At 38.1% G+C, this 72,089-nt stretch overlaps 1 long non-coding RNA gene across 1 annotated transcript; it reads left to right on the forward strand.

Moving 5' to 3' along the window:
• The first annotated feature begins 1,754 nt into the window (after positions 1–1,754).
• Positions 1,755–48,834, forward strand: LOC138989883 (uncharacterized). Its single transcript, XR_011466040.1, has 3 exons — positions 1,755–1,955; positions 47,980–48,081; positions 48,731–48,834. It is a non-coding gene; the product is annotated as an uncharacterized lncRNA (long non-coding RNA).
• Positions 48,835–72,089: the final 23,255 nt, after the last annotated feature.

Below are 72,089 nucleotides of genomic sequence, written 5' to 3' on the forward strand. Positions count from 1 at the left end.
AGAAGACCATTTGACTTTCAGAATTCAGTAACTAAAAAAATAAGCAGATTTAAACTGGTTGATAAAGGAACTATTTAGTCAGTCACCTGCTCTATGGGAATTATGATGTTAAATACTCTGTTCTGACCCATTCTGTTCCAGAGAGAAATTGTTTATAGGTTTTGCTAATTTCAGATATAATGAACTGTAATTTATTCATCCTATTTGTTTTTTTGCATATCACAAATGTACAGAGCTCTACTTAACTGTTGGACTCTTGCTGTGACTTAAAATAACCAGTCTAAGCTGGAGGGACTTTAGGTTTTAGAAGGAAGGAGCTTAAATTTATATGATTGAATCTTTGCTCTTCTGGAGTGTTGTGGTAGAGAAAGATATATAACTGGAGAAGGACATGCAGAAGGAAATGATACACATCTCAAACAAACAGTCCCGTTGACTAACCGTTTGAGAGCAGAGGAAGGGCTGTAGTTTGGGCTAGCTGGAGCTTAGTAGAATGGAAGAAGACAAGGCAAGTAAGGAAATGTGAAACCAGGCTGTGTAAACCTTTAAATAATTCACAATTTAAAGGCACACTTTTCATGAATATGTTTTCATAATTAGTCATATGAAGAAGTAACCGTCAGCATCATTAAGCACGTACGTGTGTGCTAAGTCACTTCAGTCGGGTCTGACTCTGAGACCCCATGGACTCTAGCCTGCCAGGCTCCTCTGCCCATGGGATTCTCTAGGCAAGAATATTGGAGTGGGTTGCCATGCCCTTCAGGGTCATTAAGCACAGGAAGAACCATATCCTCCTTCCCAGAGATAAGGCAACTCACTGACCCTCAAGATTCTGTGAAACTGAATATTTAAGTTACTCATTAACTCATGCAGACTTTAAACCCTTGAACCTACAAGTAGCCTGAAAGAATCTTCAGACTTTTATTGTTTAAATAGTCCAGTTCCGTGTCTGCAATGCCTGGAATCTCATTTCTAAACTTTGATGTTTAATTTTTTAAATAGTTCTTCATATTATTTAATGTTTAGGCCATCAACTGGTATGCAGGAAGGACTGCACAATACACATATGCAACACAAGTAGATAATGGCTGAAAATATGAAACTGTGTCTAAAATTCCTGTGAGTAAATAAATTTCTAGAAAAAAATGCCTATAAAAGATGCCTTTCCAAGAATTATACATATCAGACTTAAAATACTATAATATCCACTAATTCTTAGGCATATGCAGGCATTTGACAATCTTCTGATTAAATCTTTCTTTTTCTCCCCTTTTGGTTGGATCTAAATCAAAAATATTGACAGAAACAATTTCAGAAGGGAAAATGGAAAAGTACATAGGATAGTTGGAGTTATGTGCGTGTCTATGCATTCACATGATTTATATTGTTTGACTTCTGTAGTGCAAAATAAATAAAAATTCCAAACTCCTTTTTACTTTGAACTGTATTTTTGGCAAAGGAGAGAAAAAAAGATTTTATTATATAAAGTGATGATGTTTTATTTGGTAACATTTTATCCTGTAACCATTCACCAAATAATTGCACTCACCCCTAGAGTAACATCTTAAGGACAAAAAGTAATTACTGAATCAGAGAAAGAGCACCTGATACTTAAGCATCGAATAAACACATAAACAACTTGTTATATATTTATATTCATCCTTTTATTTGGTCTTTTATTCTTTCAGCAAATACATATCCAGGGTTTCTGGTGTGCTGGAATTGTTATATAGGCCAAGTCTATAATGAAAGGAGAAATGGAGTCATGAGGTCAAAAGGTGATGTGTTGAAAACATTAGAATCAAGAAAACCAAAGAATGCAGTGGGAAGACAACAGAGTTGAGCTGCGCCTACAAAGTTTCTAGGTTCCCGTTGCAGCCAGGCCACTCTGTATGAAAATAAAAGAAACAAAACCCAAGCAGACAGAAATCATAGAAAAAGACCTGGGATCTCGGGTAAGTGCTCACCATCTCCACTCCCTCCCTCAATTTCTTATCTGTTAACTGAGATAACAGTTCCAGTTCACAGTTGCAGGGGGCTAAGACAGGATCCCTGGAGGAGGAAATGGCAACCCACTTCGGTATCCTTGCCTGGAAAATCTCATGGACAGAGGAGCCTAGTGGGCTTGAATCTATGAGGTCGCAAAGAGTCGGGCACGACTGAGCGACTAACACTTAAGACAGGATAGTGAACATGAAAGCCATTTATAAGTGACCAAGCATTACTCAAATATAGGTTGTCATATCTGCTTCTGTTCTACTTTTAAAACCCGACCAGGCCTGGGATATGTAGAAAGAGTCATCCTTTGTAGGACAAACTGAAGTCAAAAGTCACAATTTGATGAGAGTAATAGGGACTGTGGCTTTATTGGGAAGGGCATAGAGACGACAATAATTCCTGTCACGGTGAAAAATAAGTGTTCCCAAAGCCATGCAGAAAGCTGAGAATCTGTTTATCAACCTTGTTTTTTATCAATAGCCATTTTGGAGACCTATCAGTTTGTCAGTGCATTCATTTCACCCACTGCATGAAATTCACTCTTCAGACATAACAAAAGCATGAATAGAATCAGTATTCTGGCTGTATTAGTGGCATTCGGCTTGATAAGCTGTGTGGGAAGCTACTTGTCAAGGCCCTGTGATAATGAAAATGGCTCTCTTCGCATTACAAAGATACTACTTATCTCCCATAGTTGGAAAGCTATAAAAATTCTTACACTTTTCATATTTACATTCTAGGCTTCCACATACCAGTTAAGTGCGTGACATTTTGTTTCAGCTGTTCTTGCCAGAATATATGAAAGGATGAGTGGGCTTCTGTTATGTTTTGTTTTAGGCCCGTGGTTGCCTGTAACTTTAAAAGACTTTTAAGAACTTAAAACTTAGTTGTTACTGTTGTCCATTTTTTCTTCTCAGTCTGGAGACAATGATAATATGGTCCAGGAGCTTACCGTGGCACTGATAAGGAAGCTTCCAGATAATAGCCTTTTGTGAAAGCACAGTCTTGCCATGAATAGGGGTTCAAAGGGCATCTGCTGGTTCACTTGAAAGGAAGCAACCATGAGAAACAAAGTGCCTTTTTTTTTTTTAAAGCAAGATCAAAGGAATGAACCCATAGAAGAGATTGTCTGCTTATTCTGCTCTTTTTAGGAGAGCTTTTTATTTCATATGGTTACCATTTCTTTATCAGTAGAGAAGTGCACTATTTGAAATCATATAACATAATATAATACATAATATAACATATCATATATTATATCATAATATATCATATCATATCATTTAATTCAATGCATCTGAGGTTACATCTGCACAAACTGCTAGGGTCCCAAGCTGTGAAAATCGTTGCCAGAAATAAATACATAAGCAAATGAGTAAAAACAACCAAGATCAATTCAAAAAGTCACATTTATTGACTTATTTATATGAAAAGTGAATTAATGAATACATTTCATATTAAATGTTCTTATTAATAATACTATTTAAGTTATTTATTTCACATTGAGTGAGTTATAGTAGTTATTAGCTTTTGAAGAGTTGGTACATTTTGTCTAAGTTGTCAAGTTTGTGTATGTGGAGTTGTTCATTGTTGTGTTGTTGTTTAGTGGCTAAATCATGTCCAACTCTTTGCAATCCCATGGATTGTAGCCCACCGGGCTTCTGTGTCCATGGAGTTTCCCAGGCAAGAATACTGGAGTAGGTTGCCACTTTCCCTCTCCAGGGGATCTTCCCAACCCAGGGATGGAACCGTTGTCTCCTGCACTGCAGGTGAATTCTTTACCACTGCTCCACCAAGAAAGCCCTGGAGTTGTTCATAGCCTTCCTTTTTTGTCCTTTCCATGTTTGCAGAATCTGTAACGATACCACCTGCTTCATTCCTGAAATTGTTAATTGTGTATTCTCTTTTCTTCTTTCTCAGTCTTGGTAGAAATTTGCCAATTTATCGATGTTTTCAAAGCACCATTTATTTGTTTCATTTACTTTCTCTAATATTTTTATGCCATACATTTTATTGATTTCTATTCTTATATTTCCTTTATTTTCCTTGTTTTGGGTTTATTTTGCACTTTTTCTCTAGGTTCTTGAAGTGGAAGGTTAAATTACAGGCTCTTCTTGTCTAATGTACGCATTTAGTGCTATAAATTTTCCTTTCAGCACTATTTTAGCCGTGTCCTGCCCGCTGTGGTAAGTACTGTTTTCACTTTCATTCAGTTCAAACTATTTTATTTCCCTTGAGACTTCCTCTTTGACCCATGGATTAAAGTGTGTTGTTTTGTTTCCAAGTGTTTGTTTCCTGTTATCTTACATTATTGATTTCTAGTTTGATTCTATGATAGCTGAACACACTCCTTTGAGATTTATTTTATGATCCAGCATATAATCTATCTTGGTATATGTGTAATTTGCTGTTGTAGATGTTACTCGATGGTGTTGTTGAATTACTTCATATTCTTGCTGATTGTATGTTCTATAAATTCTTTTGTGAAGGGTATTGAAGTTTCTAACTATAATTATAAGCTTTTAAATTTTCTCCTTCCAGTTATATCAGTATTTCATATATTTTGCAAATCTGTTTTTGGTGCATACAGATTTAAGACTGCTATGTATTTTCAGTGGATAAACACTTTTATTATGTCTAAAGTCTACTTTACCTGGCATTAATATAGCCATTCCTACGTTCCTTTGCTCAATATGTCAGCAAATTTGGAAAACTCAGCAGTAGCCACAGAACTGGAAAAGGTCAGTTTTCATTCCAATCCCAAAGAAAGGCAGTGCTCAAACTACCACACAATTGCACTCATCTCACACGCTAGTAAACTAATGCTCAAAATTCTCCAAGCCAGGCTTCAGCAATATGTGAACAGTGAACTTCCGGATGTTCAAGCTGATTTTAGAAAAGGCAGAGGAACCAGAGATCAAATCTCCACCATCTGTAAGATCATCAAAAAAGCAAGAGAGTTTCAGAAAAACATCTATTTCTGTTTTATTGACTATGCCAAAGCCTTTGACTGTGTGGATCACAATAAACTGTGGAAAATTCTGAAGGAAATGGGAATACCAGACCACCTGACCTGCCTCCTGAGACATCTGTATGCAGGTCAGGAAGCAACAGTTAGAACTGGACATGGAACAACAGACTGGTTCCAAATAGGAAAAGGAGTACGTCAAGGCTGAATATTGTCATCCTACTTATTTAACTTCTATGCAGAGTACATCATGACAAACGTTGGGCTGGATGAAGCACAAGCTGGAATCGAGATTGCCGAGAGAAATATCAGTAACCTCAGATACACAGATGACACCACCCTTATGGCAGAAAGTGAAGAAGAACTAAAGAGCGTCTTGATGAAAGTGGAAGAGGAGAGTGAAAAAGTTGGCTTAAAGCTCAACATTCAGAAAACGAAGATCATGGCATCTGGTCCCATCACTTCATAGCAAATAGATGAGGAAACAATGGCTGACTATTTTTTTCAGCTCCAAATCACTGCAGATGGTAATTGCAGCCATGAAATTAAAAGACGCTTACTCCTTGGAAGGAAAGTTATGACCAACCTAGACAGCATTTTAAAAAGCAGAGACATTACTTTGTCAACAAAGGTCCGTATAATCAAGGCTACGGTTTTTCCAGTAGTCATGTATGGATGTGACAGTTAGACTATAAAGAATGTGAGCACCGAAGAATTGATGCTTTTGAACTGTGGTGTTGGAGAAGACTCTTGAGAGTCCCTTGAACTGCAAGGAGATCCAACCACTCCATCCTAAAGGAGATCAGTCCTGGGTGTTCATTGAAAGGACTGATATTGAAGCTGAAACTCCAATCCTTTGGCCACCTGATGCGAAGGGCTGACTCATTAGAGAAGACCCTGATGCTGGCAAAGATTGAGGGCAGGAGGAGAAGGGGACGACAGAGGATGAGATGGCATCACGGACTCAATGGACATAGGTTTGGGTAGACTCCAAGAGTTGGTGATAGACAGAGAGGCCTGGCATGCTGCTGTTCATGGGGTCCCAAAGAGTCAGACAGGACTGAGCGACTGAACTGAACTAAACTTTCCTTTGATCAATGTTGTGTGACATATTTTTTTCTGTCTTTACTTTTAAACTTATCTATATTGCTATATTTAAGTGAGTTTCTTAGAGACAACATATAGATGAGCCATATTACTTTACTCTGTCAATCTCTGTCTTTTAATTGGTGTATTTAGATGATTTACATTGGCAATTATTGTTTCATCAAAGCTTATGCCTGCTTCCCCGCACCACCCCCCCCACACCTACTTTTTCATCACTGTTTTCTCTTTGCTGCCTTACTTTGGGTAATTTGAATATTTTTTACGACTACAACTACTACAAACTGTAGTCACTGCAAGAAAAAAAAATATATAAAAGCACAAATTAGAGGAAATAGAAATCTGCAGATCATATGATTGTCTACATAGAAGACTCCAAAAAGCCTACAACAAAATTTCTAGAACTACTGTATTAGTTCACTAAGATATATGAGCAATAAAAAATGAATTTTTATGTATTTTCTATTTACTGACAATAAGTAGAAACCAAATTTTTTTCAAATTCAGTACTGTTTACAATTGCTTCAAAGAAATGATTTATATGTAAATGTACCAAAACATGTCGGAGAAGGCAATGGCACCCACTCCAGTACTCTTGCCTGGAAAATCCCATGGACGGAGGAACCTGGTAGGCTACAGTCCATGGGGTTGCTAAGAGTCGGGCACAACTGATCGACTTCACTTTCACTTATCTGCATTACCTTTGAGTGTGTCTTTTCTTATAGCTTTTTCAGCAGGGGTGCTTTTGCATTAATGTCAGATGGCAAGGCTTTCCTGATAACTGAGTTGGTAAAGAATCTACCTGTGATGCGGGAGATTCAGTTCAATCCCTGGGTTGGGAAGATCCCCTGGAGAAGGGAAAGGTTACCCACTGCAGTAGTTTGACCTGGAGAATTGGCAAAGGCAAATAATTGACAGGTGGCAAAGGAAATGTAGATTTCCTACTCAACCTTCATTTACACTCACCACGTTCCGGGGATGAGAGTTTTATGCGTATTTGTGATCTCCACTGACAGTCTACTTGGGGCAGTCTCATTACCACTAAGCAATTGGGAAAGTCCTGACTCTTCACTAGGCTTCCGGTGACTCCAACGCAGGAGGGCATCATGAGTGATACTCTTGAGTGATGGTGGAATTCCAGGCTACCTACATGGTCCCACTAATACTGAAGAAAAGAAATGTTACCTTGCTATCAGCTGAAAGGGATGAAAGCCCTGGCTTCCCACGTCGCCTTCTCTCATACCAACTTGGCAAGGTATTGGGTGTCTCATTACAGCCTCTTGAAAGCAGAAGTCTAAACTTCCCACTGGCCTTTGCTGGTAATGGTGCAGGTAGGGACACAGCTGTTTCAGTGGTGTTTGCTTAAAGTAGAGTGGTTATTATTTTGAAGTTTTCTCTCTTGCTAGACTACCCATTCCCTGCCCTTTGGCTAGAAGGAACAGCCTCTCATGGAAGCTTTCAGTTCGTTGGTGCCTTTAGATATTTCCAGGCTGCTGGCTTCTAAGACTGGGATATATGCGTTGAAAAGAAAACTAAGGGAACTCCTCACCATATTGTTCCTCAGGTTCTGAGGTTGCCAGTCCGTCTGTCTTCTCTCCACTATTTAGAGTCTCTTCAGTTTCTTTAATAAATTATGTCTAACGTTTTTGGTTATACTTTGCAGAAGGAAAAGGAAAATGTCCATTGATTCCATTCCTAGAAGTAAAGGTTCCAAATTCTCATGTGCAAATTTGCTATTTGTACATCTTCTGCCATGCCTCAAAGTTTAACATCATACCAACTGGTAAAGAAAAATATTTTAAAGAGTCCATCTCTATTTTCAGATACCAGGTAACCAAGAGTGAATTTGAAGCTGAAAGTACATAAATATATATGTATCAAGATTTTAATTCCTCTTTAGTTATATGCCATTTTTCTTCAAGATTTTTCTTAAAATTCTCAGTTATACTATTGACACATACTGAGCCAACTCAGTTTGAGCATACGTATTTTGATTTATCTCAAAAGAAACAATATATATTATCCTTTTACTTCAATCCCGTTATTTCTATTCATATATTCAGGGACTGCCTTTAGCAGGATCTGAAACTTTTATTATTTTCAGTGTCCCAAATTTTGTTGTATTTTTTCTAGTATTATCTGTGATGCATTTTGAAAGATTTTTTCAGTCTTTCAATCCAAGTAAAAATTTTCTTTTTATATGTGCCATTCTCCTATGTATAGTCTACTGATGTCTTATTTTTATGACTATTTTTCTACTGGATTTCACATTGATACTTTTTAAAATCAATTATTTTTGTTTATACATCTAATTGTGTATTCTTGGATATAACAGATTTAAAATACATATAGCTCTGTTCCATTGCTGTTAAGTTCTTCAAATTACTACAGTTTTTTTTTCAGCATTTGTCTTTATTCTATGCTCTATAATTTTTGTTTTAGATCTGAGTTTGAAAACATTTTTTTCTCAACAGTGAAGTTTCCTTTAGAATAATTACTCATTGGTTTCAATCTTGACTCACAGAATGTCATGCTCTGAATAAGCTCTTATGCTTAGTTTAGGTTGGAGCTCCAATTGCATGTGCAAAGTAGTAGTTTTTGAAACTTCTTTTCCTCACTGGAAAAGTGTATATAGGAAACCCCAGTAATCATATATCTGAGCTTCCCTTTATAAATAGAGTAGAACAAGACTAATAGCATTTTTTTAATCTCTTTGCTTTTCTATTTTACCTCCAGTAGATTTTGAGGCACTTCATCCCAAGCATTAGTTATGAAGAAGAAAATCTGTAAACTACTGAATAAAGAGTTTTCAGTATTTTTGTACACACACTCTCTCTCTCTCTCTCTCACACACACACACACACACACACTTCCCCGGTGGCTCTGCTGCTGCTGCTAAGTCGCTTCAGTCGTGTCCAACTCTGTGCAACCCCATAGGCAGCAGCCCACCAGGCTCCCCCGTCCCTGGGATTCTCAAGGCAAGAACACTGGAGTGGATTGCCATTTCCTTCTCCATCCCAGGTGGCTTAGTGGTAAAGAATTGCCTGCAAAGAAAGATGTACAGGAGGTGTGAGTTCAGTCCCTGGGTTGGAAAGATCCCCTGGAGGAGGACATAGCAAACCATGTACCTGCATGCATGCTCAGTCATTCAGTCGTGTCTGACTCTTTGCAACCCCATGGACTGAGGCCCTCCAGTTCTTCTGTCCTTGGGATTTTCCAGACAAGGATACTGGAGTGGGATGTCATTTTCTACTCCTATATGTATGTGTGTGTGTGTGTGTGTGTGTGTGTGTGTATGTGCACATGCATATATAAATATACATGTTTAGTGTGTTGACATGACTGAACATTCTAAGACCTCTGGATGATAAGCATCACACTGAAATATGTGCAGAGAATTGTTAGGAAGTTAGAGCGACTTCACTTTCACTTTTCACTTTCATGCATTGGAGAAGAAAATGGCAACCCACTCCAGTGTTCATGCCTGGAGAATCCCAGGGATGGGGGAGCCTGGTGGGCTGCCATCTATGGGGTCGCACAGAGTCGGACACGACTGAAGTGACTTAGCAGCAGCAGCAGCATATCAAGATAGGCAATTTTTCAGGTGTGAAGTGTGCTATTTAAAATGAAATGTTGGTAGAATAGATGTATCCAGATATTGAGTTTGCAAATGATATTAATGAAGTCTCACTTCTCAGGGTTATATATTAGAAAAAGATCAACATGCGGAAAAGATTTTTAGCTGCCAAAATCGCGTGACTCAAATATTTTGCAGAAGTTAAGCTATCATCAAATCCAGTACATTGATATGTTTTCTCATTGCTGCTTTGTGTTGAACTTTATGTAAATAACTGTGTGGTTTGTTTAGTTATAAAAACTGATGACAGATGAGTGCTGTTACATAGCCTTGCAACAAGGTGAGGAGACAGGGCCTCCTTTTGTCTGATAACAAGGGAAGTTCAATCTCAGTTTGAGGATTTTCACATAATGAAAAGTGATACATTTGCTTATTAATTATGAGAGCTCTAACTAATGGATTAGGTTCAACTGGTTAATTTTTTTAAAAAACTCAGGGTTTAGATTTCAGCTCTCTAATTTTTGAGTTCAAGTGATTCTGTCTTACTGGATCAGTTTAACAGCCTTGACTGTTCTCCTTCCTATGCTGTGACTCCTCCATTGGTTGGATCAGCCCCCTTTAAAAAATCACTATACTGAATTTAGTGTTTATTATTAAAATTTTATGAATTTGTTGATAATTTTACTATAGATATATGGACACATACATACAATGTACAATTGATCCTGGAACAATGCATGGGGTAGGAGTGCTGACTACTGCACAGTTCAAAGTGCACGTATAACTTTTGACTGCCCCCAAACTTAATGATAAACAGCCTACTATTGACTGGAAACCATAATGTCAATATAGGGAGTCTATTAACACATATTTTGTATGTGTTTATGTATTAACACACACACATATATATATTTTATGTATATCTTATATCCTGTATTCTTACAATAAGCTAGAGGAAAGAAAATCAAAAAGAAAACAACAATACTGTATTATACTTATTGATACCTTAAGTTTACATCATCTGTTTTCAAGATGAATTATCTGTCAATACTTGCATCAATATTATCTTATATGGTACAAACATTGTAGATGTTATAAGTATTACAAACACTAGAATCAAAAGTATAAAGATGATGTGAAAAAGAAATTCATATTTATTTACAGGTATAATGATTCATGCACTGATAATCAAGAAACAACATGACTATTCTATGGTAGCCTAGTTTATATGTTAAAGAATGAGTTGTTATAAAATATTTATGGTATTCTAACAGTATTAGAAACATCATTATAGTAAAAAAAAAACCCCACTTACCTGTAATGATGGGCTGATAGGTAGTCTCACCAGTTACAAGAGAGAGAGGCATGCTGTACAGTAATGCAATTCTTTGAAAGCAAAGTTACAAAACTGTAAGAAAAATAACACACAATTAATTTGTATTAAATATCACTCTCCTTGTGCCTATGGAAGGAGAAGCTATCTATTTCAATGCAAATTTTGCTTACAGTGTTCTGAATGATAAGTATTTAGGTGACAATGATGATAACACAAAATTGTCTCATACCATTCTTGCCATACAGTTATCAGATTTTCACAAGACAACATACACATGCACAACATAATTTTATTAACTGTCATGATACTTATTTATTATTCATTAAGTGGAAGTGGATCCTTCATCCTCACCATCCTCATTTTCAATAACCTGGGGAGGAGGGGTTGGCCTTGCTGCCTCAGGGGTGGCAGAGTGGAAGAAGTGGAGGAGATGGAAGGGTGTGCAGAAGAGGCTGGCACAATATGTGTAAATTTCGGGAAATATATCGTAATTTCTGTCTGACTTTTTGCTTTTTAAGTTCTCTCAAAATGTTTCAATATGGTACCAATTCTCCTCCCATTATTTACTTTAGTTTCAGTGCCAATATTATAGAAGGGTCCATGTCATTAAAGAGAGTCAAAAGCAGTCTTGAATAACTGGAACCCTTCTGCCTGATTGTCTGGTGTCAGTTTGTGTCCTGGTGTTGTTTTTCTCTATGTCTTCTTCTCATCATTTGGCACTGGTTCAGGAGCCCTCATCTCCATCAGGTCCTCTTCTATTAATTCCTTTGGGGTGATTTCTATTTGGTCTTGAATTTCTCCAAGATGCATATCCTGAAACCCTTTCCCCACAGCACATATATTTTTTTTTCCCCCAACATCCACAGTCTCCTCCATGATTTCCTTGATTGGCTCTGCCATAAATCCTGTGAAGTCATGCACAGCATCTGGACACAGTTTTCTCCAGCAAGAATTTATTGTTTCAATCTTAATGGCTTTCACGGCTTTTTCTGTAACAATGATGGCATCTTCAATGGTGTAATCCTTACAGACATTCATATACTCTGTCAGTGTTTTCTTCCATAACGCTGACAGTCTTTCCCATAGAGTACCATGTGTAATGACCTTAAATGTCCTATGACCCCCTGATCTAGGGGCAAAATTAGAGATTGCAGTGGGGGCAGGTAGACCACTTTGATGACTTTATTGTTAATCTCATAGAATTCTGGATGGCCAAGGGCATTGTCCAATATTAAAAAAAAAAAAAAAAAACTTCAAGCAGTGCCTTACTGTCAAGATGCTTCCTGATTTCAGGGACAAAGCATCAGTGGAGCCATTCAAGAAAAAGCCTTTTTTTTTTCCCTTGAATAAAAACTTCAAGAAAAAGTTCTCATTGCCCAAGCCTTCCTGTTACACAACCAATAGACCACAGCTGTTGTATAATTTTTTCCTTCAAGGCTTAGAGACTATAAGGGTGGCCTGGATCATAAACCAGTTGTGTGTGCACAAAAGAGTCAAGTTAGCTTATCCCTTCCTGACATAAATGATGATGTACACTTCTCTTTGTTACTAACAAATATCCTTATGGCAATTTCTTTTTCCATAATAGGGGAATTTTCATCTGCATAAAAAGTCTGTTCACACAGATATCCTTTATTCTTGATGATTTTTTTTTAATGGCATCTAATAACTCCTCTGCTGCCTCTTGGTCAACAGAAGCTGCTTCTCCTGTTATCTTAACATTTTTAAAGCCAAACCTCTTCCTAAAATGATCAAACCACCCTTTTACCGGCATTGAATTCTCCAGGTGTATATCCTTCTCCTTCACTTTGCTGTTTGTCATATAATGACTTCAATTTTTCTCAAATTATACAAGAGTCCATCAGTATATCTTTCTTATGTCCATAGGTATGTCAATCCTGTCCCCACATAAAAGTTGCATTTTGAATACAAGAGCAAAATGTATTTCAAAATAATGCAGTTTTCACACCCACTGGAGTAACTGTAGTGATGGCTTCATGAATATTCTTTTTTTCCCAACGGTTCTCATGTTAAATTTATCTTTATCTTGAAATGATGTGCAAACACAGCTACAGACCTCTATCTATGGTACACATCAAGCAACTCAACTTTTTCTTTAATGTCATGACTTTTCTCTGCTTCTTGGGAATACCAGTATCACTAGTGGCACTTCATCTGCATTCCATGGTTCTATTCAAGATTTACGGTATTGCACCAAACATGATGAATAATACAGAAGAACTGTGAGAGATCACCTTCTACTGCCGTATGCAATTTACTGAAGAGACAAACTGCTCACATGGAGATTGTTAGCATCATACCATGTTATAAGCAGTTACTCCCAACACTTGAGCTCACTACAATAGAAGGTGGCTACATAATTATTACAGTGGTATAGTATAGACTACAGTTTATGCAATTATGATTTAATACTGCATCTTTATACTTGTTTACACTTCTCTCCACTGTTAATTGCATCATTCATAGTCTGTAAATGTTTCATGCATATTTTCATGAAGTTTAACTTTTTATAACACATTTGTGTATATGTTTGGTAACAAATGATCAGACTAGTATCTACATATATTTTATGCATTCATGACATACCTAACTTTTCTTAATTTTTTTTTATATTACTAGGCTATGCCAATTCATCTCTGGGTTTTTAAAAATTGTTGCAAATATTCAAAAATTTTGCTAATTTATTGAAAAAAATTCACATATAAGTGGACCTATGCAGTTCAAACCCATGTTGTTCAAGGGTTAATTGTATAGTTTCATAGTATATGTTTAAAATTTTTATATAAATGCAGTTTTTTTAACATTATGCTTGTGAGATATACTTATTTTGATCTATAAAAACAGCTGCTTTAAGTTTTGTTTCACTGCCATATAATATTCTTTTTGTGAAGATAACATAATAGATTCATCCCTTTTGATGATATTTTATATTATCAGCAATGTTGTAAAATATATTTACGCATAATACTATGCATTTGTAAAATAAATGTTCTATGTATATGTCTGTAAGTAAAATTGCTAGAGTAGTATATTTGCATCTTTAATTTATATGATCTTGTAAAATTTCTATGTAACACGGTTTTACCAATTTACCTCTCACAGCAATGTGAGTTCCATAAATCTTCATTCTTACTTAGAGATTATATTGTCAGGTATCTTAATTTTTGCTCATCTTTTGGAAATAAAATGTTATCTTACTGTCACCTAATTAGAATCTCCTTGATTATTAATAAATAACATATACTTGTTTTTTTATTGACCATTTTTGGTTTTATCTTCTATGAGTATCTGTTCATATCTTTTCCTCTCAACTATTTTTCTTTTACTTGTTAATTTTAAATAATAATTTCAATTTTCTTAAGATTTTTTTTTCTTATCTTTCATTTGCCACTAGTTTGAGTATAATGTGTTAATTCTTGGTAGATAAGGAGTAGTGTTTTGTTTTGTTTCTTTTTTTTTTTTTTTTTTTTGGTAGTAATTCTGCTTGAAATTTGCTTAGCTTTTAGAATCTTCCATTCACAAAATTTGTGAACTTTTCAGTCATTCTTTTAGACTTTTTTCTGTCCATTTTAGTCTCTTTTTCTTTTTGGACTACATCTTCACATATGGTGGATATTTTGATCAACTATAGGTCTTTGTGGCCATTTATTTTTATTTTTAATCTGTTTTCTCTCTTTTGTTCAGACTAAATAACTTCTATTGACCTATCTTTCAAGTGCACTGAATATTTTCCTTTGTAATCTCCATTCTATTAAGTCCAATTAAAGACATTTGATTTCTAGCACTGTATTTTTTGCTTCTAAAATTTCTGTTTGGTTGTTTTGTATGTATTCTCTTTATCTGCTAGTATTTCCTATCTTTTGTTTTTTCACAAGTGTATTTTATTTTACCTCACTGAATTGAATATTCATCTATATCATCTGCTTTAAAGTCATTGTCTTATAATTACAACTTTGAATCATCTCAAGATTGGGCTCTGTTGATTGTCTTTCCCTGTGAAAATCACTCATATTTTCTTGGTTATCTGTATGTAACATAATTTGGGTTGTATCTTAAACATTGTAAATGTAGGCTGTAGATTCTGCTGTATTCCTTCAAGTGTAATGAATACTTTTGTTTCTGCAGGTATTTGACTTGGTCAGATTCAATTGCAAATTCTGGCTCACCTATGGTGGGTGACATCTCGAATCTAAATTTAATTCTTTCATATTGGGCTGATCTGCTGGTAGCTTCCCCCAGGCACCCACAGTTCAGGCTCATCCAGAGACCAGCACAGAGTTTATTTACACAATTTGAAGATTCCCTTGTCCATCTCTGTCTTCCATGATTCCCTCACATTCTCTACCATTTCTGGTTTCTGGCTCCATTCTTTGATTCCTCAGGACACCAAAACAGAGGGATTTCTATCAGAATATAAGAATTTTATCCACTCTTCACTGAGCCAAATCCATAGGGACAGAAAACATACACTGTATTATTTATATTTTCTTCTAGTGAAAACTTCTTTTTAGAATCTGCCCTCAAGACATTGCTTTTAATATTTTGTCCAGAGTTTATAGTTGCTATTAGCAAAGGGATATTTACATTTTCCTTTCAAATAATGAAGTATTGGTAGGATAAGTGAAAGTAAAGTGAAAGTGAAGTCACTCAGTCGTGTCTGACTCTTTGCGACCCCATGGACTGTAGCCTACCAGGCTTCTCAATCCATGGGATTTTCCAGGCAAGAGTACTGAAGTGGGTTGCCATTTCCTTCTCTAGGGGATCTTCCCGACCTGGGGATTGAACCTAGGTCTCCTGCATTGTAGGCAGATGCTTTACCCTCTGGGCCACCAGGAAACAAATAAAAATAATTCATTCTTATAATTTATTCTCTCTAGATAAGAATATAAACATTTTAGGAAACTATTTAGTCTGGCTAATGCTACATTTTTTCAACACTTGTCTAGAACTTCTTTTGAAATTGCCTTAAGAGCCTATGATATGTTGTTCTAAGAACTGACACTTATCTAAGTAATAAGTGTCATCTATCTCAAGAGGAAATGTGATATTTGTTTATACAGGCAAAATAAATTTGGAGAGATCAAGCCAAATAAACAAGATGGCTACTATGGACTGTATTATGTTCTCCTTCAGCAATATGTGAACCGTGAACTTCCTGATGTTCAAGCTGGTTTTAGAAAAGGCAGAAGAACCAGAGATCAAATTGCCAACATCTGCTGGATCATGGAAAAAGCAAGAGAGTTCCAGAAAAACATCTATTTCTGCTTTATTGACTATGCCAAAGCCTTTGACTGTGTGGATCACAATAAACTGTGGAAAATTCTGAAAGAGATGGGAATACCAGACCACCTGATCTGCCTCTTGAGAAATTTGTATGCAGGTCAGGAAGCAACAGAACTGGACATGGAACAACAGACTGGTTCCAAATAGGAAAAGGAGTTCGTCAAGGCTGTATATTGTCACCCTGTTTATTTAACTTATATGCAGAGTACATCATGAGCAACGCTGGACTGGAAGAAGCACAAGCTGGAATCAAGATTGCCGGGAGAAATATCAATAACCTCAGATATGCAGATGACACCACCCTTAATGGCAGAAAGTGAAGAGGAACTCAAAAGCCTCTTGATGAAGGTGAAAGAGGAGAGTGAAAAAGTTGGCTTAAAGCTCAACATCAGAAAACGAAGATCATGGCATCCGGTCCCATCACTTCATGGGGAATAGATGGGGAAACAGTGGAAACAGTGTCAGACTTTATTTTTCTGGGCTCCAAAATCACTGCAGATGGTGACTGCAGCCATGAAATTAAGAGACGCTTACTCCTTGGAAGGAAAGTTATGACCAACCTAGATAGCATATTCAAAAGCAGAGACATTACTTTGCCAACAAAGGTCCGTCTAGTCAAGGCTATGGTTTTTCCTGTTGTCATGTATGGATGTGAGAGTTGGACTGTGAAGAAGGCTGAGCGCCGAAGAATTGATGCTTTTGAACTGTGGTGTTGGAGAAGACTCTTGAGAGTCCCTTGGACTGCAAGGAGATCCAACCAGTCCATTCTGAAGGAGATCAGCCCTAGGATTTCTTTGGAAGGAATGATGTTAAAGCTGAAACTCCAGTACTTTGGCCACCTCATGAGAAGAGTTGACTCATTGGAAAAGACCCTGATGCTGGGAGGGATAGGGGGCAGGAGGAGAAGGGGATGACAGAGGATGAGATGGCTGGATGACATCACTGACTCGATGGACGTGAGTCTGAGTGAACTCCGGGGGTTGGTGATGGACAGGGAGGCCTGGCGTGCTGCGATTCATGGGGTCGCAAAGAGTCGGACACAACTGAGCGACTGATCTGATCTGATCTGATGTTCTCCTAAAGTTCTTTTACAATTCTAATCCCACATTATAACTATACCTGGAGGTAGGAACCTTAAGGACGTGAGTAATATTAAATGAGGTCATAAGAATGGAGTCCTGATCTGATAGTATTGGTGTTCAAATAATGAGAAGAGACGCCAGAGTCCACTCTCTCTGTGCACACACAGAGCAAAAACCACGTGAGGATACAGTAAGGTGACCATCTGCAAACCAGTAAAAGAGGCCTCACTAGAAACCACCCCTGCTGGAACCTTGGTCTCAGACTGCCAGCCTCTAGAATCATGAGAAAATACACCTCTGTTTTGTAAGTTACCCGGTCTCTGCTATATTGTTACCCCAGCATGAGCACACTAATACAATAATATAACTTTCTTATACCATATTTTAAGGCTAAAAATGATGTAACTATACAAAACAATGAAGAAACAGGAATTTGGGGTAGGAGAGAAATAAGTTCAAAAGCCTTTTATACAATGGCAACATCCTAGAATGAGCAGACTGTCCTTATGCAGCATCATTTAAGACTTGTGATAGCTATCATGACCATTCGGGCCCCGGGGAAGAAACAGCTTCATGATTTTCAAATATTTACTGTTTATTCGGTTGTGTCTTATCTTGGTTGTGGCACATGGGCTTAGTCCTTAGCTGTGTTACATGGGCCTAGTGGCTCCATGGCATATGAGCCCATATTTTCCCAACTAGGGTTTGAACCTGCAAGGCCTATTCTTTCCCTCTGGACCACCAGGGAATTCCCTACCTTGTGCATTATTTACACTTTGTCAGAATACTCCAAAATGACATACTTCAAGTTGTTGTAGACTGTAGAATGGTCAGAAAAGCTTTCTGCAAGCTTTCAATATGTATGAGTTTCTATTTTAAGCAGATGTTTATTACCATGTTTAAACTCTTTGATCTTAAGGTGAGAAGATATTATTTATTTGACTTAATCTGCAGGACTATCATGAATCCACAAGAGAAGTTACTTACAGAGCTTAGGAGAGATAAAAAATAATCACTCATTACTCTGCCATCTAGCAGCTGTGACCTCAGTGATGCGTGTTCATATGTGTGCATGTGTGTTTAAATTTGCTAAAGGAATGGAACAGTAAATCACCAACAGTAACAGGCAGATCAATATTCTCTCTCACCTCTTTTGTGAGATCTGGAGCATGGCCTGAATCTGTCAGACAGAATTAAGGGGCTCAGGATGTCAGGGAGAATGCCAACAAATAGACCTGCCATGCTGTACATTAACAAAAGCCGCCAGTCACCACCATTGCCATTGTTACCACTTTAAAAGGGGGACGACTGGGACCTGCCACTATTAAGTGAATGGGAGTCTGGATATTCACAGCAGAGATTACTTGCATTTCTAACAAATGAAGTATACACTAATTCAGTGATAACATTGAATAAACTCCGTGGAAAAGAAGAATCATTGTGTTTTATCAAGATGGGGGAAAATGTCATTTAATCAAAAAACAGATAGAAGAGGGTACTATGAGACTCAATGAACACAGCACAGGGCTTTCTTGAAAGTTTCCATCACATGCACAATCTTTCCTTTGGCAAAGGCTAATGCCTCAGGCTTTCTGTTTTTTTTTTTGTCTTTGTACAACAACAACAACAACAGCACATCATGCATCTGGCCCGTAGTGCAGTGGGATACCACAGGGAGGGTTTCCATCCCAGCACCAGCTGGTGATGACTTTATGGCTACCAGCATGAGGATTGATAGCTTCCATAAATTCACATCCAGCTAGTGTACCCACAGATGCCATTCTTATTCTTATCTTGAAACTTTACTAAATTTTAGCCTGAGAAATATCCTGCAGCAGTGAATTCTGAAAGCTGATTATGCACCACATAAAAAGTCTTTTTATCCATTTTCAATCTGCTGCCTTTTGAATTCCATCCAGTTTCTGCTTTTTTCTCAAATTAAGGTGGATGGGAGTATGGTATACAATTAGGCCGTGTTATACTATTCATTACTCCATTCACCTTAATCTTATTATCTTTGCAGACATGCTAGGTCAATTCCAGCAGCATTACTTGAACAGAAGATGTGGTTAATTTTAAATGAACTGAATATTACTAATGATATATCTGATTGAGATAAATCCCAAATTGAAAGAAATTGTCATAGGGACTTTTTTTCTGTTATTGACATTGGCATGTGGGAAATTACAGGTGCAGTGTTGGGGCCAGGGCATCTCTCTGTTTTTGTGAAAAGCTGGGAAGACATGGGTCAGTATCTACAGATCCCCTGTTCACTTTGCATTAGTTGTAGGTGAATAATAGATTGTAAATTTTCAGTTGTGTGCTTGTGAGCCCTCCAAAGGATGACCCTGCAGCAGACATCTATAATAGATCAAGAGTATGTAGTCAGCAAGTTCTCATACTTGGCACATCTCAAATAGAATGTTAGCAAGGACATAATTGGAAGTATTTTAGAGAACTGTAGTCTGAGAAATATAATAAATGTCTACACATTTCCATAATGGAAACAGAATATAGATTATTCTTTGACTGTAAAATAAATGTTTTGTAGTTTATAAGCCTCATATTTACTACATATGTTAAATACATATAATCTAGGATTTAACATATCCTTTCATCAATAATAACATTTTAGATTATATGCCTGTGAGGAAGCTATGTTACAGATAAGTAGAGTCCCAGTGCCCCGATTTCTGCACTGGTTTGCTTCTTTATGCAACAATTTCCAGGGACTCTTAAGTTCATTCTCTGTCTCCCTCCTTCTCTCTCCTCCTCCCTTCTTCTCTGGTGTTGGCTACATAAGAGACTACTGAAATCCACACTTTGTCTTTACTGCTTTTCCCATTGGGTTTGCTGATCTACCTGCTTTCCTGTGTGGACTCTGAACTGACCAAATCCTTAGATTGGTTTCTATTCTAACCAAGACCACATGTAAAGTCTTATGCTGAGGACACTCACCCTCAACATCTCCTTGCTCCCTCCTTGACTCTCCTTGTGATTTTTATTCTTCTCTTGTTTCTCACTTTAAATTTGAATGCATAATCACCTATCCTATTTTATCCACCTGATTTTCCTTTGCTTATATATCATTAGTCTGTGACTGCCAGTTTTCTGATTTCCCTAAATCCTGAGTGTCCCGGCTCTCACACTACTGGCAGTACAAGACTGGAGTTTTGATTCCCTGTTTAGTTTCTGATCCACTGTTGCCCCTGACTCCAACTTCCCACCCACACCTCATTACTTCAGTGGCAACTCACAGCTGAACGCGGCGTAGGTTTTTCTAGGAATCAAGTTTATTTTTTATCCTTTTATTTTCTGTTGTAAAGTAATACATGGTCCTTGTAAAACATTTGTAAGTTACCCACAAAGTAGAGAGAATCAGAACTCAACAAAGCCAAACGATTATTCCACAACCCAGAGACAGGCAGTATGGACATTTTGCCATTTTCTTTCCAGTTATGTTTTTAACATAACAGACAGTGTTAATGGGAATTCTTTAAAAAATTCAACTTCATGCCGTAAACATTTTCATACATCATGGGAAAAAAAGCTTTGACACACATAATTTTTTAGTGGTAGGTTTTTTCACTTTGAAAATCTCCCATAGTCATTAAATTATGCCTGTACTTCTGCTGTTTTTCCTAAAAAATTTGTGTAAGTAAAGTCTGGTGACTATCCTGTGAGTAAATATTTATCTGGACTAAATTAATCAAACTGAAATTATTATGTTAAAGCACATAAATATTTTAGAGGTTTTTGAAATATATAGCTATATTATAAAAATAGAGAACTAGGATTAGAGAGCCACTCCTATTAGATAGATGAAAGTACTTGTATAGTTTGGAAAGGGGAGTAGGTGTAGAAGCATAGCGCATAGGTTTTTTTATATGGTACCACATATGGGAGAAACATGTTTTGTACAAGTTCAAATTCAGATATCACTGTATCGTAATATACCCTATGGTAAACATGCCATACTAATATACATCATTCTCTATCGTTTTTATGGCTTATGGTGAAATTTTCATTCTTACATTTCATATTCATCTGTAATGTTTGACTGCATCATATAATCTTGAGTGTCCAATATTTTCATTATCACCTCTGTAATTCTGTTAAATTATTGTATTTTTCCTTATTCTCACTCCCATGTCTTTTTATGGGCCATCTTTTGCACAGGTCAGCTATCTTTGGGTCTCAATTTTTTCTGATAAGCCAGTGTTTGAATTTTTGTTTTTCTGTGTTCAATGTGTTATTTTTCTCTGGCTGCTTTCCAGATTTATTATCTCTTAATCTTTGGTCATTAGCAGTATGACTGATATACTTGAAGGCATTTGTTTGTACTTACTCTGCCTAAATCTTTATAAATTTGTCTTTCATCAAATTTGGGAAATCTTTGGCTCTTATATCTTTATAGTTTATCTGAAAGTCCCTATAAGATTCCAATAATATGTATTTTATACCTTTTTGTATTGTCCCACAGACTCCTGAGGCATTATTAACACATTTTCTCTTGTACTTCTTCAGGTCTGATAATTTCTACTATTTTTTAAATTCAATAATGCTTTCTTTAGACATTTTTTTCTAATGTTAAGCACATTGAGTGTTTTATATCAGATATTGTGTTTCTGTTTTTATTTCAAGAAATTCCATTTGGTTCTTGATTATATATCTGTTTTTCTCTGATATTTCCTACTTTTTCACAAAATGAAAGCATATTTTCCCTTACTTTATTGAGCATATTTAAAGTAGCTGCTTAAAAACCCTTGCCTGGTAATTCCAACATCTGCATTATTTTGAGTTTGGGCTTTGTTGATTGTTTTCTGATGCAAATGGATCATATATTCCTACTTTTAATATATCATGTACTTTTGGAATATATATTGGATATTATGTGTGGTACAGACTTTAGATTCTATTCCTATAAAGAGAACTCAAACTCAAGCTCTGAATTCATAGTTCCATAGTTTCAATTGTTTTTAGCCTTAAACGGGCTGCTTAGAATCTGCCCTCTTGAATGTGTAGTTTGGGGTAAGCTAGAAATTTGAGCAGAATTATTTACAGGATTTGGGACTCTTCTGTTCCTCTCTTCTTCCTAAGATTCTCTGCTTCAGTATCTAGTTACTGTGGATGCCCCCATGTTCTGTATTCTTGTCCCTTACTAAGCTGGGGTATCTTTCTGGATTTTAGCCACTCTGGATTTTAGCCAACTGTGTCCTACTCTTAGCCATTAAAATGGGAACCTTACCTCATACTATTTATTTTTCTATGTATTTCTGTTGTATTGCTGTCTCATATCTGGGAAGTGTTATTTTCACTCTGGTGCCTTGGGTAGTTGTTTTATATTATTCTGTCCAAAGTTTATAGTTATTTATAGGAGCTTGTCCGATGGGAGCTACCCAGTCACCACCAAGGGTGGAAGCTTAGCCATGTTTTCTGAAAGAAATTCCTACTTGTTCATGTCTGACTTTCATTTATGACTGCGATGTAGAGAAGGTGTTTTACAGGTAGAGTGATTGCCCTGAGACTCCAGATTTATGAACTGTCACGGGGAAATACTCCAAGAGTGGCTGGGCTTTTCTTGCAGCTGAGTCCAGCTGCTGGAGGGCATGTTGCTCACCTCCATACAGAGTTCTGCCAGAGACACATAAAATGAGTCTGGATATTGCTCTTAGAATTTTAAAGTAATTTAAAATCCCGTGTGTCTGAAAGTAGAAGTGGATTAAGGAGTACCACAGAGAGAACTGGAATATCATGGTTTTCTAGAAGACGGGATTCTTGATTAACTGGCACGAAGCAGGCAGAATGGTAGATTCAGCGCATATCAATGTATCACAAAGTGTGGCCATGGAGGAATTGCATCAGAATCATCTGGAGGTTTTTTTTTTTTTTTAAAGACTTCTAGCCCATCCCAGACCTGCTGAACAATAAGCTTTGCAGCTCCCTGCATTCACATGTGGGTGATGCCTGCGTTCATTAATGTTGGATAACCACTGCTCTGTGTCAGTGGTTCTTAAGCCTGCCTTCATATAGAGTCACCTGGGAAGCTTTTAAATCTTACAGATTCCCAGACATCCTCAGAGGCTCTCTTAATTGGTATGGTTTGGGGCATTGGTATTTTTTAAGTTGCTGGGATGATTCTAATGTGCTGTCAATGTTGGAAGCACTTCTTTTGTGAATAGTAGGTGCCTTCTAGAGGGTCAATAGAATGACTTTCTAAGACTCTGAGGAGAATGGGACAAGAGATAACACTAGTAATGCTTCCTGAACATTTAGGCAGAAAATATACCTATGAACAGGGTGCTAATTTCTGGATATACTTTTTGGCATCTTTAGGGGGATAAAAAATGTTATGAGGTCATTATACAATGGTATTTCTAATTTCTAAGTCCTAAGTCAAGATTGAACATGTTTCTTTACTATAAAAGCTTGCAGAATCCAATTTAAGTCTCCCAGAGAGTGATATAGTATACCCTGTTTCTCAAACTTATTTAATTATGTGACCTTTTACTCAAGTAACACTTATTAACAATCTTGCACAAACAAATCGAGGAAGTCTTTGTTCTAGGAGCCATTCGTGCAGAACAAAGAGACTGGCTAGTCAGAACTTGGAATGTTATTATTTATAAAATAACTGGTAAATTTTTAATACCTACATTAAAAAATTTCTGATGCTTTCTATATTTTTGTCTTTGGCCTTAATCTTTTTTGGAGTATAGTTGCTTTACAATGTTGGTGAATACCTGCATTTTTAATGCTGGAGGTTCCTGCATCAATTGTTGTTGTGCTTAGTCGCTCAGTCATGTCTGATTCTTTGTGACCCCCATGGACTGCATCCCCCAGGCTCCTCTGTCCATGGGGATTATCCAGGCAAGAATACTGGAGTGGGTTGCAATGCCCTCCTCCAGGGGATCTTCCCAACCCAGGGATCAAACCCAGGTCTTCCACATTACAGGCAGATTCTTTACTGTCTGAGCCACCAGCGAAGCCCAAGAATACTGGAATGAGTAGCCTATCCCTTCTCCAGGTGAATAGTTGCCGGGTTAGTCCTGACCCAGGAATCACTGGGGTCTCCTGCATTGCAGGCAGATTCTTTACCAGCTGAGCTACCAATGGAGGCCCCTCTGCATCAGAGAAAAGCAAATTGGTTTACTTACATAGCAATCCCAGTATTAGCACTCTTTCCTCCACCAGAGGAAGATACCTCCTACCTGTACAAAAGGGGATTTTACAATATAGACAAGCAATCCCAAAACTATAGATTTCAGACTTCTATAGGAACTTGTCTCCCAGAGACAAGGAGAAAAAATTTTGCTCTCAAGTGGAAACAAATCCTGTCTTGGAGGAGATGGGGAAGATTCCCAGGTATTTATAACAACAACCTTTTAAAATGTAAACAAATGGCTCCAGATTTTATCACTCTATGAATTTTAAATGAAAGCGTTCAGAAAAATAAATTTTTATATTTTTCTAGTGGTCTCTATTTTTCTATAGGATTGCTATTCAGTCATTCTTTAACCCGAGTTCCTGGCAATCTTTGCTTAGAAAGCTCTGAGTGGGCAAAAACATGAAACTGTGAATATTTTCTACACAATGCCATCTACTATCAACTTGGAACAACCTCACTCATTCCAAATATGTTCCTGATTTCAACAATATTTCTAGTATCAATCCTAGCACTCCCTTTATGAGATGACTACCCAGAATAACTCCAAGATATACAAGCTTACAAAACACCTGGTGGACTTCCCTTGTGGCTCATCTGGTAAAGAATCCTCCTGCAAGGCAGGCAGTTCAATTCCTGGGTTGGGAAGATCCCCTGAAGAAGTGATAGGCTACCCACTCCAATATTCTTGGGTTTCCCATGTGGCTCAGCTAGTAAAGAATTCACCTGCAATATGGAAGACCTGGATTTGATCCCTGGGTTGGGAAGATCCCCTGGAGAAGGGAAAGGTTACCCACTCCAGTATTCTGGCCTGGAGAATTAAATGACTGTATAGTCCATGGGGTTGCAAAGAGTAGGACATGACTGAGCAATTTTCACTTGTTATATGAAAAACATAAGTAAAAAATGATTGCCCACTGTCTTAGTCCATTTGATCTCCTATAACAAAATAAGGTGCCTTACAAACAGCAGAAATTTGTCTCTCAAAGTTCTGGAGGCTGAATATCCAAGGTCAGGGACCCTCTTCTAAGCTGCAGACTACTGACTTCTCAATTGTATTCTCAGATGGTGGAAAGGGAAAGGGAGCCATCTTCATCCTCTTTTAATAAGGGCGCTAACTTGTAACCTAATCACCTCCCAAAGACCCACCTCCTAATGCTATCACATAAGGTACTAGGTTTTTCAATATATGAATTTGGGGGGACACAAACATTCAAACCATCATGTAAAGTATTTACTTGCTTATGTCCAGTTACATTTATCAACCTGCCCTTTCCCTAAGACTGGCCTTCACCCCAGGAAATCAGAATGACTGCACAGTCTTTATAAAATGAACTACAGTACTAATTAGTGATTAATTTGAGGTTACTAAAACCCACCATACAACCTTGCTATCTCACCTAATTCATGCAATGTTTCATTAGCACTTCCCTCATCAGTCAGACATGGACTTTCACTATATGCAGCACAAGAAAACCATCTATTTATTCCTTTGCTATAAACAAGAATCCCAATTATGTAACTAAGCTATCCTATGGGTGTTGTTTTTTCATTTGCTCCATCTCTTCATTCTTTCTGAAGTTATTTCTCCACTGATCTCCAGTAGCATATTGGGCACCTACCAACCTGGGGAGTTCATCTTTCAGTGTCCTATCTTTTTGCCTTTTCATTCTGTTCATGGGGTTCTCAAGGCAAGAATACTGAAGTGGTTTGCCATTCCTTTCTCCAGTGGTCCACGTTTTGTCAGAACTCTTCACCATGACCTGTCCATCTTGGGTGGCCCTACATGGCATGGGTCATAGTTTCATTGAGTTAGACAAGGGTGTGGTCCATGTGATCAGATTGGTTGGTTTTCTGTGATTGTGGTTTTCTTCTTCTTTTTTTTTTTAATTTTATTTTATTTTTAAACTTTACATAATTGTATTAGTTTTGCCAAATATCAAAATGAATCCGCCACTGCCCTCTGATGGAGAAGGATAAGAGGCTCATGGAACCTTCCTGAAGGGAGAGACTGACAGAGGGGGAAAATGGGTCTTGTTCTGATGGGTGGGGTGCTAAGTAAAAGTTTAATCCAATTTTCTGTTGATGGGTGGGTCTGTGTTCCCTCCCTGCTATTTACCTGGGGCCAAACTATGGTGGAGGTAATGAAGGTCATGGCAAACTCCTTCAAAAGGTACCATGCAGGTACTGCTACACTCAGTGCCCCTAACCCTGCAGCAAGCCACCGCCAACCCACACCTCCTCCAGAGACTCCTGGACACTCAAGGGCAAACATGGGTCAGTCTTTTGTAGGGTCACTGACTTTCTCCTGGATTTGGTGCACACAAGGTTCTGTTTATGCCCTCCAAGAGTCTGTTTCCCAGTCCTGTGTAAGTTCTGGCAGCTCTCTGGTGGGGTTAATGGCAACCTCCTCTGAGAGGGCTTATGCCACACCCACGTCTGCATCACCCAGAGCCCCTGCCCCTGCAGCAGTCCACTGCTGACCCGTACCTCCACAGAACACACTCAAACACAGTTCTGTCTTGTGGATGTGACTGGTGATGGAAGTAAAGTCTGATGTGGTAAAGAGCAATATTGCATAGGAACCTGGAATGTCAGGTCCATGAATCAAGGCAAATTGGAAATGGTCAAACAGGAGATGGCAAGAGTGAACATTGACATTTTAGGAATCAGTGAACTAAAATGGACTGGAATGGGTGAATTTAACTCAGTTGAATATATCTATGACTGTGGGCAAGAATCCCTTAGAAGAAATGGAGTAGCCCTCATAGGCAACAAAAGTCTGAAATGCAGTACTTGGATGCGACCTCAAAAACAACAGAATGATCTCTGTTCCTTTCCAAGGCAAACCATTCAATATCACGGTAATCCAAGTCTATGCCCTGACCAGAAATGCTAAAGAAGCTGAAGTTGAATGGTTCTATGAGGACCTACAAGACCTTCTAGAACTAACACCCCCGAAAGATGTCCTTTTCATTATAGGGGTTGGAATGCAAAAGTAGGAAGTCAAGAGATCCCTGGAGTACCAGGCAAATTTGGCTTTGGAGTACAGACTGAAGCAGGGCAAAGGCTAACAGAGTTTTGCCGAGAGAACTCACTGGTCATAGCAAACATCCACTTCCAACAACACAAGAGAAGACTCTACACATGGACATCACCAAATGGTCAACACCGAAATCAGATTGATTATATTCTTTGCAGCCAAAGATGGAGAAGCCCTATGCACTCAGCAAAAACAAGACTGGGAGCTGACTGTGGCTCAGATCATGAACTCCTTATTGCCAAATTCAAACTTAAATTGAAGAAAGTAGGCAAAACAACTAAATCGTTCAGGTATGACCTAAATAAAATCCCTCATGATTATACAGTGGAAGTGAGAAATAGATTTAAGGGATTAGACCTGATAGAGTGCCTGAAGAACTATGGGTGGAGGTTCATGATATTACAGGAGGCAGGGATCAAGACCATCCCCCCAAAATAGAAATGCAAAAAGGCAAAATGGTTGTCTGAGGAGGCCTTACAAATAGCTGAGAAAAGAAGAGAAGTGAAAGGCAAAGGAGAAAAGGAAAGATACACCCATTTGAATATAGAGTTCCAAAGAATAGCAAGGAGAGGTAAGAAAGCCTTCCTCAGCAATCAATGCAAAGAAATAGAGGAAAACAGTAGTTGGGAAAGACTAGAGATCTCTTCAAGAAAATTAGAGGTGCCAAGGGGATATTTCATGCAAAGATGGGCACAATAAAGGATAGAAATGGTAGGGACCTAACAGAAGCAGAAGATATTAAGAAGAGGTGGCAAGAATACACAGAAGAAGTACATAGAAAAGACCTTCATGACCCAGATAACCATGATGGTGTGATCACTCACGTAGAACAAAACATCCTGGAATGTGAAGTCAAGTGGGCCTTAGGAAGCATCACTATGAACAAAGCTAGTGGAGGAGAAGGCAATGGCAACCCACTCCAGTACTCTTGCCTGGAAAATCCCATGGACAGAGGAGCCTGGTAGGCTGCAGTCCATGGGTTGCTAAGAGTCGGATATGACTGAGCGACTTCACTTTTACTTTTCACTTTCATGCATTGAATAAGGAAATGGCAACCCACTCCAGTGTTCTTGCCTGGAGAATCCCAGGGACGGGGGATCCTGGTGGGCTGCCGTCAACAGGGTTGCACAGAGTCGGACATGACTGAAGTGACTTAGCATCAGTGGAGGTGATGGAATTCCAGCTGAGCTATTTCAAGTCCTAAAAGATGATGCTGTGAAAGTGCTGCACTCAGTATGCCAGTGAATTTGGAAAACTCAGCAGTGGCCACAGGACTGGAAAAGGTCAGTTTTCATTCCAATTCCAAAGAAAGGCAATGCCAAAGAATGCTCAACTACCGCACAATTGCACTCATCTCACATGCTAGTAATGTAACTCTCAAAATTCTCCAAGCCAGGCTTCAATAATATGTGAACTGTGAACTTCCAGATGTTCAAGCTGAATTTAGAAAAGACAGAGGAACAAGAGATCAGATTGCCAACATCTGTTGGATCATCAAAAAGGCAAGAGAATTCCAGAAAAACATCTATTTCTGCTTTATTGACTATGGCAAAGCCTTTGACTTTTCCGTTCTGCTTTATTGACTATGGCAAAGCCTTTGACTTTTCCGTTCAGTTCAGTTCAGTTCAGTCACTCAGTCATGTCTGACTCTTCACGACCCCATGAACCACAACACGACAGGCCTCCCTGTCCATCACCATCTCCCGCAGTTTACCCAAACTCATGTCCACTGAGTTGGTTATGCCATCTAACCATCTCATCCTCTGTCATCCCCTTCTCTTTCTGCCTTCAATCTTTCCCAGCATCAGGATCTTTTCAAATGAGTCAGTTCTTCACATCAGGTGGCCAAAGTAGTGGAGTTTCAGCTTCAACATCAGTCCTTCCAATGAACACCCAGGACTGATTTCCTTTAGGATGGACTGGTTGGATCTCCTTACTGTCCAAGAGACTCTCAAAAGTCTTCTCCAATACCAGAGTTCAAAATAATCAATTCTTCTGTACTCAGCTTTCTTTATAGTCAAACTTTCACATCCATACATGACTACTGGAAAAACCATAGCCTTGACTAGATGGACTTTTGTGGACAAAGTAATGTCTCTGCTTTTTAATATGCTATCTAGGTTAGTCATAACTTTCCTCCAAGGGGTAAGCATCTTTTAATTTCATGGCTGCAGTCCCCATCTGCAGTGATTTTGGAGCCCCCCAAAACAAAGTCAGCCACTGTTTCCACTGTTTCCCCTTCTATTTGCCATGAAGTGATGGGACTGGATGCCATGATCTTAGTTTTCTGAATGTTGACTGTATGTATCACCACAAACTGTGGAAAATTCTTAAAGAGATGGAAATACCTAACCACCTTACCTGCCTCTTGAGAAATTTATTTGCAGGTCAGGAAGCAACAGTTAGAACTGGACATGGAATAAAAGACTGGTTCCAAATAGGGAAAGGAGTACGTCAAGGCTGTGTATTGTCACTCTGCTTATTTAACTTAAATGCAGAGTACATCATGAGAAATGCTGGGCTGGAGGAAGCACAAGTTGGAATCAAGATTGCTGGGAGAAATATCAATAACTTCAGATATGCAGATGACACCACCCTTATGGCAGAAGGTGAAGAAGCACTAAAGAGCCTCTTGATGAAAGTGGAAGGGGAGAGTGAAAAATTTGGCTTAAAGCTCAACATTCAGAAAACTAAGATCATGGCATCTGTTCCCATCTCTTCATGGCAAATAGTTGGGGAAACAGTGGAAACAGTGACAGACTCTATTTTGGGCTCCAAAATCACTGCAGATCATGACTGCAGCCTTGAAATTAAAAGATGCTTGCTCCTTGGAAGAAAAGTTATGACCAACCTGCTGCTACTGCTGCTAAGTTGCTTCAGTCGTGTCTGACACTGTGCGACCCCATAGATGGCAGCCCACCGGCTCCTCCATTCCTTGGATTCTGCAGGCAATACTGGAGTGGGTTTCCATTTCCTTCTCCAATGACCAACCTCGACAGCATATTAAAAAGCAGAGACATTACTTTGCCAACAAAGGTCCATTTAGTCAAAGCTATGGTTTTTCCAGTAGTCATGTATGGATGTGAGAGTTGGAGTATAGAGAAAGCTGAGTGTGGAAAAATCGATGCTTTTGAACTGTGGTGTTGGAGAAAACTCTTGAGAGTCCCTTGGGCTGCAAGGAGATCCAACCAATCCATCCTAAAGGAAATCAGTCCTGAATATTCATTGGAAGGACTGATGTTGAAGCTGAAATTCCAATTCTTTGGCCACCTGATGTGAAGAACTGACTCATTGGAGAAGACCCTGATGCTGGAAAAGATTGAAGACAGGAAGAGAAGGGGATGACAGCGGATGAGATGATTGGATGGCATCACCAACTCAGTGGACATGAGCTTGAGTAACCTCCGGGAGTTGGTGACAGACAGGGAGGCCTGATGTTTTGCAGTCCATGGGATTGCAAAGAGTCGGACACAACTGAGCGACTGAACTGAACTGATATGGATATATAACTTCTGTGAACATATGCCTTGCTTTGAAACTTTGTGTGTAATCGAACTAAAGCTGTACCTGAAAATCATAGCTTCAACTAAAAGGAATTTTGTCGACAAACTGATGTCTCTGCTTTTTAATACACTGTCTAGGTTTGTCATAGCTTTTGTTCCAAGCAGCAAGTGTCTTTTAATTTCATGGCTGCAGTCACCATCCACAGTGATTTTGGAGCCCAAGAAAATAAAAGCTGTCACTATTTCCACTTGGCCCCCATCTATTTGCCATGAAGTGATGGGACCTGATGCCATGATCTTAGTTTTTTGAATGCTGAGTTTTAAGCCAGCTTTTTCACTCTCCTCTTTCACCCTCATCAAGAGGATCTTTAATTCCTCTTCACTTTCTGCCTTTAGAGTGGTATCTTCTGCATAGCTGAGGTTGTTGGTATTTCTCCTGGCAATCTTGATTCCAGCTTGTGATTCATCCAGCTGGCATTCAACATGATGTACTCTTTATATAAGTTAAATAAGCAGGGTGACAAGCCTTGACACACTTCTTTTCCAATTGGAACAAGTGTATTGTTCTATGTCCAATTCTAACTATTGCTTCTTGTACTGCATACAGATTTCTCAAGAGGCAGGTAAAGTTGTCTTGTATTCCCATCTCTTTAATAATTTTCCACAGTTTGTTGTGATGCATACAGTCAAAGGCTTTAGCTTAGTCAGTGAAGCAGAAGTAGATATTTTCTGAAATTCCCTTGCTTTTCTATGATCCAACAGATGTTGGCAATTTGATGTCTGGTTCAAGATACTAGTAGGTATATCATTTAACCTGTTTGTCTTTCAGTTTCTTCTTTAGTAAAATTAGGTTATTGTTACTTATGTTAAAGAGGTGTTATAGGATTAAATGAGTTAAACTATGTAAATTGTTAAAACAGTGCTTCTTCCTTAATACTTTATAAATATTAACCATTACAACACAGATTCTGTAAGTCCAGTTCATTAATTTTATCTGAGTATACTGTGATTTTACTATTGTTGGCTCCGTATGTATAGAAATTTTTCCAGATGGTGTGGAAGGGCTTTAACATATCCGTAGTTTAGAAGTTTGAAATATAAAAGGAAATCAGAAATGTAAATAACAATTTATGTATTGGGTATCCAGTCTAATTCATCGACTGGATAGGTGGATGGTAGCAAAGGATGGAAGATGGAGTGGACCTCAAATATGCTAGGTAGCAAGTCAGCGATAGATTATTCCATGAAAAGAAATTAATAGGATTTAAACAATTTGGACCATAAATCTCAAGTTAGGGCCAAGAGTTAACCTTGGATGAGAGAGAATCAGTTATGACCGTGGCTGTCAGACAAGAGATTGTGTTGATAAATGCTGACAACCAACAGTGTTCCTCTTTCTGCTGGCTCTTACTGTCCTAATGGCGCAAAAGACATGTTGACCTCTAAATTTTCTTACAGGCCTTTGAAGGATTTAGAACCTGCTCAAAAGATAATTTGGTAGAGAGATCCTTGATAATATTTTCTCCCACGAGGAGAAAAGCCTTCACATGCCTCTCTGGTTCTAGCTCACTGGTCCCCAAGGCACTTCGGAAGCTGAGTGTCCCCCAACACACCTCTTCTGGAACCAATATCCTCCCTTGGTTTCATTTTAAAATGTTTTACTTATTTCATTCTGTGAGTTCATTCTGGGATAACTGTCAGTTTTATTATAAGAATTTTTGTACCTACATGAAGGTAGCAAGTATAAGTTGCTCAGTCATGTCCGACTCTTTGCAACCTCTTGGATTATACAGTCCATGGAATTCTTCAGGCCAGAATACTGGAATGCGTAGCCATTCCCTTCTCCAGGGGATATTTCCAACCCAGGGATTGAAACCGGGTCTCTTACATTGCAGGCAGATTCTTTACCAGCTGAGCCACACAGAAAGCCCAAGAATACTGCAGTGGGTAGCCTATCCCTATATGTACATATATATGCATTTATTGCTGCTTTAATTTTTAGTTTGCCTTTGATCTTGATGAATTTTGAGATCTTTTTCTTCCTCATGATAAGCACTCTTTCTCTGCTTTAAAGGTTTTTTTCTCCATGACAGTCTCATATGCTTTTACTGATGTCATGCAAAGCTGAGCCGTTTATTTATTTAGGTTTATTTACAGATATTTTAATTTGCATTTTGTTGTTTCAAATTCATGTGTCACATATATGCTATGCCTCCAATACAGAGGCTTGGAAATAGTTTTGGAAAAACTAGGCCTCCAAGTTTTCTGTGTATTTTTCACTTCTTAAGTTACCTTCTTTTTGGTAATGCACCAATTTAAATTGCTGTTCAGTTAAATAATTTAATTAGTTCATTTTTCTCAAGTAAGAAGCTCACTATATACATAATAGGAATTTATTGGCTTTACAAAAAGAGTTTACAGTGCACTAGTATTCTATTTAATAGCTCTTGTAAGCTATCTAACTAAACACTATATGTAAATAGTTAATGCTATAAATTAGAGTTAAAAAAGGACTTACAAATTGTACTCTGGGCAGTGGTAAGCAGAGTGTTTATTAACCAGATTTAATCCTGATAAGGGGTGAGCCATAGCAGCTGTGGAAATGGTCAAAGACACGGCCAGAATATTTGATATCCCTGTGACACAGAAATCCAGATTGCCGTACAATGATCAAAGCTCCATAGGACTGCAGCTGCCACCCTAAAGATAGAGTCCAGAAAGTCTCTCACTTCTGAGGTAAGCCACTGACACGTGTAGAGCATACTTCCACAGACCAGCCGCAGCTGACCCAGACAGTTCCTGCTGCTGCTGCTAAGTCACGTCAGTCGTGTCCGACTCTGTGTGACCCCATAGACAGTACCCAGCAGGCTCCTCTGTCCCTGGGCTTCTCCAGGCAAGAATACTAGAGTGGGTTGCCATTTCCTTCTCCAGTCAGACAGTTCCTAAGTAGTGTTAAATTTAAGTTGCAGACTGCTTAGCAACTGTATGTGTAGGAATACATGTGCTGTGTGTGTGTGCATGTGCACACGTGCGCACACACATATGTGAGTTTCTCCGTGAGCGTGTGTGCATCTCTGGGGGAAAGGCATGGATGAGATTCCAATACAGCCAACCTACGAGGCTGTATTTTCCATAACTGCTTTCATCTGAGGGGAGGGGCTTTCCCCCACACCCTCTAATGGATCTGGCTTGGCCATTTGCTAGCTACAGTTTTTGCACGTCCATTTAAACTCTGTGTCCCCAAACATGTATGCTTGGATCTTCTGACTCTAAATACATCTCCTATTTTCATACTTCCACCACAGCAGTTGGCCAACTGGTACTTCAGAATAGCATTAGATGGCCAAATAAGTAGCACCATCTGCTACAATTTAGAGGAATCCTCAGTGGTGCTGTGACAGCTGTCTAGTTCTGAGTCCTCAACACCAGCATTCATTTGTAAGAGAGGACACATACCCAGTGTTAGAATGGCTATTTTCTATAAAAGGAATGCTTTTTCTAGCAAGGCAGAAAAAGCATATTTTTTATGGAGGTCAGACGTCTGAAAACCATTGTCTAGTCTTCAAAATATAGCTCCAAATGGGGATGTTGACAAAATAGTCCTCCTAGGCATTTGGATTTAAAGCCCAAACTCTGAAGTCATGCTTTGACATATGAAAAGTCATCATGCCCTCCCTAAATGCCTAATCACATTTATTTAATACATAGTCCTTAAGAAGCTTGATTATCTGGCTTGTGAGCATACAGCATTACAGAAGCTGCAAGCTAGAATTAGATATGGTAGGGTTATAAGTGACTCAGATTCAGTAATGAGAAGTACTGAATCTGGTGAATTTTAGAATGTTAAAAGCAGATCATGATTTGACATAGATTACAATGACATATTCATGGATCCATTCAATAATTCCATATTTAATAAATTCCATATTTAATAAATATCTATGTATTACTATGACCCAGGCACTTTTCTAAATACTGGCATACATAGAAGAGTTGGTAAGACAACATCCTTACACTTAAGGAGTTTGAAGTCTACTCAGATGGCCTACCTCATGAATAATGCAAGGTAGGTTATACAAATGCCATTAGAGGAACAGTTAATTTAATATGAGAGCTCAGACTAAGATTACTTCCAACACAGGAAGGATTCATGGAAACTGTGGCATTTAAAGTTGACTTTGAAAAAAGTCAACTTTGAATTTGAATATACAGATAGAAGAACATGGGATTTTGCATAAATAAGAGTGTGAGAGGGACTTTCCTGGCGGTCCAGTGGTTAAGGGTTTGCTTTGCAATGTAGGGGACGTGGGTTTGATCCCTAGTCATGGATCCAAGATTCCCAAAGGCTTCAGAGAAACTAAGACTGTGTGCCACAATGAAAGATCCCACATGATGCAAGGAGCCGCAACTAAGACTTGACACAGTCCCAAAAAGCATGAGACGTCTAGAAAGCCCAAAGAACTATGGGAACTCGGACCACCAGGCACCCAAGGCTCTACAGACAGAAGCTGTACTCGTCCTGTTCGTTGCTGGATCCCCAGTGAAAGAACTGGAATGTTGTAAGCATTTGATATTGTTAGAATGAATGCATGCATGAATAAATGAGTATCTTAGCTATATTTTATATAAAATATCTAGCATTAGATTAATAACTAGCAGAGTTGTTAATAAGAATAAGACCAAAAGAAAAGTCTGAAAGTGTAACATCCACCATAATCAAGATAGAGAACATATACTTCTCCCCAGAGTATTTCCACGTATCTCTTGATAGTCACTTTTCTCCACCTACCCTTGGAGTACATATCCAGCCACTGCTCTGTTGTAACTATAGATTAAATTCTTCTTTAAAAAATATACTTATACATGTATTACAAACATATATTAGAAATATGTGACTTTTTTTTTTGAGTACATAGGAATGGACCTTTAAAGAACTTTAATTCATATGTTCAAGAACACATTTGACAAGACAAAGTATTTCACCAGAGAGGAATTTATGTTAAAAGAGAATAAAATGAAAGTTCTAGATATAAAAAGTAAATAATTGAAATTAAGAGCTCAAACTGGATTTCAATAGCAGATTAAAATAGAAGAGATTAGCAAATGGGAAAGCTAGTAGATAATATCCAAATGAAATGGAAAGAAAAAAGAAGAGAATACACACAATAAATCTTGCCTGTATCCCACTATAGTCCTGGAGGCTCCTCTGTTCACAGAATTCTTCAGGCAAGAATACTGGAGTGGGTAGCCATTCCCTTCTCCAGGGGATCTTTCCAACCCAGGGATCAAATCCAGGATGCCTGCATTGCAGGAAGATTATTTACCATTGAGCCAACAAGGAAGCCCTACTAATATGCAAGAAATAGTAAAAAGTTTTGGGTTTGTGATTTAGCTTTAACACAGAGAGGTTTGTGTGATCATTCCTTGCTCCACCGTCAGTCCTCTCAGAGAACTTACCCTGCTTTTGAGACTGCATGGCACAGGAGTCCCAGGATCCTTGACAGCATAAACTAAATTTGAGCCAGATGCTGAAAGTAGAGCCGAGGGCAGAATATACTAATTGTTGATTGAACATAAGACCAACAAAAAGCTTATACTGTAGTGGTCACTCAGTATCTGCTGGGGAATTGGTTCCAGGCTCCCCTGCAAACACCAAACGCTCAGCAGATACAAGTTCCTTACATAACATGGCGAGTGCAGTCAACCCTAGGTATCCACGAATTCTCTGGATATGGAGGCCCAACTATACTTTAAAAAGATCAAATAAGTCAATTTTTTGGTGTACTTTTCATTAATGAGTCAAATTAGTGAAATTGTTTTTTACATACAACAAAATGTGCCAATTTTAAAATATAAGTCATCATGTTCGACAAATGTATAGAACATTTCCATTATTTCAAAATGTGATATTTACATATTTGGGAACTTTTCATGTGTCTTTCTTAAAATTTATTTCCATTATGGTCAGCTTATATATTGTTTCAATTTGATTATTTTCAAATTCATTGAGATTTGTTTTATGACTCATCCTATGATCTCTTAAAGTTTTGTGTGCACTTGAAAGCGATGTGTATTCTGCTATTATTGGGTGAAGTGGTCTGTAATGGCCTATTAGGTCAGTGGCTGGAGAGTGCTATTCATATCATCTTTACCTTTGCTGATACACTGGCAGTTTGTTTTACTGAGCAAAGGCTGTTGAAGATCCATGCTGTAATTATGTATTTGTTTATTTCTCCTTCTAGCTGTTCAGTATTTGCTTCACGAATTCTGGAATTGTTCTCTTAGGTATATACCATTTAGGATTTTTATTCTTCTTAATCAACTCTTTTACTGTTATTAAACCTGTCTCTATAAGAATGGTTAAATTCCTTGCCCTGATGTCTGTTTTCTAAAATTCAATAGCCACTACCGCTTTCCTCTGATGAGTAAGTTGTATTGTATAGCATGTTTCATCATTTTACTTTAAAAATGTCTCTTCTATATTTAAATACATTTCTGTTAAACAATGTAGTTGGTTATTGTCTTTTTATCAGTCTAACCATTACTGCCTTTTACTCAGAATATATAAATTTATATTTATCTTTTTGATCTGAAGTTGTTTAAGTCTAGAGGCATTCTATAGTATTTGTTTTACATTTTTTGAATCTGTTCTTCATTTTTCTCCTTTCAGGCTGAGTAATCACTTAGTTTTATGCCCATTCTTGACTTATAAGCTGTACCTCTGTCTTGTTTTTAAGTGGTTGCTCTAAGATTTACAACATGCAATTTTAAATACCACTATCTTCAAATATTATTATGGCACTTCATGTATGATGCATGAACCTTTACAATATTCTTGTTTCTCCCTCCTATTCATTGTGCTCCTGTTATCATGTGTTTTACTGCTATATATCTTACAATTCATTGTTATGAGTATAATGCTATAGCATCACATCTAAAGAATTTTTAACATGAGACAATATGTTTTCACACTTCCAACATTTCTCACCCTCTTTATTCCTTTAGGATGATCTAGCTTCCCATCTGAAGGACTTTCTTCAACATATCTTGTAGTGCAAATTTGCTGATGCCAAATTCTCTTATGTAATGTTTGTATGAAAATGCTTTTTTATCTTTGAAGAAAATTTTTGCTGCATTTGAAATTCTGAATGATTGTTTTCAGCATTTTAAAGATTGTTTTTCCATTGTCTACTGATTGAGTTTTTTTTTTCCTTTTTGATGAAAAGTCAGAGATATTTCCTATCTTTGTTCTCCAGTATGTATCCTCTCTTCTTTCTCTGACAGCTTTGACATTTTCTCTGTACTGTATCACTGTGTTCAGCACATTCATTGGTATGGTTTTCTTTGTTCATCTTGCTTCAAGTTCATCAAGCTTCTTGGATTTTCATAAAATTGAAAATAATTTAGCCATTATTTTTTTACACATTGTTTTGACATTTTCTTTCTTTTTTATCTGTACTTAAGTGCCATGTATATTTGACCACTTGATATTGCTCTACAAATCACTAAAGCTTTTTACATTTCTTTTCTTTTCTATTTTCTTTTCTTGTCATTTTATTTTTCTCTGCCTGTGCTTCAATTTAGATGGTTTCTATTGTTATGTCTTTAAGTTTACTGATCTACTCAGTACCAAATACAAGCATGCTATTAAGCCCACACAGTTAATTTTTTAATCTTATATATACAATTTTTAAGTCCTTGTCTACTAATTTTTTTATGTCTTTTCTATGTCTGTTCCATGTACAGAATTTTTTTCCTATATCTTTATATATCTCTTAATTTTGAGTCAGATGCTGGTCATTATGATGTTGTATGGAGATAGAAAAAATAATCCACATAGACATATATGGATTTTGTTGTCTTAAAAATGTTGAAGTTTATTTTGGCAGGCAGGTAAGTTACTTGCCAATCAACTTGATCCTTTTAGATTAATTTTAATCTCTTTTAGGAAGGTTACAGAATATCCTTCTTTTCTAGGACTAGTTTAGCATCACAATTAAGATTTGCTACTCTGTGGACTCTAATGAATACCCTGAGTTCTCTCTCTGGTTGGAAGAGGAATATCTCCTACTCCAGTGTGAGGTCAGGAATCATGTACCTGACTCCTCCCAGTAGTTGGTAGTATTTAATTTACTTGGCTTATTTTTGCATTGCATCACAGAGCTTTACTTGATGCACATAAAACTTGGTATTCAGCAACAGACCTAAGGAGACCCCTGCAGCAGACTTCTGGAGTACTTTTTCTGCATAACACCCTCCTTCCAGTTTCCTGGCCTGAAATTCTTACTGCCGCAGCCTTCTCACACTGGAATCTTTTTATTTCTTCAATCAACAAAACTATCTTTCTTCGCTTCCTTCTATTCTGCCAGCACTGAACTCATGGAAATATCTACTGAAGTAAAGCTGGGGAAATTCTAGGGCTCACTTTCTCTGTTCTTCTCTGAGGGATCAGTACCTTGACCTAGTGCTCGATCATAGTTTCAGATATCTTTATTAAATTTTGCCATTTTTTTTTAGTGAAAGGAAGGTCATTATTTTTGGAATTTTCAAGTTAGATATAACATATGGTATCTGTAAGAAAAGATACATACATTGCATATTTGATTCAAAATTTTAAAAAATTATCTGGTTTTAAGAAATTAGTAATATAAACTTTTAATATAATAAAACAACACTTTGTATAATACCATAATGTTGATTTTAATTATATTATACTGCCAAAGATTATGGACAAAAATAAATTGTAAAGTTTATGTAATTCTGTTTTTAAAATCCCATTCTTTGACTATTGAATCTAGTATCAGATTAGAATTGCTAATTTTGGCTCTCCTATAGCGGAGAAGGCAATGGCACCCCACTCCAGTACTCTTCCCTGGAAAATCCCATGGATGGAGGAGCCTGGAAGGCTGCAGTCCATGGGGTTGCTGAGGGTTGGACACGACTGAGCGACTTCCCTTTCACTTTTCACTTTCATGCACTGGAGAAGGAAATGGCAACCCACTCCAGTGTTCTTGCCTGGAGAATCCCAGGGACGGGGGAGCCTGGTGGGCTACCATCTATGCGGCCGCACAGAGTCGGACACGACTGAAATGACTTAGCATAGTGTTCAAGAATCAGATAGAATATTTGTCAAGTAACAGATTCCTGAGTCCCAACTCCAGATATTCTAATTAAGTTCTATATAGGGCCAAACTATCACCACTGATTCTGATAAAGGAGGTCCAAGAGAAAATTCAGATGAAATGTCCTTGTGCTGTTGATATTTTCCTTTTGAGTGACTGTTTAATGACAAATTACCATATTGATCTTGAAAACTGAAAGCATAATTTACGTGTTGCCTCAGGGCTATGTGGATCTTGTGTTCAGTCATTTCAAATAAGTGAACGTGGAAACTAAAAGTTTTGTTTTCTTTCTCATTTAACTTTTTTCCTCTCAATTCAGGGAACTAAAGATGATATCTAAATTTGGTATGAATTAAATATTATCACACAGGTAGTTTAGAAGATGTTTTGCTGCTGCTGCTGCTGCTAAGTCGCTTCAGTCGTGTCCAACTCTGTGTGACCCCATAGACGACAGCCCACCAGGCTCCCCCGTCCCTGGGATTCTCCAGGCAAGAACACTGGAGTGGGTTGCCGTTCCTTCTCCAGTGCATGAAAGTGAAAAGTCAAAGTGAAATCGCTCAGTCATGTCCGACCCTTAGCGACCTCATGGGTCTGCAGCCTACCGGGCCCCTTCGTCCATATAATCACAGTGAAGACATATTTGAAGTGTTTAATTGGAGAAGGAAATGGCAACCCACTCCAGTGTTCTTTCCTGGAGAATCCCAGGGATAGGGGAGCCTGGTGGGCTGCCGTCTATGGGGACGCACAGAGTCGGACACGACTGAAGTGACTTAGCAGTAGCAATGGAATACAGCTGGAAGCCCAAATCACCTTACATCTAGAAAAATATGGAAAAAAAGAAAATGCCATTTGTCACAAGATTTCATAGCACTTGAGTTCTGGTTTTGATTTTCTCCAAAAGGCAGTTAGCATCAGGCAATGTCATTTACTAATGCTATTTCACTTCAGTGCCGTCACTCAGTTGTGTCCAACTCTTTGTGACACCATGGACTGCAGCATGCCAGGCATCCTTGTCCATCACCAACTTCTGGAGCCTACTCAAACTCATGTCCATCATGTCGGTGATGCCATCCAACAATCTCATTCTCTTTATCCCTTTCTTCTCCCGCCTTCAATCTTTCCCAGTATCAGGGTCTTTTCCAATTAGTCAGCTCTTCACATCAGGTGGCCAAAGTATTGAAATTTCAGCTTCAGCCTCAGTCCTTCCAATGAATATTCAGGACTGATTTCCTTTTGGATGAGCTGGTTTGATCTCCTTGCAGTTCAAGGGACTCTCAAGAGTCTTTTTCAACACCACAGTTCAAAAGCATCAGTTCTTTGCTGCTCAACTTTCTTTATAGTCCAACTCTCAGATCCATACAAGACTACTGGAAAAACCATAGCTTTGACTAGACAGACCTTTGTTGGAAAAGTAATGTCTCTGCTCTAATATGCTGTCTAGGTTGGTCATAGCTTTTCTTCCAAGGAGCAAACGTCATTTAATTTCATGGCCGCTAATTACTCTCTGATTAATTACTTGGTAGACAAATAAAGAACATTTTTCTATGAAATAAGCCTGAAGCCTGATGTGTCCAGGGAGATGTGGGAGACTAAGCATGCTGTCCTCGTTCTGTGACCTCTGCTATCTTCTGTCCAGTTGGACTCCTTGGTTGGAGGGGGTCACTGTGCCCCATAAAATCCTAAAGAATAAAAGCTTCAGTTTGATGAATCCACTAATAAACCAAATACTGGGACAATCTAGTGTTCTTTTGACTTCTCCAAAGGTTCAGTTAAAAACCATAACAAGACTATTCTGACAAATAGCCTTCTAAGGCGACTGTTTCATGCTTGACTCATTTCATGGCTTTAGGAAAAATCTAAGAGAAAAATTGCTGATTTTGAGAAAGTTTTAGGAAGAAAAAGAGTTTCTCCTTGCAATACTGGAGTTCATTTATTTTTCTTCAGGCTGAAAAATTGACAGTCTACCCTGTGGTGGAGCAGCCTCTAAGCTTCAACTCAAATCCATAGATTGGTTTCAGATTTGCTGGAGGCACTCAATCTACTCTGGAAATTGCCTTTAGCAAAAGTTGCTAAGTCCAAGAGTGTTGACTCTTGCCAGAGTAGAGAATGTAAAAATATAAAAATGGGCTTAGCGCTCCTAGATTTCAGAAATCTAGATGTACTTTAACAAATACAAAGGTAAGAAATGCCAAACTCATATCTTGACTAGTTTTTTTCTTCCTAAAGTATTTTCTTTATTGATCAATTACTATGTAGCCAGACATTAAACTCTCTGCATATTTTTCTCAAGTATTTACAGTAACTTTATTAAATAGATGCTATTATTATGCCCATTTTACAGGCAAGCCAACTTAGGATAATTATGTTAAACCTAAGAGCTAAGCTAAATGTGTTAGAGCCAATAAGTGGCAGAGTCAACATTCAAATCCAAGGTTATCATATTCTAAGGTCCACGATCTTATTGATTATATTTTAGTAACAACGTCTCAGTCCTCACTATTGGCTATTTGTGTGCCCAGTTGCTCAGTTGTGTCTGACTCTTTGTGACCCCCATGGACTGTAGCCTACCAGCCTCCTCTGTTCATGGGATTCTCCAAGCAAGAATACTAGAGTCAGTTGCCACTTACTTTTCTAGGGGATCTTCCCAACCCAGGGATCGAACCGATGTCTCCTGTGTCTCCTGAATTGGCAGATGAATTATTTACCACTGAACCACCTGGAAAGCGCTCAACTACCGGCTATATCCATAAGGATATATCTACAAACTATTCTTCCATGATAATCAGCCCTGAGAATTGTGATAGTGTATCGCTGACTTTACTGAGTTTCAGAGCTAAGAATCTCTTCTTAGTTTGGAAGTCTCTTCTCTTCTAAAGAGACTTCTCTTCCCCTCTAAATTCCATTTGTTTTTAACCATATTGGGAATCCAGTACTGTAGACATAAAATGTCCATGTTTTACCAAAAGACACATTAATTCCTATGGTTGTTTCTCTTCTGATGTTGGCCTGATGAGGCAGAAAGAACCTGTTCTGCCAGGATTTTTCCTCCTTGTTTTATCTACTGCTCTAGTTAGCTCTCATTTTGAAGACTGAAATCCCATTCTTCACCACAAGCTGTTTACAAGGTTCTGGTAAGTCTTTGTTTTTCTACTTTCTAGGACTAGACCCTGTTCTTATACTGCCATCTTTTGACTAGACATCTTCTGCTACTGCTACTGCTAAGTTACCTCAGTTGTCTCTGACTCTGTGCCACCCCAGAGATGGCAGCCCACCAAGCTCGCCCGTCCCTGGGATTCTCCAGGCAAGAACACTGGAGTGGGTTGCCATTTCCTTCTCCAATGCATGAAAGTGAAAAGTGAAAGTGAAGTCACTCAGTCGTGTCCGACTCTTAGCGACCCCATGGTCTACAGCCTACCAGGCTCCTCCATCCATGGGATTTTCCAGGCAAGCGTTTTTTCTACGCCACTGGAGTGGGGTGCCATTGCCTTCTCCGGGACATCTTTTACATATAGACAAAAGATTCAATGATGACCACCACCTAAATGCCCTGTTGATATGGTTGGATTGTGTTTCTTGATGCCACTTGATTGGATACACTTGAACAATCATTTGTTAAGCATTTTCTGAGCACAGGCTCTGTGTTGGGGCCTCACATCTAGGAAGAGGTATATCCTCTGTCTTTGTGGTATTCACACTTCAGTGACTCTGCCCTATGTGAGGACCAAAGCCATTCCCCTTTGGTTGGTGAATCTTATTCACTGAGTTTTTCCTATGAAATTGCCTTTCTCCACATGTACCTTGGCAGGAATATCTCTGCTCGACCTGTTATAGTTCTGTTTTCTGTACTAGATTTACTGAAGACCCACTTGTACCTGAAGTTTTGTACCCACTTGTACAAAAACTTGGGCCATGGCACCTCCCATCTCTGTTCTTCCCTTTTCTCTTCATGCCTCTATGGACACATGACCTGAAGCTGACCATTCCAACCACTTGCCTTTGTCCTTCTAGATACATGCTCTAGTGCTGTGGACTTTCTCTATGAACCATTAGAGAATAAGCAATTCTGAAGTTTCTAGCAATTTCCCTTGTTAATATTCACTAGGAATAAAAGTTGCAGGGGAAACGTGATTGAAATTTTCTAAGACAAGGATTGGCACACTGTATTCCATAGGCCAAATCCAGCTCATCACCTATTTTTGTAAATAAAATTTTATTGGGACCCAGCCACATTCATTTAACGAGGTGTTATCTAAGGTTGCTTTGTGATATCATAGCATCAAAAGGTAAGGAGCTGCGAAAGAGAAACAGTGGTTCACAAAGCCTAAAGTATTTACTATCTGAGAGTTTACAGAACATTTACCCATACTTATTCTAAGACATTCTTAAACTCCTAGAAAGCACATTAAATAATAATACATGATTATCTTAAGTATCCTAATGGTTAAGAGAGTAAATTTAAATGGCTGTATAATGAAAAGGATACACTCTTATAATTCTTGTTTCTTTGGCCACATTCAGCCTTAGCAGAAATCAAGGAAGCATTTGACTTGAGTGCTTCTTCATATTTCTCAGGTTTCTGGCAGCATCAAGTCTCCACCCCATGCTGTTCTCATACGTCTTCCAAAGGGGATGCCCAGCAGTCTCTTCATAGCTTTTATGAAACAGCACCAGGTGTTTGGAGGTCACAGGGTCTTGGTCAACGTCTTCTTATGTTGCCAAACAACAGCTATGCAGCACTTAATCTCAGCTTTACCCAACCTTTCTCAACATATTCCACCACTTACCTGGCTCCTTAGTGGGGGAAAAACCTCATTCCAGGCTTTGTGTTTTGGTATGCTGATCTTTGCGGATTTGTTTTCTAAGTATAAATAGTTTAGTGGTCCTTGAAAAAGTAGATTTGCCCTTTCAGGTTTGTAGGTCACTCTTCTAACAAGATTTCTAGGAACTAAACCATCTTTCTAGTAATAATGATATAAATAGTAATGATAATAATAACAATAGCTTTGCATGCTTATTGTATGCTATAATCATTATGATAGGCTTATGATAATAAGCTTTATAATAATAAGTTATGATAGTTTTGAATGCTTACTATATGTCATATGTGGGAAATTGTTTCGAGTTCTGCACATAAATTAACTTCTTTAATAGTTAAATGTAATTAGTTGAATTTAAGGGGCTTCCTAAAAAACAGGACACACATATATGCACACACATACATATGTATATACATAGTTTATGTACACATATACATATCATGTAGTAAAGTGCAGAATACATGTTTATTCATAGGAACTTTAATTTATTCATCAAAAATGTTATCAAATACCACATAAGAAGCACTGTCATAGTTTGGAAGGAATGCTTCAATTACCAGATATGTGCATATTCCCTTAAGAATCATTTCCTGAGAGTAATAAATCCATCTAGATTGGATTAAAACACAGAAGAAAATAAGTAAGTCTTACTAGCATACAAGGGTAATTTGTGAAAGTGTAAGAAATGCAAGAAGCAAGCAGTTAGGGGCTGAGTTAGTCTCCATTGGTCTCTTTCAGTCTCCTTTTCCTGCTCCTCCTCCTCCTTTATCCCCTCCATTTGCACATTTACCACCCACTTCCTCTCGGGCATCTTTCTGAGCATCCAACCTCTCCTTGCCTTTCTGCAAACAACCTATTTCTGTTTCTGAGGGACCATAGTAGGCATCACACTTCAAGCTTCTAAGACACTAAGCAGAATTTCTGCATCCAAATTGAAGACGTCCAGGAGAGGAAATTAGTAAGTCATCTTTAACCAGATGTCCTCTTTCAGGCTCAGTCAATAATGCCTGGCAACAGAGTTGGGGCAAATTCACATGACCTGCTATGGAAACAGAATCCTTAAGGCTGGGTCTTGAATAAGGCGTGAACACTGAGTAAGAGGTTTTCTATGAACAAAAAAACATGTTGACATTTTCCTCGCTCTATCTTTGAATTTCTAGAAGCCATAGAAATGTTCTCTAAAACTGTAATAACGCTTTCAATTGCCCTTAAAGATTATGGGAAACTCCTTCACAAGAGATAAAAAATACAGTAACCATAAAAAAGATACATTGTGTTCCCAGATCTTCACTACTTGAATGATGCAACTCCCTGGGATCTTTCTAGATTTCTGTGTTTGCTTGTAATGTCAATAAAAGTTGCCATGGGGACAAATGTCAAACTTTCTGATATTACCTGTAGTCGCATCAATTATAGATTTCATCCTTCCCTCCAAATTGCCAGTGGGTATATAATCTACAAAGATTAACCAAAGGGTGTGGAAGAGATAGAATGGCATCATTTGGCATGGTGTCCTCCAGACCTGCAGAAATCAAAGAACTGGATTACCCAAGTGAACTGACTCACAGTGTCAGGCCAGAAGCCATAAAATTTTTCCACTTCACTGGAAGAATTTCAACTACTAATTCCTTTCCTCATGACTCTCCAGAGGTCAAAGGCTGGGTCTGAAAAACTAAACACTAGGAAAGAGGGAGCATTGAAGATACTCAAACAGCCAGTTGAATAGTTACAGTCTTTCCAACATCAGCTGTCTTGGTGTAACAAGTCCTTTTTTAAAACTAAAAGTTAAAATGTATCTCTTATTTGAGTGACTGATAGAATTATTATTTGCTCTTGGCATATCCTTATTGGGACTATTTACTCACGCAATATAGAGATTAAAAAATGTGACAGAGGCTACAATGGAGTTTAATTCCTTTCAAAATTAACTGGAATTAGAAGGGAGAGTTTGCACTTTGGGGTGCAAAAGTGAAAGTGTTAGTCAGGTCCGACTCTTTGTGACCGAATGGACTAGAGCTCGCCAGGCTCCTCTGTCCATGGATTCTCCAGGCAAGAATACTGGAGTGGGTAGCCATGCCCTTCTCCAGGGGAACCTTCCCAACCCAGGGATCAAACCCGCATCTCTTATGCTTCCCATATTATTGGCAGATTCCTTACCATCTGAGCCACCAGGGAAGCTGTAGGCACTTTGGTGTATAGACTTTATAGACATACCACAGAGACATATCTGTCACTTGCACATGACTTGCCAGGTACAAAGTGTTCTCATGTAATTAAGCTGCTTAAATTCTGTTTGTCACAAAATTCTTCCCAGGCCCCACAGCTCTTTCCCACTGAAGTATAAAGATGGTGTAAAAGAATAGTTGGGAGGCACTTGGACCTCATATTACACTCTGGGATGTAATATTTACAAATCACTATATGAATTTATTCTGTTTCTACTTGCTTTTTTATTTTAAGTGCCTATTGCTAACATTTTGCACAGCTGATTAATTCAAACAAAAAGAAATGTTTTCTTGAGAAACACAAAAAGTAGCTAATTGTTTCAGTACCAATTACCATGCAAACCAAGTGAAGACTTTTGTGGGGAAGTCATTAACTTAGTTCTAAATCAGTGGTTCCCAAGTTTGGTTGCATATGAGGATTATCTGGGGACTTAAAATGATACCAATAATACCCATTTGAATCACAGAGATTCTGATTTGATTTGGCTGTGGTGTTTCCTGGGCATTAATATTTTTAAAAGAAACAATTTTTTGGAACAGTCTCAGATTTATAGATAAGTTGAAAATATAGTACAGAGGGATCCCACATGCCCCTCACTGAGTTTCCCCTCTGATATTACCTCCATGGTATATTTGTCACAACTAAGAAGTGAGCATTAGTACCTTAGTATTAACTAACCTCCAGACTTTTTTATTTCATTGTCATTTCTACTCATGTCCTTTTTTGTTTTCCAGAGTCCCAGTGAGGATACATTTTATCACTGTGTCTCCTGCATCTTGCCAGCTTTATGATACTTTCTCAGTATTCCACTGATACTCATGAATTTAAAGCTTTTGGTGAGTATTGACCAGCTGTTTTGAAGAATGTCCTTCAGTTGGGGCTTTTTGATGGTTTTCTCATGGTTACACTGGGGTTATATATTTTGGGAAAGAATATCACAGAGGTGAAGTGCCTTCACCATACATGAGGGAGTAAATGCCATCAGCCTGGCTTCCCACTGAGGATGAGGCCTAGACCTTGATCACCTGCCCAGTGTTTCCATTGTACAGTTATTCTGGACTGCCTTCAAACTTGCTGTATTCTAATTTTTGAGGGCACAAAAGATTGGGTAGGGGAGGAGTTTGGATTCATCTCCTGCAGCCAGAACTATCGATATGAATTATTTCAAAATTTTCACAAGGAGGATTTGTTGCTTCTTCCACATTCATTTACTTATTTAGCCCTTTATTTATATAAAGATTTATATACAGATTCATGGATATTTATTCTATGCTTTGGATTATAATCCAAAACTATATTTTGTTACTCAGATTATTCTAGTTTTGGCCACAGGGCCCTCTTTTAGATTGGTTGCTTTAGTATTTTAAAGTCCTCCAGGTAATACTTCTGTGCAACCATGGTGTGTGTGCATGCTTAGTCGCTTCAGTCATGTCTGACTCTTTGTGACTCCATGGACCTTAGCCCACCAGGCTCCTCTGTCCACAGGATTATCTCCGCAAGAATGCTGGAGTGGTTTGCCACTTCCTCCTCCAGGGAATCTTCCTGATCCAGAGATCAAACCTGCATCTCCTGCGTCTCCTGCATTGGCAAGTAAGCCAGCTGGGAAGTCTGCAACCATGATAGGGGACCCTGGTATACAACAGACCCATGTTTCTCAAAGTGTAGTTGCTGGACAACCAGCATGATCTTCACCTGAAAATTTGTTAGAAATGCAAATTCGAGTGTTAGTCATTTAGTTGTGTCTGACACTTTACAACCCTGTGGTACTGTGGCCCCATGACCAGGCTCCTCTGTCCATGGAATTCTCCAGGCAAGAATATTGGAGTGGGTTGCCATTTTGTTCTCCAGGGGATCTTCTCAATGCAGGGATCGAACCTGGATCTCTCACATTGCAGGCAGATTCTTTACCATCTGAACCACCAGGGAAGATGGCAAAGTGCAAATTCAGGGGCCCCACTCCAAACCTACTGAATCAGTACTGGGTGAAGCCCAAGTGAATCCAAAGGACACTAATGTTTGAAAACCACTGAAGTAGATGGTATCAAGAATACCCTTTAGTCTTCACTAATGTACTGAAAAGGTCACCAGGCACAATTCCATGAAATGCACATGCAGTTTAAGATAAGCATCACATTTTAGGTCTAGAGTTGCCAACTTAGAACTTTAAAAGTGGCCTAATTTCTCCCAGGCAGTATGCAATGATTTAGAGAGCCTTAACAGAGGAAATGTCCCTGCCCTGACACAGACATCTCACTAGTCTTGGACAACTGTGAACAGAATATGCAAAGGATTAAACACCTCCCCCCCATATGCCTCTTTATTGTGATAACATAAATATTGATGTACTACTAATTATTAAAATGTGCAAAATTACTGTGAAGAAAGGGACCTCATCTAACCCCAGGCTTTTCTTCTTATTCTCAAAGCAGAGCCATTATCTTCCTCTGACTTATGTTTCAGGTGTTGAAAAGCTAATTCACAGCTCCCCAGCTGCCTACTTGTGGGGACAGCTTTCTTCTGCTACAGGCAGTAATTGCTTTACTGTTAGCCTAAATTGCCCTAGAGAAGAAAGCCTAGCTTTGCTTGCTTCATCTTGTGGGTTTAAAGCAATGCCTATACTTGCTTTGCATTGAAGAGAATTTCTGCAGATATTTTTACTCTAGTACATGTGATCCCTTCCAGTTGGGACATGAAAATAAGATTATGAAGACATGCACTAAAGTACATTTTGTTTGCACTGATAATGCATTGAAAACAAGTCAGGAATTATCTTGTTTGGGGCAGGGGCTAAAACTACCTTCACCTTGTCTGAGTTAGTGGAGATAGCTTGATAGATTCTGTAGATAAAAATTCATGGATTCATGTTGATGTATGGCAAAACCAATATAATATTGTAAAATAAAAAAAAAAACATCTGTTATAAAAAAAATAAATAAATAAAGCAAACATGGTGAATATGGAAAAAAAAAAATTCACATTCAGTTGGACTGCTCAGTCAGAAATCTGAATAGATAAGAATCATTTGATTTAGAACAGATTAGACCAGAAAATTTAAGTATAATTTGCTTTTCCCAGAACAAACAATTGTATAGATAAAACTAGGCACATATGATTAATAAAAAGTATTTCACTAGTTCTGTTCTGATGTAATGCACAGAACTGTGTTGTTAAACTGGATTCACAAATCTTATCAAACTTTACTATTAAGTAAAGCTTTGCCAATACCAAGCATTACTATTAAGTTCAAGGGTAAAGCTTATTAAGAGGCACAGAGAGGATAGGTTAGAATCTGGGACATCTAGGGTGGCCAGCCAGATCATTTCTTCCTGCAGGAAACATGTATCTTTGGCTCAGAAGAAGTGAGGTCTATAAGTGTGATTGTGATTCCACATAGCAGAATGTGTGCAAATTATGAAAAATGCCCATAATACCTCAGGGTGGTAGTTGTGGTTCAATCTCTCAGTCATGGCCGACTCTTTGTGACCCCCATGGACTGCAGCACGCCAGGCTTCCCTGTCCTTCACCTTCTCCCAGAGCTGCTCAAACTCAGGTCCATTGAGTCAGTGATGCCATCCAAACACCTTGTCCTCTGCTGTCCCCTTCTCCTCCTGCCTTCAATCTTTCCCAGCATCAGCTGATATGAAATTCTGTGGTGAGTCACATCTTGTAAGTCCAGATATTCTGGTTAACTTATCACAGATAAATCTTTAGCCAGGGATATCCTACTGAAGACATTCTAAAGTCAGGGTTTCCTCATAGCATATATCATTGGTCTTCCTACTTGGATACTCAGTTGACAAGGATACTACACTGAATGACACACATTCTTTTCCATCTTCTGAGGATGTGTTCCAGGAAAAAAACTTGTAAATTAACATAAGATCAGTTGCCATAACTCCCTCTTCCCCATAACCTCAACCGGTTTTTGTAGGAACATCGACTCTGTTAATCTACACCCTTTCCACACACACACACGTACACACAGGCACATGGACATACATTTACTCACTCACAATTGACCTTGTCAGTACTTCAGGTAGACTTAGAAATCCTGAGTACTTTTGGTTCCTCTGGGGTTTACAGTTTTTCTTTTCTTTAGCTCTGGCTTTTAATAGTGGTGGGGCATCCCTGGTGGCTCAGATGGTAAAGAATCGGCCTGCAGTGCAGGAGACCCAGGTTTGATCCCTAGGTTGGGAAGATCCCCTAGAGAAGGAAATGGCAACCTACTCCAGTACTCTTGCCTGGAGAATTCCATGGACAGAGGAGCCTGGTGGGCTAGAGTCCATGGGGTTGTAAACAGTCAGACGTGACTGAGCGACTAACACTTTCTTTCAGCAGTGGCATCTGTTGCTCAACCTTCACAAGGCCAAGGCACTCACATTTACATCCATACTAGAGATTAAGTAATTTAGTGCCTGACACTTGAGGGTATTGGCACCCATGTGAAGGCTTCCCTCCACTGCTGCTCCATGACAGCAAGGTATAACCTCAAACTATTGTCTTTCTCAGCCTAGGTTACTGTAGTTTTAGTAGCCAGTCTTCCTCCAACTTCAAGCCTTCCATCTGTCCCACTGCAATCTATCTCACACATTGCAATTAGGTGTACTTTCTACAATGTGAATATGATTGGACCCTTCTCAGAACTAGAAACTTTCAGTGGCTCCCCAGGGTTATCAGTATAAAACATAAGCTTCTTATTCTGTATGCCATATTTTGGAGTTGTATTATTGAGTACTTATCCTGCTGCATATCTTTTCTCTCAACCCACATAACTCAAGATTTCAAGATTCTGTGCCATTATAGTTTCTGTTCACTCTGCGCGAGATAATCTTCTCCCCTACTCCTTTTTAAATCCAAATTAGTTCTTCCTTATCCTGCATGGTTGGTCTGGGTAATGTCTTCTCTGGGACAATTTTCTGGCCCCAACTTTCTAAAGTAGATACTCAAAGTTGAAAAAAAAAAAAAAAAAAGATGAAAAAGAATACATTTGAATCAGTTCTAATGAGGTGGATGAAACTGGAGCTTATTATACAAAGTGAAGTAAGCCAGAAAGAAAAACACCAATACAGTATATTAATGCATATATATGGAATTTATAAAGATGGTAATGATAACCCTATATGCAAGACAGCAAAAGAGACACAGATGTATAGAACAGTCTTTGGACTCTGTGGGAGAGGGCGAGGGTGGGATGATTTGGGAGAATGGCATTGAAACCATTGAAAATAATGGTATATTATCATATGTGAAAAAAAATAATAAAATTTAAAAAAAGAGCAAAATGACACATGCTATGCTATATATGTCTGTTCTCTGGCCTATCTGTCTCTCTTACTGTCCTTGGAGCAAGAATTCTATGGTCTGTTTGGTTGTGACTTCAGAGACTAGCCGACAGAAACATACAAGGATGGATGCAGTGAAGGGCACAGATGGGAGCTTTACCAGCATGAAGGGGTGTGATGCCTTTTTCTCAGCCTGAAGGTGAGGTGTGGCTCTAGGGAGAGTTCTAGGAATTGGGAAGGAATCTTGAGATGTCTCAGGCCTGATCTTGATACAAAGGTGGTAAGCTATTTGATGAGAATGAGTATGGGGATGAGGGCTGGAAGGGAAAATTTGGATAAGCACAGAGAAAAAATGGGCTGATGACTGAAGATAAGTGAGGAGGTTTAAAAGAAGCAGGATCCTCCAAGGCAAATTGCAAGGGCTAACTGAGTGCTGGTCTGTTGACTTTGTGTAGAAGCAGATCCTGACAGATCCTGAGACTGTAGGGATTAGTGGAGTTTGTGTGAGGGGAGGACAAAGAGCTGAGGGGGTTGAGGAGGTTAATGAGAGGTGCTTGAAAGCACGGCCTGAGAAAGTTGGCCTGGAGAAGGAAGGATGGGAGGTCAAGAGAGGGCTGAGATGTTGAAAGACAGTGTGGAGTCACTTACATCCCTGGCTTTGACTGTGGTTAACCAAAGTAAACACTCAGCACCAATAAGAGTCGTAAGATTCCCCAACATGGGAACAGTGTCATCCACTTTAATGTAGGAGATTTGGATGTTATGAAATGTTTAAGGAAAAAAGGAATAATAAGACTTTTATTCCATGGATGGGAGACCAGGGGGGACTGGAACTAAAATTAGTTCTCATGAAGAACATTGATAACATTCTTAAAAATCTAGTTGTCTTTTCTATCTGGGTATCATCTGGAACAGAGAATTAAGTAATAATAAATAATAAAGCTTTCTTCTATTCAGAATGACTGTCTTTGGTTTAAAATATTTTCAGCTCTCTTGTCTCTTGGGCTAATTGTCATTATAGAGAAGGGCCCTAGCTGCCAAGTTGTCTTCCCAACACACTGTGTAGCAAAAGATTAAAAGATAATTGGATCAAAAAATTCACAGGAAAATCACGAAGATGAAAACATTTCTCTGTCAGGCCTATCCCTGGGAGGGACACTGGGATTAAGTGAGCCACAAATAGTACGTGGTGACCTCACCAAATGCAGTGTTACTGAGCCTAAGATGGTTATATAATAATAAGAAGAATCTACTTTACATGTGATACAAGAAGAAAAGGACTGTTCACACTGTTCCATCTCATATACCAGACAATCTGAAAGTTCTTTTTATTCTCATAAATAGGATTGATTTTAATGTGATCATCACGGCCTTTTTAGGGTCTTTACAGCCCCAAGGGATTCTTAACTGTTGGAGAACGTCTCCCAGCCTATGTTATAATAAATAAATCCTTAGTTCCAGATCAATCCAAACTTGCATATTTATTTCTGTAATAATTGTTGTAGCTATTTAGTTAAGTTGTTATATTTTATGATGATGTGGTATGTGTGTGCTCAGTCATGTTCGACTTGTTGCAGCCCCATGGACTGTAGCCCCCAGGCTCCTCTGTTCATGGAATTTTCCGGGCAAGATTATGGAATTTCTGGAGCAGGATGCCATTTCCTCCTCCAGGGAATCTCTCCCTCCAGGATTGAACTTGCATCTCTTGCATCTCCTGCATTGATAGGAGGACTCTTTACCACTACACCACCTGGGAAGCCTTATTAAATTTTATCACAATTTAATTAGAATACTTATTACTTTTAGTTTTACAATGTTCTTTTATTATTTTGTAGCTGATATTATTTTTTCAGGTTTCACACATTTTGTTGTTTTTTTATAAAGTTTATCAATTGTAGACACTGTGCCTGGTGATGCCAATAGATAAGTGGCTCTGAGCCTACGGGGAGAGGTTATGTTCCTAGAGGAGATACTGTAAGATGAAGTCAAGGTGGCTGAGACTGGGTTCAAGTGCAAGATTTGCATCTAACTTGTATGATGCTGGCAAGACCTTTGCCTCCCTCTCCATCTCATTAACCTGAGCCATCAGTAGTGAATGATGTTTTGCTTAGCTTTTAGTAGAAACAGATAAATAATCAGGCAAATAACACATATTAAAGACATATAACAGGTTGCTATGGGAACAAATAGAAGAGGCAGGGAGTTCAAGGATGCCATGGCTCTTTTCCTTAGTGAAAATATAGGTAATACTTGGTTTAGGTTGCTTTTATTTTTTTACAGGTTTTATATAAGGGGTCAAATAAAAGTATATTACATCAGAAAACTTTCTTTGATACTTTATGGTATTGTAGAAACAACAGAGAATTGAAGTCAGAAATTTTGGTTTTAAATTCCATTTTGTTTCTCTGAATGATCTGAAAAAAATCAGTGTATCTGGACTTCAGTTTCCACATCTCTAAAAGCATAGTTTGCTGAGGTAAAGAGTGTCCTCCCCAAATTCATGTCTATCTAGAACCTGTTGTTGTTCAGTCACTCAGTCGTATCAGACTCTTTGTGACCTCATGTTCTGCAGCATGTCAGGCTTCCCTGTCCTTCACTATTTTCCAGAGCTTGCTTAAACTCATGTCCATTGAGTCAGTGATGCATCACACCATCTTATCCTCGGTCACCCCTTCTTCTCCTGCCTTTGGTCTTTCCCAGCATTAGGGTCTTTTCCAATGAGTCGGCTCTTTGCATTAGATGGCCAGAGTACTGGGGCTTTAGCTTCAGCATCAGTCTTTCCAATGAATATTCAGGGCTGATTTCCTTTAGGATTGACTGGTTTGATCTCCTTTGCAATCTGAGGGACTCAAAAATCTCTAGCACCACAATTTTCAGGTGTAATTAAGTTGAGTTCATACTGGATTAGAGTGGACACTCCTGCAAGAGGCAGTCTCCTTATAGACGAGGGAGATTTGGACACAGACATACAGGGGAAACGGATCTGTGAAGATGAGGGGAAAGGCTGGAATGATGCATGTACGAGCCCAGGAATGACATTCTTAAGTTCTACCTAGTATTATGCTAATATTTTCCTTTTCCATAATCCTTTGTTTTTTCACAAAATTATTAGCAAAGACATTTAAAACAGCACCATTTAGGAGTTATACTAATCATGACTATAGGAAGGTTTGTTTTTCCATATTATTTTTTCTTGATTGTATTGTTTTTATATTCATTGGTTTATATTAATAATCCTATAAAGAATTTTCAATTTTATTTTAAATTTAAATGTGATATTGTTGGAAGTATTATTACTTGTAACTTTAAAATCAACTCAGATCCCCTTGAGTCTCAATCCTGTCTCCACTATTTGCTAATATACCTTAGGCTTCTATATAATGGAAATAAAATAATAGGTCTTAGATATGCTTACTTGATATTTGTGAGTAAAGGGCTAATGTATTTTGAAATGACTAGCAAACTGTAAATACTTATGTCTGTTGAACATAATCAAATGATTTACTTCATGCTCAATTCTACGATAATAATAATAATAGCACATAGAACTCTTCTCAGTGTTATTTGGCAGCCTGGGTGAAAGGAGAGTTGGGGGAGAATGGATACACATATATGTATAGCTGGGTGCCTTCTCTGTTCACCTGCTATCATGACATTATTAATTGGCTATCAGTTCATTTCAGTCATTCAGTCATGTCTGACTCGTGACCCCATGGACTGCAGCACGCCAAGCCTCTCTGTCCATCACCAACTCCCAGAGCATCCAACCATCTTATCCTCGGTCATCCCCTTTCCCTCATGCCTTCAATCTTTCCCAGCATCAGGGTCTTTCCCAATGAGTCAGTTCTCTGTATCAGGTGGCCAAAGTATTGGAGTTTCAGCTTCAGCATCAGTCCTTCCCATGAATATTCAAGACTAATTTCTTTTAGGATTGACTGATTTGATCTCCTTGCAGTCCAAGGGAATCTCAAGAGTGTTCAACACCACAGTTCAAAAGCATCAATTCTTCAGCGCTCAGCTTTCTTTATGGTCCAACTCTCACATCCATACATGACTAATGGAAAAACCATAGCTTTGACTATATGAACTTTGTCAGCGAAGTAATGTTTCTGCTTTTTAATATGCTGTCTAGATTGGTCATAGCTTTTCTTCCAAGGAGCAAGTGTCTTTTAATTTCATGGCTGCAGTCACCACCTGCAGTGATTTTGGAGCCCAAGAAAATAAACTTTGTTACTGTTTCCATTGTTTCCCCATCTATTTGCCATGATGTGATGAGATCAGATGCCATGATCTTAGTTTTTTGAATGTTGAGTTTTAAGCCAGCTTTTCCACTCTCTTCTTTCACTTTCATCAAGAGTTCCTCTTCACTTTCTGCCATAACAGTGGTGTCATCTCCATATCTGAGCTTATTGATATTTCTCCCGGCAATTTTCATTCCAGCTTGTGCTTCATCCAGCCTGGCATTTTGCATGATGTACTCTGTATGTAAGTTAAATAAGCAGGGTGACAATATACAGTCTGACGTACTTCTTTCCCAATTTGGAACCAGTCTGTTGTTCCATATCCAGTTCTAACTGTTGCTTCTTGACCTGCATACAATTTCTCAGGAGTCAGATACAGTGGTCTGGTATGCTATAGAATTCAAGTATTTCTTAACTATAGTTTCATGTGCCATATCAGAGAAGGCAAAGGCACTCCAGTGCTCTTGCCTGGAAAATCCCATGGCTGGAGGAGCCTGGTGGGCTGCAGTCCATGGGGTCGCTGAGTCGGACATGACTGAGCAACTTCACTTTCACGTTTCACTTTCATGCATTGGAGAAGGAAATGGCAACCCACTCTAGTGTTCTTGCCTGGAGAATCCCAGGGATAGGGGAGCCTGGTGGGCTGCCGTCTATGGGGACGCACAGAGTCGGACACGACTGACGTGACTTAGCAGCAGCAGCAGCAGCATGTGCCATATATTCTTAAAATGTGTCCTGTTGAATTAAAATAGCGAACCATAGAGATCATTTCAAAATGGAACCAAGAGCCCATGAAACAGTATTGCCACTTAGTCTAAAAGTGTAAATTTTCCTCTTGAGGCACTTGGGAATGTGAATAGACACAGGTAAACCTACCGTCCATTATGGATGCGTCCTTGAGCTTGGGAGTCAAGGAAAGGACCTGCACAGCCCCATAATTGAAAGGGTCATAAGGACTTCGATCAGAGTTCTGTTCCCGGATATATTCTCTGTAACATGAAGACAACAGATGTGATGGGGTAACCAGTTTGAACTTTGAAAGAAAGTCTGAACCATTTCAAGTTCCTGATTTACCACCCTCCATTTTCCCAAAGAGAGAGCATTCCAAGAAGAAAAGCAGAGGGTGAAGCAGAAGCTGTAGTGAAGTGAGACTGCTCCAGTCCCAGCTACAAGGGAAGAACTCTAAAGATGGTCCTCAAATTGCATTCTAGAATTATTTTTCCTTCTGGTAGTATGTCTATCCCCCTTTCCTTGCCATAGCACCCCCTTTCCAGATATACATGAGCACCAGGACTATTCACCATTGATTATTATTTCATCTGCATAGATAACTGAACTTGTTGCTGTCTTAAAAGTAAAGGAACAGATTTCCTTGGTGGTCCAGTGGTTAAGGCTTCACCTTCCAATGCAGGGGGTGTGGGTTTGCTACCTGGTTAGGGAGCTAAGATCCCACATACCTTGTGCCCAAAACACTAAAACATAAAACAGAAGCAATATTGTAACAAATTCAATAGAGACTTTAAAAAAAGTCCACATTAAAAAAAAATCTAAAAAAAAAAGTAAAGGAACAGACTCTTTAAATTACAGCATGAAGGCGCTCTCCTATATCAGTGCCATTAAATTAAATTTCTGCTCTGGATGATGCATAAAAATGACTTGTGATTTTTTTCCTTGGGTGACTCATTTTGTTTGAACTCCAAGGCAATTCTTCAGAAATGGAAAGAGGCTATTTAAAGATCAGCTGTGAGGCTGTCATTTAAAAATCATTTTTAAAAGTGAGATCTTCTCTGCCAGCACCAAATGATAGAAACTTGAAAATCCTGAACTCAGTTCTCAAAGACATCATCTTTGAAAAAGAAGTTTAAGAAATGTTAAGTAGCCTCTAAAAAAAGCAATTTGAAGGGAGTAAAGGAACAAGAATAAAATCTTAATTTTTTAAGTGAAAAATTACACCTTTTCTTATATGAAGAGTTTCTTGATTCCTGTGTCTTACCTCCCCCTTAAAAAATTATTAACATTCCTCAGCAAAACCTAATACCTCTCCTTAAAAAACAAAATTTAATATAAGCCTAAAAAACAATAATTGGGATAAGTCATAGCTGCTGTATCTTCAGTGAACAGTTTATAATATTTAATGCTTTTTATCAGGCATTCTTGTGTCAGAATACAATAAAGATCATCAACAGAATTTATAGTATGCAGTTTTTTTTTCTAAAATCTATTCTCTTTTTCTTTTAAAATGTAATTTAAAAATTGCTCCTCCAGGGACTGTCTCAGGCTGTTGGGAGGACTTCAGATCCCTGGTATTACCCCATGGATTCCTTGCCTAGTTTATCATCTTCCAGCTCCAACCCACTCACATTTTTTCCAATTTTCCCCATGACCATGGAAAGACTTGCTCATGAAATTATCCCATAAAGCTTTTATCATTTTATTAAATCTGTATTAAAATAAAAATAACCCTGCAAGAATTGAGGCTTTAGGTGAATGACTTTCCAACTGTTCAAAACAATTTTTTCCCCCCATCTGTGCAATTCCAAGGAACTCTTTTCTGAAGTTGCCACTAGAAGCAGATAAGGGGAGATGTAGATTGGGAAGATGCAGAAGGGCATGGGTCCTGGCCAGCTTTCTGCCTTACACCCCACAGAACCAGAGAGAGTCCTGATAGCACAAGAAAATCCTAGAGTTGTTGATGTAACCAGTCTGTGAAGATTAAAGCACAATGTGCTTAAACTATTTCCTGTTGGTGTAGAAAGCCTTGTTCCCAACTGTTCTGGAATTTCTGGAGGAGGTGAAGTATTTACACTTCTTCTTAGTTATCTTTAGCTTCAAAAGCCTATTTTCTCTATATTAATTAAATTTAGGCATCATTTCTGCTTCATTCACGAGCTATCCATGCTCTCCTGTTGTGACCTAGGCCTGAATTTGGGACCCATTTCCTTCATTTCCATGCACAGAGATTAAAACACAAAAGGACTCAGCATGGGTGGTCCTATAACACAATAATATGAACAGTTTAAGAACAAACATTTGATATCTAAATACTTACAGAGTATCTCTCCTTCTACCACCCTGGATGCTGGCTTTCCTTCAGTCCTCTGTATTCCCTTTCTCCTGCCTCTCAATTCCTTCTTCAGCTCACAATGTCATTTCTTTGAAAAATTGTTGTCTCTCTCCTACGTATTCTTGCCAGCTTCACCTTTCTTTCTCCAATGTTAAACCAAAAATATTCTTTTCTCATAAGGCATTCTGGTGCCAGCTTATAAAATAACACCCTTTTTACTCTTGCCTGGAAAATTCCATGGATGGAGGAACCTGGTGGGCTGCAGTCCATGGGGTCGCTAAGAGTCAGACTCGACTGAGCGACTTTACTTTCACTTTCATGCATTGGAGAAGGAAATGGCAACCCACTCCAGTGTCCTTGCTTGGAGAATCCCAGGGACGGAGGAGCCTGGTGGGCTGCCGTCTATGGGGCTGCACAGAGTCGGACACAACTGAAACGACTTAGCAGTAGCAGCAGCAACTTACTACTTTCGTATAAATAATCACAGAATAAGCTTTAAGCTCAGGGTGTCAAAGAGAAAGAGAAAAACCCCTCAGTAGAATGGTGTGTATGGAGTAGAGATGCAAAGGGGCAGAGGACCTAGGGAGATGCAGTGGTGCTGGAAACAAGCCTTCCACCTGCCATCATTCAACTTGGCTTTGTCCCTGCTCTCTACAGTGGCTCTCCACTGTCTATGTCTTCACTAACTCAAGTTCTTGATCCTAAGCTTTTGAAACCAAAGTTGTGGCATTACACATTTATTTTGTTACTGTCTCCACAGTTCCAAACGTTGTCTTTCAGAATTACTTTTATCACCACCTCTCTACCAGCTAATAATATATTCTCTCTACAGATTCTTGCATTAATGACTTAGGATCATAACCTCCTGTGAATTGTATATTATTAAATCTCGTTTCCAGCAGCTGAGATTAGAATAAAGAGAAGTTAATAAGTTGCACAGAGTCACAAAATGAGTCATTAGAACTGGGGACAGATTTCAGACGCTGAAGCCACCAGTCCTGCTTCTCAATAGACCTGCTGGCCGCATATTAATTTAACTTCCCTGCAAATATGCTGAATCATGCTGTCTCTTGTGTGTCCTGCTCCCTGCTCAGAGATGGTTCACTGCCTTCAATGCTTCATTCTCATTCTGTCATTTATCTATCATCTAAATAAATTTAAAAAAAATCTTACAAAATATTCCTAGAACCTTCTGTCTGACATTGTGATCAAATGTCATCTTTTGGAAGAATTGGAAATGATTGCATTCTAAACAACAACGTACCATAACGTTCTTCACTACAGGCTGACCATATGCATTCATTTAACTTCAGTACGTTACTCAGTGTTTTTTATTTTAGATTATTTGTTCTAAAAGGTGTTTTCTTGAAAAAAAGGTTGGAAAGAACGACTGAAACAACAGTCTTGGTAATCTTCAGTATGTGGGGAGAGGTAGGGCAAAAACGACTTCTGAATTAAAAAATAATGATACTCATTAGTTGCATGGCCAAGGTTTGTCCAGTCCAGAGTTTACTTGCAGGTTTGTCCAAAGCCAAGATTTGTCAAGTCCAAAAGTTTACTTGCAGATGTATGTTTTTGTTTGTGTTTTGGTTTTTTTAATTGAAGAACAGCTGACATAATGTGTTAATTAGCACTGTACAGCAAAATGACTCAGTTATACATATACATGTATTCTTTTTTTAATATTCTTTTCCATTATGGTTTATCATAGGATACTGAATAGAGTTCTCTGTGCTACATAGTAGGACCTTGTTGTTCATCCAGTTTTTATATATAACAGCTTACATCTGCTAACCCCAACCTCCCAGTCCATTCCTCCCCCCAACACTCTCTCCCTTGGTAACAACAAACCTGTACTCTAGTTCTGAGAGTCTGTTTCTGTTTCACAGGTTCATCTGTGTCGTATTTTAGGTCCCACATATAAGTGATATCATATGGTATTTGTCTTTCTCTTTCTGACTTATTTCACATAGTACAATAAGTTGCATCCATGTTTTTGCAAATGACATTATTTTGCTCTTTTTCATGGCTGAGTAGTATTCCGTTGTATGTATGTACCATGTCTTCTTTATCTATTCATCTGTTAATAAATATTTGTTTCCATGTCTTGGTTATTGTTAATAGTGCTGCTGTGAACATAGAGGTGCATGTATCTTTTTGGATTAGAGTTTTGTTTGGGTATATACCCGGGAGTTGCATTGCTGGATCATATGGTAATTTTATTTTTAGTTTTCTGGGAAATCGCCATACTGTTTTCCATAGTGACTGTATCAACTTACATTCCCACCAGCAGTGTAGAAGAGTTCCTTTTTCTCCATATCCTCTCTAGCATTTATTATTTGTAGACTTTATAATTATGGTCCTTGTGACTATCATTAAATTATTAGAGAAGTGCAGAACCTCACAAGGTTCAGAGATGGTACCTCCTTGCAGTTTTGATTTTCACTTCTCTAGTAATTAAAAATGTTGAACGTCTTTTCATGTGCCTATTGGCCATTTGTATTTCTTCTTTGGGGAAATGTCTGTTTAGGTCTTCTGCTTATTTTTTTGATTGGGTTGTTTGGTTTTTGTTGTTGAGTTGTATGAGCTGTTTGTATATTTTGGAAATTAAGTCTTTGTCAGTCACGTTGTTTGCAAATGGTTTTCTCCCCTCTGTCTTTTCATTTTATTTATAGTTTATTTTGCTGTGCAAAGACTTATAAATTTGATTAGGTCCCATTTCTATTGCCCTGGGAGACCAACCTAAGAAAACATTTGTAGGATTTATGTCAGAGAATGTTTCACCTGTGTTTTCTTCTGGAGTTTTATGGTGTCAATGTCTTATGTTTAAGTCTTTAAGCCATTTTTAATTTATTTTTGTGTATGGTAGGCATATTTATTTTAGAAACACTATTTCCATTTGTTATAGTCCCTTGAAAAGTATATATTCCAGTGCACTTCAATACTAATCAGGAAGCAAACAAAGTGATTGGCTTTTTGATAGCAATATTAGAGAAAGAGTTCAAGGTAAGAGGCAAGGGATAAAATAGATATAGCTACTGAGAAGCTTTGAAATAATACTTCTACTAAGAGAAGCAGTCAGATGGTAAAAGGAGTAAACTAGATGTCAGAAGGCTTCTTTATTCTAGTGACAATCAACACACGGTAGTTATGGACACCAGATCAGGTTCATTGTGAAATTCAAATGAAATAGTGGATGGAAAGAATCATAAGCTCTATGGCACTGCAAGTATTTGCTCCTACTGGTGTGATGCCAAAAGATGCCTTGTAAATGAGACAAGTTGGTCACTTATACAGATCCTCACCAGGTTGGGTTACCAGATAGAATACAGTTTGCCCAGTTTAGTTTGAAGTTTAAATAAACAATGAGCCATTTTTTTTTACTATAACCATACTCTATGATATTTATTATTTATCTTAAATTCTAATTTAATGGGTACTCTGAATTTTATCTGCTGAATCTGGCAACCCTATCAACCAGGGAAATGTACTTGATTCAGAACTGACCATCAAGATTGCAGCTCAGAAACCTGATGATGTTGATACAAACAGTGTGCAGAGTCATTTATTAGTTATTAGGAATGTAGCTATCAAGAGATACAGATAGCTGTACTAGGCTTTCTATACATTTTTCCCTGCAGGCAAGTTGAATATGAAGTCATTTTAAATGCCCAGTGATTTCTTGGGGAGCAAATTCTCCCCTCCTATAGGATGCCAAGCCAAGGAAATAGTAGAGTTCAGTTCCCAGGAATGCATACTGCAACAATTGCTGTTACAGTTTTCCTTTTTCTCAGTCCACATTGTATTTTACATTGACCATTTAATTGAGGATAATCCATTCTTGCCTAACTTAGAACACATCTGTCTCTTCAATTTGACTCTATACATCTTTGTTTAATCTGTTATATCTTGATCTTAAAGTTTAACCCTTCACATTAATCTTATTTGTAATATTTAATCCTCACAGTGGTAACCTTCTTATGGTTCATATTCTGAAAACAAATTCTAGGTGTATGAAAAAAAGACACACTGGCATGGAAAGGTACTTTTTTAGAGGTTCAAAGAATATACAAAAATAATAAGGTATTTGTGAGAATTTAAGATTATTATTATTTTTTTTCTGGCTAACTTGCTACAGAAAGCTAAGCAAGATGAACTTTAAATAGACTGAGCAGACCCAGAAATATAATCCTACCCCTCTAATAAACAGTCTGAAGCAGAGTCCCTCTGATCCCAATCTCAAACTCAGGAAAGAGTTATATCTAAACAAGAAGATGAGGAAGTGTTTCTTTAGAATATCTGCCAAAGTAAACCTCTGCCATCAAAGTGGAGTTAGTGATGTCCTCCTGAACCTCAAAGTCTTCAAGGAAGTTAGGACTAGTGGGTTTATTAGGTAATCTTCCTCTTAAAGAGAAAGGCATTTTTTTTTTCTGTATATTCTTGATAGTAGTACTAATGGACAAATTCACTCAATAGCCTGAGTGTGACTAAGGGGTTAGATAGTTTTGGGTTTTTACCTCAAGGTTATCCACCCACATAATAACAATTAGATTTCAAACATTGAGATAGCATTTTTAATTCAAGTAATTTCCTTATCATTGAATGCTTTTAGATAACTTTTGGAAATGTAAATACCCAGTGTAATATTTAAAAATAAAGGACTACTTACTTACAAATTATAATCACATATGACAATTTTTCTACTTTAACATACTTAATGTGTCCTAAATTAATTCTTTATTCAAAAAGAAAGAATAATTTAAAATTTTCAAGTGATGGTATAAAACTATCAAATGTTCCATCTGAAGAAAGGAGAAATAGGAACCACTTAAAGGAAAAATCTAATTCAAGAGAAAAAAAATTGCCAAAAAATAACTTTAATTGTAGAGAATTTTACAGTGGGCTGGAACAGTAGATGTTATTTATCTATAGGCCAACTTTTTCTTTTGCAAGGTGTAGGCAATTCAGAACATCAAACAGATATAAATTCTTAGTATCATTAATGTTTTACTTGATTTTCTATAGGGATAAAAAAGAAAGATTTTTGGAAATAACTGAAAAAGAAAGAAAAGATGGTTTTCAACCCCTTTATAGTATTAAAATATCTGGACATTAGAGGGATCATTCACTTTATAAATATTTCCTGAGGTCATATTACTTGCCACACATGTGATAGAAGCTGGGATGCAGAAACGGACTGCATTGTCAGTGTTCCTTTCCTTATGGAACTCACGGTCCAGCACTCTGCTCCCTGTATGGTAGCCATTGTTGTGTTCAGTTGCTAAGTCTTAATCAGACTCTTTGGGACCCCATGCATGGAGTGCAGCACACCAGGCTTCCCTGTCCTTCACTATCTCCCAGAGCTTGCTCAAACTCATGTCCATTGTGTCGGTGATGCCCTCTGACCATTTCATCCTCTGTCATCCACTTATCCTGCTGCCCTCAATCTCTTCCAGCATCAGAGTCTTTTCCAGTGAGTTGGCTGTTCGCATCAGGTGGCCAAAGTATTAGAGTTTCAGCTCCAACATCAGTCCTTCCCATGAATATTCAGGGTTGGTTTCCTTTAGGATTGACTGGTTTGATCATCTTGCAATTCAAAGGACTCTCAAGAGTCTTCTCCAACATCACAGTTCAAAAGCATCAATTCTTTGGCACTCAGCCTTCTTTATGGGCCAACTCTTACATCCATACCTCACTACTGGAAAAACCATAGCTTTAACTATATGGATCTTTGTTGGCAAAGTGATGTCTCTGCTTTTTAATGCACTGTCTAGTTTGTCATGGCTTTCCTTCCAAGGAGCAAGTGTCTTTTAATCTCAAGGCTGCAGTCACCTTTTGGAGCCCAAGAAATCACTGCTTCCACTGTTTCCCCTTTTATTTGCCATGAAGTGATGGGACCAGATGCCATGATCTTAGTTTTTTGAATGTTGGATTTTAAGCCAGATTTTTCACTCTCCTCTTTCACCCTCATCAAGAAGGTCTTTAGTTCCTTTTCCCTTTCGGCCATTAAAAGACCCAGCACAACATAAATAAATATATCTTAAAAAAATGAATTTTAGGTTTTATTTAATTTTAATATATACATGGTAGCTATAGTCACATGCAGATATTAAAATTAAATAAAATCTAAAATTCAGCCTTTTCTTTTTAAGAATTTATTTATTTATTTATGGCAGTTCTGGGTCTTTGCTGCTGCTCATGGGCTTTCTCTAGTTGCAACTAAAGGGGACTACTCTTTGTTTGGGTGTGCATGCTTCTCACTGTGGTGGCTTCTTTTGGTGGGGTGCATGGACCCTAGGGTGTGGACTCAGTAGTTGTGGTACATGGGCTAGTTGCTCCTTGGCATGTGGGATCTGGACCAGGGATCACAGCCATGTCCTCTGCATTGGAAGGTGAATTCTTAATCACTAGACCACCAGGGAAGCTCTAAAATTCAGTTCTGAAGTCACATTATTCATATTCTTAAGCATTTTATATTATAAAACATTTGCATTATCACAGAAAATTCTGTTAAATAATGTTGTTAGTGAAATAATTAAACAGTAATCAAATCATCACACACCTAAATACACAATTACAAACCATGATAAATGCTCTGAAATAAAAGATGAAGTTGCTTCAAGAGCAAAAAGCAAAGTGATTTGAACTAATCTAGGGTGTTATAGAAGGTTTTCCTGATGAAATAATGGTTGACCTGATAGTGGAAGAATGAGTAGAACAAAAAAAGTCATGGGATGAAAGAGTGGTCATGCCAGAGGGAACAGTATGACCAAAATCCTGAAGCAGGAGGGACCCCTAGATTCAGAGGGATCCAGGAAAGACTGGGAAACAGGAGAGCAATGTGTAGTGAGGCTGAATAGGTTGGTAAGGGCAAGTCACAGGAAAGATGAGTCTTTTTTCCTGGGAGTGATCAGCAGCCATTGAAGGATTTTTAAGGAGGCAGTGGCTTGATCAGATGTTAATTTTAATGCAGCAGGATGGAACTCTGACCCTTTGAATCCTTTAGCTCTTCTCATCCTCAGCCTTGCTGGGGGGTTGCTGTTTAACAGCAACAGGTCGAAGATATTCCATTGAAGGCAATCTCTAGTGGCAACAGAGCAGTTTGTGAGTCTCTTAGAGTCTCTGTTCTGAAGAATGAGAAGAGCCAGGGGAAAGGAACCTGCGCTTCTTCATCAAAAGATGAAGACCCTACAAAGATGCAGTGGGTAAGGGGAGTATCATGGCATATCATAGAGGACTTCCACCTGACAATTCAAGGTGAACTCAACACTCACTGAGTAATAATAATAAGTGACATTTATCCCATAACTATTATATGCCAATCACTCTGAAGTACTTTTGTCTGTTTAAAGTCATTACTCTTTTAAGTATTTGTGTGTGTGTATGTCCTGTTAAATTATGCTTACTATTCTCATTATCTAAATCATTGTTCTCCTCAAACCGTGGTCTCCAGAGTAGCAGGATCTGTATTACCTGAAAGCTTGTTAGGAGTTCAAAATCTCAGGTCCTGTATCAGACCCACTGAATCAGAAACTCTGGGGACGAGCCCAGCATTCTGAGTTTGAACAACACCTCCAAGCGATTCTGCTACATACACTCAAGTTTGAGAACCATCGATCAAGAACAAAGCTGCCTGAATTAAATTTTAGCTCTATTTCAGCTACGTAATCTTGGGAAAGTCACTTAACAATTTTAGAGATAAATGATTAAGTTGCTTCAACAGTGTAACTCATGTTCTTTGCTTTGTTTCATTATTTTTCTATCATTATAAAGTGACTCTCTTTATCTCAGATAATTTTTTTACATAAACTATAATTTTCACGATAATAGATTAAATAATGATGAGAGCACATTAAAATGACAGCCTGAATTTATAATCTATAAATTTATGATCTTCTCAAAAAATATTGAGAAGCCCAGAAATGGTCATGGAAAAAAGCAAATGTCAAGGGTGATTGATAAAATATAGATTATATTGCCTGTTTTTGATTTTTTAAATGAAATTATACTTAATATTATATCTTGCTTCTTTAGTTCAAAACTATGCTGTTAAGTAGAGTTGAGGTTTAGTCAGTCAGTTATGCTGTATAATATTTCACACTATTAGAATTTAGTAGTGCAATCGAGAATAGCAGCTTTTGACATTTTTTTTTTTTACTGTTTCTGACAAAACTTCTATAAATGTACTTAAACGTGTTTGCTTCAATGTGCAGGTGCTTCTTGAAGATAGATACCTAGAGGTAGAACTACTGGGTCATGGGATATGCACATCTTTAGCTTTACCAGATAATGCCAAATCTTATTGTATCAATGCATACTCTTACCACTAATGTATGGTATCTCTCATTGTTTCATACCCTCACAAGCATTTTATTGGTTCTTCTCTGTCCATCATCTAGATGCACTCCCCTATGTTAAAAAATATATTTATTTTTAATTTACTATTTTTATTATTTTTCACTGCTGCATGGGCTTCCTGTAGTTGCGGCGAGTGAGGGCTACTCTACATTGCAGGGCACAGGCTTACTGCGGTGGTTTCTCTCGTAGCCTAGCACAGGCTCTAGGCTCACAGGCTTCGGCAGCTGAAGCACAGAGGCTTAGTTGTCCTGCAGCATGTGGGGTCTTCCCAGATCAGGGATCAAACCCGTGTCCCCAGAATTGGAAGGCAGATTCATAACCACTGGATTACCAGGAAAATCCACTCCCATATTTCTTGACCTGCTTAGTTTCTGAAATCTTCCTCTAGGACTTTAGCATCATGTTAATAATTTTTCTATACATTAATTAGTTCAGAGAGTCTTGAGCTCCTCCTTCTCAATGACCTTCTTCTCTAACATAGGTCATCTCACTGACCACACACTGGATATATCACTATTCACACAATTTCTTCACCTCAGAAGCTTTTTACATCATGGTTTTTGGTATTTAGGGAGTTAATAATTACATTCTGTTTCGAGTTCAGAATTACATGAGAAACTTATAAAGACATCAGACAGGCAAAGATTTATTATTGTCGGTGCTAAAGGAGAATGTAGCATAGGTTTAAGCATAATGGGATTCCTACTGCTTTTCCTCATGAATTAAACTTTCCCTCACAGAAATGAAGTCCTTTCAAATAAGAAAAGAATCCCTGCTTTTCAGGAGCCTCATGGAAGGGGCTGTGCCAAGTAGGCTTTTTCCTGATTTTACCTTGGAAGAAGTTGCTGTTTCTCCTTTAAGAGAACAATGAAAGTTATTCCTTCTACAAGCTTTACCTCTGTGACATGCATTTCCTCTTTTCTTGGGAAATGTGTGGAGAAGCTTATCCTTATAAGGACACTTTTTAATCTTCCACTTCCTCACCCTGTTGTCAATATCATAGAACCCATTCTTCATCTTCATATGATCACACTCCTTTGTTTATTCTATTTTTTCCCAAAGTCATCACATTTTTTCTAAACTCACTTGTTCTCCAACCAAGGCTGTACTTATATCTACTTGGCTCAACAATATCCAGACATCACCAAGAATTTTTTTCCTTGACTTACCTCCATTCCTGTTCTGTCAATCCCCATCTCTAAATCATCAACAATTTCTGCTCTTTTCCATTCCCCATCCTGGGCTTCTTAATTTTCTCCTGGCTTTTCTGAGGAATAATTGGCAAATATATATATACAATTTTTAAGGTGTACAATATGATGTTTAGATACAAAACAGTTACATGATGAAATCATTATCCTAATCAAGTTAATTAATATATCCATCCCCTCACATACTTTTCAAGATACCATTTTTTGGTGTGGTGAGAGCATCTGAGATTTACTCTTCATCAAATTTCAAATATGCAATACAGTATTAACTATAGTCCTAGGCTTCTGCATATTTTTAGATACTCACAAGTTTATAGATTATAAATTCAAGGTAACTGATCTTAAATGTGTTCTGATAATTTTCAAAAAAGTATTGAATCCAATTACTCTTTTTCATATTCATCACATCAAGTGTTCTATAAATCCATTGCCTTCATGTTCTATTTTCAATCCACCACTGTTATCCAACAGGTGATCTCTCACTGACCTAAATATCTATAGCACTTTAATTGTTCTTCTTTCCCTGATTTGGTCTTGTATTGTGGCCCTGCCTTCTTTCTTCCACTAGATTATAAATCCCTTTTTAATATGAATTTTGCTCTCTCCATTTTTATGTCCCTGTTTTCCTAATGTTCCTGGCCCATTAAATAACTTAATTTTTGAGTAAAAGATTGAGTAAAAAAAACAGTTCTTGGGCCCCTGTTGTTTAATAGATTCCATTGAGAATGGGTTGGATGGTAATACAGAATCTAACTTTCCCCATGGTATGTATATGAAGTTCACATGCATAGATGAACAGTACTCATCATATATATATGTGTGTATATACACATACATACATATATATATATACATACACACATTAAGAAGACTCCTAAATAGAAACTTTGCTTCCTACTAATTCAGGAATTAATTTATTTCCCATTAATTCCTATTAATACCATTTTCTGTCTGAGTGAACTCCAGGAGTTGGTGATGGACAGGGAGGCCTGGCGTGCTGCAATTCATGGGGTTGCAAAGAGTCGGACACGACTGAGTGACTGATCTGATCTGATTATACCTAAGTTAAGATAAATATTAATTTCTCTGTTTAATAGTGCCCTACTTTCAATTCTGATCCCCTCAAAATGTATATATTGGAGAAGGAAATGGCAATCCATTCCAGTGTTCTTGCCTAGAGAATCCCATGGTCTGAAGAGCCTGATGGGCTGCTATCCATAGGGTCGCAGAGTCAGACACGACTGAAGCGACTTAGCATGCATGCATGCATTGGAGAAGGAAATGGCAACCCACTCCAGTATTCTTGCCTGGGGAATCCCAGGGATGGCAGAGCCTGGTGGGCTGCCGTCTATGGGGTCGCACAGAGTCGGACACGACTGAAGTGATTTAGTAGCAGCAGCAGCAATATGTATATAATAACAAGTCTGTATAGTAAAGGTGAGCTTGGCTTATTGTCTATAGAAACTTAGCAATGCTATATTCTGTTTATAGCTATGCTGTGAAAAATAATCTATAGAACTTTAACTGATTTCCTTGGCTTTGCTGAGGAAATACGTGAGGGTTTCAGAGAAACAATAATTGGCCACCTATCTGGAGACGTTAAATGACAGATACACTTGATATATCTGTTAAAAAGCACATTTTCTTATTAACATGAAACAATAATTCTAATAAACCAAGAAGACCTTAATTTCAGATTATAACTGAAATTAGAAGTTATTAAGGGTTGTTTCGCATTTGCAAACATATGAAAACATCCAAATCTTGACTAAATTTTAAAAGTGCTATCTAGCTATTATCTGGCGTTATGTGGAAATTCTCTTTGATCATTGTATCCTCAAACATTCTTGTTTCTATTATTTGGTATATAGTGAAGTGGGTTGCCAATCATTTATGAAAACTAATCTTGCCTTTGCTATAAACTAAGTTTATGGTTTAATCTATTTTATTCTTCTTGTGTCTTTTATGCCTCAAAAAAGGCACAATTTAACAATATTTCTCTCAATGAACCCTCACTTAAAAATAACATTAGAATGGCAGATGACTAGGAAGATTCCATTGTGACAAATAATATAACAAATCCCACTCCTATGTCAAGAGAAACTATATAGATGCAAGATAGAAAATCTATTTCTGAGTATTAGTATAGTGTTTCAGATAAATTACAAATCTCCTCACATCCTTCCTGAAGGCTTAGCACTTTCTTCATTGCAACATTTGACAAATTGGGATCAACAAGCTGGACCTGTAGTTACTTCTCAGAGAGCTATTTACTCTGGGTTGTTAAATCTGACAAATGATGGAGGGCTCTACAGAGGCTGAGCTGTTCATTGAAGAAAAGGAATTACCATTCGAAAGGAGGAATTGCTCTCACTACATATAAATATTAGCCTTGTATTTAAATTCATATAAAATACAGCCTTAATTGCAAATTTACCCCTTATTAGTATCTCATAAACATTAAGACAATTGTAAATGATTCATCTTTTGAGAACATTCCTTAAATGCAGTACTTAACCTATTCAGTATTAAAAAGAGATTTATTACCAAATATCAAATTCAAATCAAATGTCGTAGAGAAAGATTTTATGAGAAGCTAGCTAAAGAGGTCATTTTCAATTACAAATTTGAATTCTCATGGTAAAAAGAGCCAGGACTTGCCCTGTATCTTTTCTTCTCTCTTCATTT

The sequence above is a fragment of the Bos mutus genome, chromosome 1 (assembly GCF_027580195.1).
Source record: "Bos mutus isolate GX-2022 chromosome 1, NWIPB_WYAK_1.1, whole genome shotgun sequence".
NCBI classification, from domain to species: Eukaryota; Metazoa; Chordata; class Mammalia; order Artiodactyla; family Bovidae; genus Bos; species Bos mutus.